Here is a 72,089-nt window from a genome sequence, read left to right as displayed (position 1 = left end):
TGTAAGAGTTCGCACAACTTAGTCAACTATGCCAGAGCCCATAATAGCTTGTGGCTGCACACGGAAGTTTCTAGTATGAATAGTCTCATGATCCCTTTGAGCTTAGGTGGCGGTCCAAAAGAAAACAGGCAAGTCCTGGAATACCCAGGTGCCTCAATCCAGCCAGATGTGTGTTTAAGTTGCCACCTTAGATAAACCATTAATTAACAATCTCACATCTGTCATGGATTTCACTCAGCCAATCCACGTCTACTAGCATAGCATGGCATAATAAGCAAACATAGAAGTAACTCCCAAAGGTTTGATAATAAACAGGTAATAGGTACTACCTCATCTACTTCCCATCCCACAATTTAATTAGATCCTAATCATGCAATGTGTGAGGATTGATCTAATGCAATAAAACTGGGTAGTAGAAAAGGTATGATCAAAGTGTTACTTGCCTTGCTGATGATCCGCGAAACCTAACGATTTGAAGTAACAGGCGGCGCACTCCGGGTATTCTATCACAGACAAACAAACAAGCATACAATAAGTACTCATCCAAAGCACGGGTAAAACTCAAATAAGAGATCTAACCAGAAGGTTCAACTTAAGAACTCCGGTTGGCAAAAAGAATCAAATCGAACGAAGCAACGAAAGACAAACGGCGAAAGAAAACAACTTCGTTCTACTAATATGGATCTAGGGCAAATTTTATAGTAGCAAAATCTTGTTTAAGTTGTTTAAACGGATAGAGGGTTTCGAGACGAATCCCTAGGCGCTTGAATTGCCTGATTCCGATAAACGAGTGAAAAGTTAAACTAAAACAAAAATCGGATCAGGAATCGTGATCAGAAAAATCGCGGATTTAATCCGAGAAAAAAGAAAAACGACGAACGCCGAATATTTTTTTCTCTTTTTTTCGGCACGGAAAACGAGGCGCGACAAACCTCGGGTGGCGAGATCGTCAGCGGCGGCGGTTCAGGCGGCGCGCGCGGATCGAGGCGGGGCTGATGGGCTGGGGCGGCTCGGGGCGGCGCTATTTAAAGGCTGCCCCCGGGCGGTGTCCCGCTCGGGTACGGCCCGAAATCGGTTCGGTTTTTTTTATTCCGCTCAGAAGAAAAATAAAAAGGAATACTAAACGGACTCCAAAAATTCCGAAATAAATTTTCACGGGCTTCTAAAATCAAGCCGCACAAGGTGAACATTTATTTGGGCCCTAAATGCAATTTTGAAAAACGCACGTTTTTCCTAAATTCAAATAAAACACCGAAAAACTCCGAAATAAAATCTTATTTGATTTTTTTATTAAATCCTCAATATTTCTTTATTTTGGTAAAGTCATTTTATTCCCTCTCTCATATTTTTGTAATAGAAATAATTGACGATAAAATAATTAAAATCAAATGATCCTATTCTCATAATTTGAGAAAACTCAAATATGAAAATAACGAAATCCCCAACTCTGTCCGTGGGTCATTGAGTTGCGTAGAATTTCTAGGATCAACCAAAATGCAAAATAAAATATGATATGCATGATGCTCTAATGTATAACATTCCAAATTGAAAATTTGGGTTGTTACAAACCTACCCCCTTAAGATGAATCTCGCCCTCGAGATTCGGGTTGGCTAGAAAATAGGTGAGGGTGGTCTTTGAGCAAATCTTCCTCTCGCTCCCAAGTGGCTTCATCCTCCGTGTGGTGGCTCCACTGAACTTTGCAAAACTTAATAACCTTGCTGCGAGTAACTCGGTTGGCAAATTCGAGGATCTTAATTGGTTTCTCCTCGTAGGTCAAATCGTTATCCAACTAAATTGTTTCCAATGGCACTGTATCTCTCAACGGTATGTCAGCCATCTCCGCGTGACATTTCTTTAACTGAGAAATGTGGAACACATCATGAACTCCTGACAATCCTTCGGGCAATTCCAACTTGTAGGCTACTTCTCCCATACGCTCCAAAACTCGGTATGGTCCTACAAATCATGGTGCTAACTTCCCTTTAACTCCAAAACGCTTTGTTCCCCGAAGTGGAGGTACTCGAAGATAAGCTCTATCTCCGACTTCGTAAACTGTCTCCTTGCGTTTAGAATCTGCATAGCTCTTCTGTCTGGACTGGGCTACCATGAGCCTATCGCGAATCAACTTCACCTTCTGTTTAGACTCTTTAATCAAGTCAGGTCCAAACAACTGGCGGTCTCCAACTTCGTCCCATGACAGCGGTGTCCTGCACCTCCTTCCGTACAAAGCTTTGAAAGGGGCCATCTTTAAACTAGTTTGATAACTATTATTGTAAGAGAACTCTGCATATGGCAAATTATCGTCCCAACTAGATCCGTAATCTAGCGCACAAGCTCTCAGCATATCCTCCAAAATCTGATTGACTCTTTCGGTCTGTCCATCTATCTGTGGATGAAAAGCTGTACTGAATTTTAGCCTGGTTCCCAAAGTTTCATGCAACTGCTTCCAGAACTTTGAGGTAAACTGGGTTCCTCTATCTGATACGATACTCCTCGGAACTCCATGTAGACATACTATTCTGGTCATGTATATCTTTGCCAACTTTGCACTGGTGTAAGTGGTCTTTACTGGGATGAAATGAGCTACTTTCGTCAATCGATCGACTACAACCCAAATTGAGTCATAGCATGAACGAGTCCTGGGCAATCCCGTGATAAAATCCATGCCTAGCTTATCCCACTTCCATTCGGGTATCGGTAATGGTTGTAACAATCCTGCTGGCTTCTGATGCTCTGCCTTTACTCTCTAGCATACATCACAAACTGCTACATACTCCGCTATATCCTTCTTCATTCCGGTCCACCAGAAAATATCCTTCAAATCCAGATACGTCTTGGTATTTCCTGGGTGAATTGAATACGGTGAGTCGTGTGCCTCTTGCAAAATCAACTTCCTGATCTCCGGGTCATTGGGCACATAAACGCGGTCTTCAAACCATAGGGTGTCGTGCTCATCCTCACGGAATCCTTTAGCTTTTCCTTTGCTCAGTTTCTCCTTTATAGCGGCAATCTCTTTGTCAGCTTTCTGAGCTTCCCTGATTTTATCCATCAAGGTTGGCTGAATCTCCATTGCTGCTACATAACCTCTCGGAACTATTCCCAAACATAGTTCACGAAGATTTTCGGCTAACTCCCTTGGTATTCCTCCCGTCATTAACGTATTGACATGGCTCTTACAGCTTAATGCGTCAGCTACTACATTAGCCTTTCCGGGATGATAATGCAATTTCATATCATAATCCTTGGTAAGCTCCAACCATCTCCTTTGTCTAAGATTCAACTCCTTCTGTGTGAAAATGTACTTCAAACTCTTATGATCCATGTACACCTCACAATGATTTCCAATTAGAAAATGTCTCCATGTTTTCAATGCATGCACTACGGCTGCTAACTCTAAATCATGCGTAGCATAATTCAACTCATGAGGCTTCAGTTGTCTTGAGGCATATGAAACAACTCTCCCTTCCTGCATAAGCACTGCTCCAAGTCCTCGACGTGAAGCATCGCAATACACCTCATAATCCTTGGTCTGGTCTGGCAAAATCAACACTGGTGAGGTAACCGAACGTTTCTTCAACTCCTGGAAACTAGCCTCACATTCCTCCGTCCATATGAACTTGGTATCCTTCTTCAACAACTCAGTCATAGGCTTCGCAATCTTTGAGAAATTCTCAATAAATCTTCGGTAGTATCCTGCGAGTCCAAGAAAACTCCGGATCTCTCCAACTGTTGTTGGGGCTTCCCACTTGGTCACGGTTTCAACTTTAGCGGGATCTACTGCTATACCTTCTCCAGATATAACATGTCCGAGGAATCCTACTTCCTTCAACCAAAACTCACATTTGCTGAACTTGGCATATAATTGATGTTCTCTGAGCTTTCCAAGTACCAAACGCAAATGCTCCTTATGTTCCTCTTCATTCTTCGAATAAACCAGGATATCATACAATGAACACTACGACGAACTTAGCCAAAAACTCCATAAACACTTTGTTCATCATGTTCATAAAATAGGCAGGTGCGTTAGTCAGACCAAATGACATAACGGTATACTCGTACAGCCCATACCTGGTGGTAAAAGCTGTCTTCGGAATATCCTGTTCTCGAATCTTCAACTGGTGGTATCCTGATCGCAGATCGATCTTGGAAAATACCTTAGCTCCTTGCAATCGATCAAACAGATCGTTGATCATCGGTAGTGGGTACTTGTTCTTGATCGTTACTTCATTCAATCCTCGATAATCAACAACCATCCTTAACGATCCATCCTTCTTCTCCACTAGAAGTACTGGCGATCCCCAAGGCAAAGAACTTGGGCGAATATATCCCTTATCCAGTAACTCCTTAATCTGCTTCTTAATTTCCACCAAATCCTTTGCTGGCATCCTATATGGTCTCTTTGATATTGGACCTGTGCCTGGCAATAGCTCAATCAAAACTCAATATCTCTATCCGGTGGCATGCCTGGCAACTCCTCTGGAAATACATTAGGGAAATCCCTTACCACTGGTACTTCCTCCTGCACAACTCCTGTTAAGCAATTTACTTGAGTTCTCTTTGGCACATGCCGGGATACATACTTGATCCTTCTCCCTTCTGGGGTGGTAAGCAAAATTGACTTACTAGCACACTCAATATTCCCTTCATACTTTGATAACCAATCCATGCCTAATATCACATCCAATCCTTGAGATTCAAATACTATTAGGTCTGAGGGAAAAACATAGTTACCAATCCTTAATGGTAACCGATCACACCATAGACTAGCCACATACTCTGCTCCGGGCGAGGTTACTAACATGGGTGACCTAAGGGCTTGGGTTGATAGGTTATACTTATCCACAAATCCCCTTGAGATGTATGAATGCGATGCACCAGTATCAAAAAGAACGAGTGCAGTAAAGGACTTAACGAAAAACTTACCTATTACTGCATCGGGCTGAGCTTCAACCTCCTCCACGCTAACGTGGTTCACCTGTCCCCTGTTGAAAGGGTTCGGCTTCTTCCCAGAACTTCCATTGCCATTTTGGCCTTCAGGACATTCATTGGCATAATGTCCGGTCTTCTGACACTTAAAGCAAGTGACTTGGCTTAGGTCCTTCTTGGCTGGGGTTGATGGGTTGGTGCGGTTCTGACCGTTGCTTCCTCCATTGCCATTACCATTCTTGGGGCCATTGTGATTGTGCGTGCTACCTCCTCCATGGGTATGCTGAAAATGTCCTCCTGGTCTAGGGGTAAAACGTGGCTTCTGCTGAGCTCCTGAATTGTACTTTCCTTGTCCATACTTCCTCTTGCGATTCTCAATCTGTTGCTGCTTCCCTTCAATCATAAGAGAACGATCTACCAACTCCTGGTAGTTGTTGAAGGTGGCTACCATCAACTGCATGCTCAACTCATCATTCAGTCCTTCCAGAAATTTCTCCTACTTAGCTGCATCCGTAGTGACGTCATCTGGGGCATAACGTGCTAGCTTACTAAATTCCTCCACATACTGGCCAACTGTCCTTCCTCCTTGGCGCAAGTTGGGAAACTCACGCTTCTTCATGGCCATAGCTCCTGCTGAAACATGTGCAGTACGAAAAGCCTGCTGAAACTGGTCCCATGTGACAGTGTCAACTGGGAAAGTGGCTGTGAAATTCTCCCACCATGATGCTGCGGGTCCTTCTAACTGATGTGCGGCAAACTTCACCTTCTCCACATCTGTGCATCCTGCTGTGGTCAACTCCCTAGCTGTCTTGCGGAGCCAATCATCTGCTACTATGGGCTCGGTGCTACTGGAAAACACCGGCGGATTCAGCCTAAGAAAACGGGCTAAGTGGTCAATAGGTGGTGGTGGTGGTGGTGGGTTGTTATTGTTGTTCCCCTGATTCTGATTCTGGACTAGCAACTGCATCAATGTGTTCTGCTGCTGGATCAACTGGGTGAGCTCCGGTGGAAAGATAAATCTGGGGTCACGTCTCGGAGGCATCTGAGGATTTAGAAAAGATGAGATATAAGAATAGAGGGGGTGTAAAGAGAAAACACTACCCATATGCACATGAGGCAAAACAAACAATTCACTTCAATCAAACAAACAAGGGCATACAATCGATCTATCTATCGCAAAAGTGCTCGGACTACTATATTTACATGGTGGACTACTACTACTGATGAGGTGGTCTACTAGAAATATTCTACGGTCATTGACTCCATGATATCTGCTCCAGCTTCATCAACATAGTCATCATCGCTACTATCTGCTTCCGAGTCGGTGCCGTCGATGATGATGTAGTCTTCCGGGCTAATTTCCTGGGGTTCTTCGTCTTCATCTACTGGTGTAGGGTCTCCCATAAATATTCCAATCTTCTTGATCAGGTCATCATTCTTCTCCACCAATACTTCAATTTCCTCTTCATAATCTTCACGTGTAGCCTTGAGTTCTTCCTCCAGTTCCTTGATTCTAGTCTTAGCCTTCTTCAGATCTATCATGTCGGCGCACATCTGGTTCTCCCGTCATCGAGTGTGCTGGTTGAGCTCCTGGATAAAAGCTGCGATTGATCTATCCTTCCTGGTGCTGATCATCTCCCAGTGTTCATCTCGGCGCCCACAAATCTAGTACATAGTATCCTTGAGATCATTGCGGTAGACTTCTCCAATGCGTCCCATGGTGATGTGAGCTGCCATGCTTTTTCCTAGACTCCAAGTTGGTGCATCAAAAGAAAACTCTATGGGCTCAGTGACTGGCATGAACGTCCTTCCTGGAACTTGAACTTGAATCATCCAGCGCTCTTCTTTAGGTAAAGTGGCGTTGTAGGTTCCGGTGAAACTTGGTACTCCTATGTTCATGTATCTAGTGACTTCCTTCAAGTGTCGTCCAAAGGGTGTATCTTCATCCGGTTGCGTGAACTTGTTCCTTGCATCCACCATCCTAAAGAGTAAAAAAGATGAGAGGTCAGAAGAGAACAGAGTGAATAGTGATCTAGGTCTTTAGCTTAGTGGTCGTGTCCTACAGTCAGCGTGTGCTCTGATACCATCTCTATAGCGACCAGACCTCAAACGGCCTGATCTCTGTCCTCCGGTGTCATCCCTGGATCAGTAATGCTGACACCACACAGTACTCGGAGGATTTATAACAGAGTAGCAATCACACACTTATTACATCGAGTGTCTCAAAAGAGAACTCATTACAATAAGTATGGCTTAAGGCCATCTAATAACGATAACAGCGGAAGGCTTGGAAGATAAGTGAGTCCATCAACTCCAATGGCATCACTGAGTATAGAACCATGACCTAAAAACTCCTTAATCACCGTCTGGAAAGTCTGCAACATTAACGTTGCAGCCCGAAACGGGTCAGCACATGGAATATGCTGGCAAGGTAACACATAGAGAATAATGGAATGAAACAGCTATACTATATGCATATTTGGCTGGTGGAAAGCTCTATGGTTACAGTTTTGCGTAAAGCCAATTTTTCCCTACTTCAAAGAAATAGATTTAATTACTATCATGGTGGTTGTTAAACATTGAGAATGGTTGACAGCATTCTCAATCCCAATTAAGCATCATCATTAAACATAACCCAACAAAATTAATTTTAGAGTAACATGTTGAGATTCACATGAAAATCCAAGTACTAGATACTCAAGATGTCCATAACCGGGGACACGGCTAACCATGATTAGTTTATTACACTCTGTAGAGGTTTGCGCACTTTTCTCCACAAGACTCGATCACCTCCGTTTGTTTTCTCGCACTACAGGGTGTTTGAGAAGACGGATGACCGAGACATAGTCTTTCAGAAGCGCTAGCACCTTACGATCGGGTAGACCGTACCACCTATATCCCCTACATCTGCTAGTCTACCACTGTAAGAGTTCGCACAACTTAGTCAACTATGCTAGAGCCCATAATAGCTTGTGGCTACACACGGAAGTTTCTAGTATGAATAGTCTCATGATCCCTTTGAGCCTGGGTGGCGGTCCAAAAGAAAATAGGCAAGTCATGGAATACCCAGGTGCCTCAATCCACCCAGATGTGTGTTTAAGTTGCCACCTTAGATAAACCATTAATTAACAATCTCACATCTGTCATGGATTTCACTCAGCCAATCCACGTCTACTAGCGTAGCATGGCATAATAAGCAAACGTAGAAGTAACTCCCAAAGGTTTGATAATAAACAGGTAATAGGTACTACCTCATCTACTTCCCATCCCACAATTTAATTAGATCCTAATCATGCAATGTGTGAGGATTGATCTAATGCAATAAAACTGGGTAGTAGAAAAGGTATGATCAAAGTGTTACTTGCCTTGCTGATGATCCGCGAAACCTAACGATTCGAAGTAACAGGCGGCGCACTCCGGGTATTCTATCGCAGACAAACAAACAAGCATACAATAAGTACTCATCTAAAGCACGGGTAAAACTCAAATAAGAGATCTAACCAGAAGGTTCAACTTAAGAACTCCGGTTGGCAAAAAGAATCAAATCGAACGAAGCAACGAAAGACAAACGGCGAAAGAAAACAACTTCGTTCTACTAATCTGGATCTAGGGCAAATTTTACAATAGCAAAATCTTGTTTAAGTTGCTTAAACGGATAGAGGGTTTCGAGACGAATCCCTAGGTGCTTGAATCGCCTGATTCCGATAAACAAGCTAAAAGTTAAACTAAACCGAAAATCGGATCAGGAATCGCGATCAGAAAAATCGCGGATTTGATCCAAGAAAAAAGAAAAACGACGAATGCCGGATTTTTTTTCTCTTTTTTTCGGCACGGAAAACGAGGCACGACGAACCTCGGGCGGCGAGATCGTCGGCGGCGGCGGCTCCGGCGGCGTGCACGGATCGAGGCGGGGCTGATGGGCTGGGGCGGCCTATTTAAAGGCTGCCCCGGGCGGTGTCCCGCTCGGGTACGGCCCGAAGTCGGTTCGTTTTTTTTTTTTCGCTCGGAAGAAAAATAAAAAGAAATACTAAAAGGACTCCAAAAATTCCAAAATAAATTTTCACGGGCTTCTAAAATCAAGCCGCACAAGGTGAACATTTATTTGGGCCCTAAATGCAATTTTGAGAAAAGCACATTTTTCCTAAATTCAAATAAAACACTGAAAAACTCCGAAATAAAATCTTATTTGATTTTTTTATTAAATCCTCAATATTTCTTTATTTTGGGAAAGTCATTTTATTCCCTCTCTCATATTTTTGTAATAAAAATAATTGGCGATAAAATAATTAAAATCAAAAGATCCTATTCTCAAAATTTGAGAAAACTCAAATATGAAAATAACGAAATCCCCAACTCTCTCCGTGGGTCATTGAGTTGCGTAGAATTTCTAGGATCAACCAAAATGCAAAATAAAATATGATATGCATGATGCTCTAATGTATAACATTCCAAATTGAAAATTTGGGATGTTACAATTCTTCTTCACTAGTACGACGATTCTTCCTCATAATCTTCGCGTGTAGCCTTGAGTTCTTCCTCTAGTTCCGTGTTCCTGGTCATCGCCTTCTTCATATCTATCATGCTTGCGCACATCTGGTTCTCCTGGCGACGAATGTGCTGGTTTAACTACTAGATGAAAGCTGCAATTGATCTATCTTGACGAGACGCGTTGTCCTGCTACAGTGTAGTCCGGACCCGCTTGATGGTGTCCAGGGGCTCGGCAGCTGGGTTATAATGCTGCCTGAGAAGGCCGCTCTGTGCTTCAGCTGCTAGGGCGGTGGTCTGCTCCTCTGTTCAGAGGGAGCGTTCCGTATTTGCATTGACTGTTATGACGCCACGTGGACCGGGCATCTTGAGCTTGAGGTAAGCATAGTGTGGCAATACATTAAATCTAGCAAATGCGGTTCGTCCGAGCAGTGCGTGGTAGCCGCTGCGGAAGGGGACGATATCGAAGATTAACTCTTCGCTTTGGAAGTTGTCCGAAGAACCGAAGACCACCTCCAGCGTGATTGAGCCCGTACAGCGGGCCTCTACACCTGGTATGACTCCTTTAAAGGTAGTCTTTGTTGGTTTGATTCACGAGGGATTAATGCCCATCTTCCGTACTGTATCCTGATATAGCAGGTTGAGGCCGCTTCCGCCATCCATTAGGACTCGTGTTAGGTGGAATCCGTCGATGATTGGGTCCAGGACTAGTGCGGCCGAACCCGGAGAATAATAGCATGTGGCCGAAACTGGGCTCTGGGTTAATAGGTTAGTCCTGAACCCGGAGCTCATGTAACTTACTCAGCTATGCTAGAGCCCATAATAGCATGTGGCTGCACAAGGAAGTTTCTAGCATGAAATATCTCAGTTCCCTTTGAGCCTGGGTGGCGGACCTTAGGATTATCACACGGGTACTCCGGGATATCCTAGGACAACACTGGATTCTCCAGGTGCCTGACAAACAATCCACCCAGATGTGTATTCAAGTTGCCACCTTAAGTTGAACCATTAATTAACAACCTCACATCTGTCATGGATTTCACTCATCCAAACCACGTCTACGAGCATAGCATAGCAATATAAGCAATATGTAGAAGTAACTCCCAAGGGTTTGATAATAACAGGGCAATAGGTTCTACCTCATTAACTACTTCCCAACCCACAAGTTAATCACATCATAATCATCCAATGTTTGAGGATTGGAGCTAATGCATAAAAACTAGGTGATAAAGGGGTATGATCAAAGTGTTACTTGCCTTGCTGATGATCCGCAAAACCTAAAGATTCGAAGTAGCATGCTTCGCACTCCGGGTGTTCTATCGCAAACAAGCAATAGCATACATAAGCAATCAAGAAAAGAAGCATGGATAAAACTCAAATAAGAAGGTCTAGCCAGAAAGTTCAACTTAAGAACTCCGGTTTCCAAAAAGAATCAAATCAAACGGGGCAACGAAATTCAAACTGCGAAAGAAACAAGGTCCGTTTACTATTCTGGACTAAAGTCAAATTTTACAGTATCAAAACCTTGTTCAAGTTGATTAAACAGAAAGAGGGTTTTGAGACGAAGATCTAGGCGCTTGAATCGCCTGATTCCGACAAACCAGCGAAAAGATAAACTAAAACGAAAATCTGATCAGAATCGCGATCAAAAATAATCACGGAAAAATCCGAGAAAAAGAAAAACTGACGAACAAGCTAATGAAGAACGTTCGTTGTCTGCGGCTGACGAGTGAACACCGTTCGTTAAAACGAATGTACGGACGAACGTCCGCTAAATAACCAAACCGAGAAAAACCGGCGAACCGTTCTATTCGAAAAAACTTATGGTTTCCTAAAAAACCGGATCGGTTCTTTTAAAAAAACGAACGGCGGCTTTACCTCCGGTGAGGCGGGGCGGTGACTCCCACAAGGCGGGGCTGCGGCGGCGGGCGGCACGGGTGGCAGGGGCGGTGCAGCAGCGGCGCTCGGCGGCGGCGGCGCGGCAAAGGCAGGGCGGCTCAGGTTGCGGCGGGGTGCGGGGTGGTGGCGGAAATCGGGGGCGGGGCGGGGTACTTATAGGAGGGGGTGCTTGCTTGCGCGAGGGGGCAAGCGGCGCAGGGAGGGAGAGTCCCGACCAGACTCGGCCTCGTGGGCGGCGGTGCGCTCCCGTTCTCCTGGAAGGAGATGGCGCGGGGAGGTGGGTCGACTGACTTGGGCTTCGGCCTAGTCGGCGGAGAAATTTTTTTTTAAATAATTTCACCGAAACTAAAAAATCCTATAAAATTAAATAAAAAAACTAAAAATGTCAAAACAAATTTTCACCGTCTAAATAAAATATTTAGAACGAGATGAACATTTTCTTGGCCCTAAAATGCAACTTTGAAAAACGTGCAATTTTCTAATTCAAATAAAATAGCAATAAACTCCGAATAAAAGCAAATGTTTGATTTTAATATTTTCCTCCAATATTTCATTTATTTTGGAGAAGCCATATTATCTCCTCTCATATATTTTAATATGAAAGTTTTTCGGAGAGAAAAATAAATAAAACCAAAAATCCTCGTTACAATATTTGATAAAACTCAAATATGAAAATAGGGAAATCCCCAACTCTCTCCGAGGGGCCTTGAGTTGCTTAGGATTTCGAGGATCACGAAATGAAATGCAATAAAATATGATATGCATGAATGATCTATGTATAACATTCCAAATTGAAAATTTGGGATGTTACATAGATGAACTCTCGTGCTTCACTTATATTATTCTGAGAGTCCTAAACAGCATGGTAATTTGCTTTGGTTATGAATTTAGTCCTAATATGATGGGCATCCAAGAGGGATATAATAAAAACTTTCATATGAAGTGCATTGAATACTAAGAGAAGTTTGATACTTGGTAATTGTTTTGAGATATGGAGATGGTGATATTAGAATCATGCTAGTTGAGTAGTTGTGAATTTGAGAGATACTTGTGTTAAAGTTTGTGATTCCCGTTGCATGCACGTATGGTGAACCGTTATATGATGAAGTCGGAGCATGATTTATTTATTGATTGTCTTCCTTATGAGTGGCGATCGGGGACGAGCGATGGTCTTTTCCTACCAATCTATCCCCCTAGGAGCATGCGCGTAGTACTTTGTTCCGATAACTAATAGATTTTTGCAATAAGTATGTGAGTTCTTTGTGACTAATGTTGAGTCCATGGATTATACGCACTCTCACCATTCCACCAGTGCTAGCCTCTCTAGTATCGCGCAACTTTCGCCAGTACAATAAACCCACCATATATCTTCCTCAAAACAACCACCATACCTACCTATTATGGCATTTCCATAGCCATTCCGAGATATATTTCCATGCAACTTTCCACCGTTTCGTTATTATGACACGCTTCATCATTGTCATATTGCTTTGCATGATCATGTAGTTGACATCATATTTGTGGCAAAGCCACCGTTCATGATTCTTTCATACATGTCACTCATGAGTCATTGCACATCCCGGTACACCGTCGGAAGCATTCATATAGAGTCATATCTTGTTCTAAGTATCGAGTTGTAATATTGAGTTGTAAGTAAATAAAAGTGTGATGATCATCATTATTAAAACATTGTCCCAAGTGAGGAAATGATGATGGAGACTATGATTCCCCCACAAGTCGGGATGAGACTCCGGACGAAAATAAATAAATAAAAGAGGCCAAAGAAGCCCAAATAAAAAAGAAGAGAAAAGAGGCCATAAAAAAGAGAAGGCCCAAATAAAAAATAAAAAAATGAGAGAAAAAGAGAGAAGGGGCAATGCTACTATCCTTTTACCACACTTGTGCTTCAAAGTAGCACCATGATCTTCATGATAGAGAGTCTCTTATGTTGTCACTTTCATATACTAGTGGGAATCTTTCATTATAGAACTTGGCTTGTATATTCCAATGATGGGCTTCCTCAAAATGCCCTAGGTCTTCGTGATCAAGCGAGTTGGATGCACACCCACTAGTTTCTTTTGTTGAGCTTTCATAAATTTATAGCTCTAGTGCATCCGTTGCATGGCAATCCCTACTCACTCACGTTGATATCTATTGATGGGCATCTCCATATCCCGTTGATACGCCTAGTTGATGTGAGACTATCTTCTCATTTTTGTCTTCTCCACAACCACCATTCTATTCCACCAATAGTGCTATATCCATGGCTCACGCTCATATATTAAATGAAGATTGAAAAAGTTTGAGAACATCAAAAGTATGAAACAATTGCTTGGCTTGTCATCGGGGTTGTGCATGATTTCAATACGTTGTGTGGTGAAGATAGAGCATAGCCAGACTATATGATTTTGTAGGGATAGCTTTCTTTGGCCGTGTTATTTTGAGAAGACATTATTACTTGGTTAGTATGCTTGAAGTATTATTATTTTTATGTCAATATTAAACTTTCGTCTTGAATCTTATGGATCTGAATATTTTTGCCACAATAAAGAAGATTACATGGATAAATATGTTAGGTAGCATTCCACATCAAAAATTCTGTTTTTATCATTTACCTACTTGAGGACGAGCAGGAATTAAGCTTGGGGATACTGATATGTCTCCAACGTATCTATAATTTTTGATTGTTCCATGCTATTATATTATCTGTTTTGGATGTTTATGGGCTTTATTTTACACTTTTATATTATTTTTGGGACTAACCTATTAACCCAGAGCCCAGTGCCAGTTTCTGTTTTTTCCTTGTTTTAGAGTATCGCAGAAAAGGAAAATCAAATGGAGTCCAATTGACCTGAAACTTCACGGAACTTATTTTTGGAATGGAAGCAATCCAGAAGACTTGGGGTGTATGTAAGGGAAGAAACGAGAAAGCCACGAGGCAGGGGGCGCGCCCACCCCCCAGGGCGCGCCCTCCACCCTCGTGGGCCCCTCGTGGCCCCCCTGACGTATTTCTTCCGCATATACACATATATATATATATCCATATACCCTAAAACTATCGAGGGACACAATAGATCGGGAGTTCCGCCGCCAGAAGCCTCTGTAGCCACCGAAAGCCAATCTAGACCCGTTCCGGCACCCTGCCGGAGGGGGAATCCCTCTCCGGTGGCCATCTTCATCATCCCGGTGCTCTCCATGACAAGGAGGGAGTAGTTCTTCCTCGGGGCTGAGGGTATGTACCAGTAGCTATGTGTTTGATCTCTCTCTCTCTCTCGTGTTCTTGAGGTGGCACGATCTTCATGTATCGCGAGCTTTGCTATTATAGTTGGATCTTATGATGTTTCTCCCCCTCACTCTCTTGAAATGGATTGAGTTTTCCCTTTGAAGTTATCTTATCAGATTGAGTCTTTAAGGATTTGAGAACACTTGATGTATGTCTTGCGTGGGATACCCGTGGTGACAATGGGGTATTCTATTGATCCACTTGATGTATGTTTTGGTGATCAACTTGCGGGTTCCGTGACCTTGGGAATCTATGCATAGGGGTTGGCACACGTTTTCGTCTTGACTCTCTGGTAGAAACTTTGGGGCACTCTTTGAGGTTCTATGTGTTGGTTGAATAGATGAATCTGAGATTGTGTCATGCATATCGTATAATCATACCCACGGATACTTGAGGTGACATTGGAGTATCTAGGTGACATTAGGGTTTTGGTTGATTTGTTTTCTTAAGGTGTTATTCTAGTATGAACTCTAGGGATATTTGTGACACTTATAGGAATAGCCCAACGGATTGATTGAAAAGAATAACTTTGGGGTGGTTACTTACCCTACCATAATCTCTTCGTTCGTTCTCCGCTATTAGTGACTTTGGAGTGACTCTTTGTTGCATGTTGAGGGATAGTAATATGATCCAATTATGTTATTATTGTTGAGAGGACTTGCACTAGTGAAAGTATGAACCCTAGGCCTTGTTTCAACGCATTGCAATACCGTTTACGCTCACTTTTATCATTAGTTAGCTTGCTGTTTTTATATTTTCATATTACAAAAACCTATATCTACTATCCATATTGCACTTGTATCACCATCTCTTCTCCGAACTAGTCCACCTATACAATTTACCATTGTATTGGGTGTGTTGGGGACACAAGAGACTCTTTGTTATTTGGTTGCAGGGTTGCTTGAGAGAGACCATCTTCATCCTACGCCTCCTATGGATTGATAAACCTTAGGTCATCCACTTGAGGGAAATTTGCTACTGTCCTACAAACCTCTGCACTTGGAGGCCCAACAACGTCTACAAGAAGAATGTTGTGTAGTAGACATCATTGGGCTATGTGGCTTAGGTCATCGACATCTGGTGGCCGGACATAAGTTCCTTGGAAGTTGTCGAGGAAAGCCTCTTCCAAGTTCTCCCAGCTGCCGATTGAGTTCTCAGGCAGGCTATTTAGCCAGTGCCTAGCTGGTCCTTTGAGTTTTAATGGGAGGTATTTGATGGCGTGGAGGTCGTCTCCTCGGGCCATGTGGATGTGGAGGATGAAGTCCTCGATCCATACTGCAGGATCGGTTGTGCCATCGTATGATTCGATATTGACGGGCTTGAACCCCTTGGGGAATTCATGATCCAATACTTCATCTGTGAAGCAGAGCGGGTGTGCGGCGCCTCTATATCGGGTCACATCGTGGCGGAGCTTTGAAGGAGTCCGTCTGCAGCATTCGGATCGAGCGTGGTTAGGTTTGTCACGTTCGAATACGTAGCCATTGTCGTGCCTAGAGGCACGTCCTCGTGATCCGTAGATTGATCTTGTGTGTCCTGCTCTATTATCCAGGGTCTGTGGGAGGTCGTACGTATGGCCCCGGACTCTTCCGTCCCTATTTTGATGGGGTGGTGGGGCGGTCTGCTGTTCGGCCTGAGTTGTCGCTTTATCTCGACCGCGGGTTGGCCGTTCCGCCGCCCTGTCCCGACCGCTGTCGATCTGCATTGCGTGAGGGGGATATATGCTCCGCCGCCTCCTCATCGAATTGAGGTAGTAGTCTGTGTTTCGGGTAGCTCTTGGCTGGGCGATCGAGGCCATATTCCTCGGCTGTCAGCACGTCAGTACATCTGTCGACGAGCAGGTCTTGTTCAGCTTGAAGCTGTTGTTGTTTCTTTTTCAGGCTCCTTGCAGTGGCTATGAGCTGAAGCTTGAAGCGCTCCTGCTCGAGAGGATCCTCAGGCACTATGAAGTCTTCATTGCCAAGGCTTGTCTCCTCCTTGGAGGGTGGATGGTAACTATCATCCTCCGAGTCATCTTCTATGGCCTGTTCGTCAGTGTTGTCTTGCCTGCTGTCATGTTCCTGTTCGGATGTAGCCCCAGCGGGGTCTTTACTGTTATCTGTGTCGCCCAGAGTACTATTTTCTCCGGTGCCAGTGTTGCCGTCCTTTGAGCGACGGGGCTTAGGGCGGCGTTTGGGCCGCCGTCGCTTGGACTGTTTCTCGGAGGTTTTGTTCGCTTCCGGCTCTTATTTGTCGTCGCCAGATCCTTTAGGTGTATCAACCATGTACGCGTCGTACGAAGAGGTAGCCGTCCAACGTCCAGTGAATGGTGGGTCTCAGCCTTTCTCCTTGTCAGCATCGTCGTCCATGCCGTCGATATCTTCGGAGCCATAGTCAAGCACGTTGGTTAAGTCATCGACCGTGGCTATGAAGTGGGTGGCGGGTGGGAAGCAAAATTCCTCATCAATCGTCTCTAGCTCGAACCGGACATAGTTCGGCTGGGAGTCCTTCTTCAAGGACAGATTCTTTAAAGATTTTAGCACGTCACCCAAAGGCGATTGCTGGAAAACGTCAGCGGCGCTGAACTTGAAGATCGATAACCGATCTAGCTAGGTGTCCGTGGGCGTACACAGTCCGGAACTTATAGCCGGAGACGAGTCCGAAGTTCCGTTCAAGCGAATATTGTAGGGCGTCGAGTCCATGTGCGGCTCCAACGCCGCGGACTCTGAGGCCTCGGATGGCTCGATCTGCTTTGGCTCTAAGGTCGTTGCAGCCGCATGAACCATCTCCTGGGTGTGATCCGATGACAGATTTAAGTCACGTTCATCGGGATGAGGGGGAGCGATTGCCGCGGGCTCTGATCCTTCGAAGATCAGGTCTCCACAGATGTCTGTGGCGTAGTTCAAGCTTCTGAATCCGACCTGATGGCCAGGGACGTAGCTGTCGATCTGCTCCAGGTGGCCAAGTGAGTTGGCCTGCAGTACGAAGCCGCCGAATATGAAGATCTGTCCGGGGAGGAAGATTCCTCCCTAGACAGCATCATTATTGAAGATTGAGGGGGCCATCGAACTTTTTGTCGACGACACAGTGGAACTCTCAATGAAAGCACCAATGTCGGTGTCAAAACCAGCGAATCTCGGGTAGGGGGTCCCGAACTGTGTGTCTAGGATCAATGGTAACAGGAGACGGGGGACACAATGTTTACCCAGGTTCGGGCCCTTTCTATGGAGGTAAAACCATACGCCCTGCTTGATTGATATTGATGAATACGAGTGTTACAAGATTGGATCTACCACGAGATCATAATGGCTAAACCCTAGAAGTCTTAGCCTATGTGGGTATGGTAATGAATATATATTGTGTCCTTTCCAGACTATCCCCTTTGGTTTATATAGACACCGAGGGGGTCTAGGGTTTACATGGATTCGGTTACATAAGAAGGAATCTTCGGTCGCTAAGCTTGCTTTCCACGCCAAGTAGAGTCCAATCCGGACACGGTGCAGTCTTCGGCCTTCATGTCTTCACAGCTGATGTCTACTACACAACCTTCTTCTTGTAGACGTTGTTGGGCCTCCAAGTGCAGAGGTTTGTAGGACAGTAGCAAATTTCCCTCAAGTGGATGGCCTAAGGTTTATCAATCCGTAGGAGGCGTAGGATGAAGATGGTCTCTCTCAAGCAACCCTGCAACCAAATAACAAAGAGTCTCTTGTGTCCCCAACACACCCAATACAATGGTAAATTGTATAGGTGCACGAGTTCGGTGAAGAGATGGTGATACAAGTGGTATATGGGTAGTAGATAAAGGTATTTGTAATCTGAAATTATAAAAACAGCAAGGTAACAAATGATAAAAGTGAGCGTAAACGGTATTGCAATACATTGAAACAAGGCCTAGGGTTCATACTTTCGCTAGTGTAAGTTCCCTCAACAATACTAACATAATTGGATCACATAACTATCCCTCAACATGCAACAAAGAGTCACTCCAAAGTCATTAATAGCGGAGAACGAACGAAGAGATTATGGTAGGGTACGAAACCACCTCAAAGTTATTCTTTCCAATCAATTCGTTGGGCTATTCCTATAAGTGTCACAAACAGCCCTATAGTTCGTACTAGAATAACACCTTAGGACACAAATCAACCAAAACCCTAATGTCACCTAGATACTCCAATGCCACCTCAAGTATCCGTGGGTATGATTATATGATATGCATCACACAATCTCAGATTCATCTATTCAACCAACACATAGAACCTCAAAGAGTGCCCCAAAGTTCCTACCGGAAAATCACGACGAAAACATGGGCCAACCCCTATGCATAGGTTCATGGGAGGAACCCGCAAGTTGATCACCAAAACATACACCAAGTGAATCACGTGGTATCCCATTGTCACCACAGATACGCACGGCAAGACATACATCAAGTGTTCTCAAATCTTTAAAGACTCAATCCAATAAGATTACTTCAAAGGGGAAACTCAATTCATTACAAGAGAGTAGAGGAGGGAAGAAACATCATAGGATCCAAATATAATAGCAAAGCTCGCGATACATCAAGATCGTATCACCTCAAGAACACGAGAGAGAGAGAGCAAACACATAGCTACTGGTACATACTGTCGGATTTCGGGTTCCGGCAGACCCTTGAGGTTCGAACACTGGGGTGCGTGCGGAGATTTCGCCTTCTACCTACCTGCACCCCTCCGCCTCGCTAAGATCTAAGCTACAGAAAGAACGACACAAGAGACGCAGGGTTTATACCGGTTCGGGCCACCGTTGTGGTGTAATACCCTACTCCAGTGTGTGGTGTGGTGGATTGCCTCTTGGGCTGATGATGATGAACAATACAAGGAAGAACAGCCTCGCGAGGGTCTGTTCTTTGCTGGGGGGGGACGAACTGGTAGGAGGAGTTCAGTCACCCTTCTCTCTCTCTCTCTAATTTCGATCCGATCCTTGATCCTAGATCTCTGTCTCTAACCTTCCTTTTACCTCGAACCCCAGCATTTCTCGAACCCGAGCCCCTCTCGAACATGAGCCCTTCTTCCTTGTGGGCGGCTGGTCCTATTTATAGGCAATGGCCCTGGGCCTCTTCCCAAATATTGAGCGGGAAGGGTGCCAACAATTGGCCATTTTGAAGGGGAACATCTAGTACACTTATCCTGACTAAAGTTGGTCCTCGCCTGCACAAAGTTCTGGTAGTGATGCCGTCTTGGGCTCCGCGATGACCTCCGTCTTGCGGTCCTCCTAGTCTTGGTCTTGTTGCACCGAAAGGGCAACCTTTGCCTGATGCCTCGGTACTCTGTGGCTGCGCTTGCCCCCTTTGCACCAAAGGGGAAAGGAGGACACTGCGCGGGCTGGCGCCCGCCTGGCGCCCTTGGTCGTCATGGCTTGCGTCACGGGCACCTTGTGAGGTACCCCGCCTTGATCTCTCCGCCTCCTCGCGAGCCAGCCTGGTGAGGCCGTGCCTGAGGAAGCTCCGTGTCGTTCGCCCCGTGAGGCTTGGCCCCTCGCGAGGGTCTTGGGTCTGTGTTGATGAAGATGGGCCGTGCTGGGCCCCCCTTTGAGCCACGCCGCAGGCAGGCAAGTCTGGGGACCCCCGTTCCCAGAACGCCGACAGTAGCCCCCAGGCCCAAGGCGCGCCCGGACTTGGCCGTGCAGGGAGGCGGAAGGGCAAGAGCGAAGCGCCGCGGGCCCTAACAGCCTGCGGTCTTGGGCGTCGCGTGGCGGTTGATTGGACGTGGGCGTCTCCACTTCCCCATGGCGCCTCGGCGATTGCACGGATTGGACAAGCCCCTGCATGCAAAGCGGGTCATGATTACATGCGATCGTGGAGGTCGGCGGTTGGCCTTCGCCGGCCATAAGTACGGAACTGCGCGCGCCGTTCCAGTCCATCCCTTCTTGCTTCTCCTTCTTCCCGGTCCTTGCTCCGTCTTGCTGTGATGGCTCCGATCCGTCGGTTCTCGACGGCAGAGAAGGGAAAGGCTCCCCGAGAGGAACCAGACCCACTCCCGCCGAAGAAATGGCTCGCCCTCCGCGGCCCGGACGAGGGGGCCCATCAGGTGGTGTCGAGGCCCTGGTGCGAGCGGGCACCGCCGGAGTTCCCGCATCCCTTGTATGCCCACATCGAGGGCCCTGAAGGAGTTGATGCTGATCGCCACGGGCGGCGCCGCCGTCGGCGCTGACGGGTCACGAAGGTGTGGGTCGTCCCCCCTGGGGCCCACACCGAGGGCTCCTCCCGAGAGTTCTTGCTCCACGCCGCCATGCCTCCTCAGTCTTGGATTCGCCTTCCTCCCTTCTTCGCCTCCATCATCCCGCAGGGAGAACTCCTGGAGCTTTGGCTGCAGCACGCCGGTTGCTGCACCCTCGCGACCGAGGCAGAGGTCGCGGTCGTCGCCCCGGGCGAGGTCTTCATGACTCGAGGCTGGAGTGAAGTCTCCCGGGTTTGCAGGACAAGCGGCGCCTTCACGATCCACTTGGAGTACGACGGTGCTTCGGTGATGTTCTTCAAGGTCTTCAACGCGAACGGGCGTCGGCTGGAGTGCTGCCCCAGGAGAGGTGGCCGGGACCCTGCTGCGGCGAGGACTGGGCCCGCCGACCGCTCCCTTGGCGGCTCCTCAGGCGGCAGAGGCATCGGAGGTTCCAGCGACTCCGACGAGCTCTTCGCGACTCCGGAGACGAGCGACGACAGCTATGAGCCCCCGAGCCGGCGCCGCTCCTGGAGCAGGGCGGGCTCGTCAGGCCGTCGCCGCTTCTGATCTGGATGGGGTTGGCGCTGGTGCTTGACGGCCCACTGTTGATGATGGCGTCTTTTGCAGGGGCGCACGTAGTTAGCATCCTTTTAGGATCTGTTCCCTGCGAGGAATCAAAGATGCGTCCCGTGGGGGCTTGTAAGGTGCCTGTGATCATGTTTTGTTAATATAACCCTTGTCGTAGAATTGTGCGAGTTGCTCATTCCGTCTTAGCTCAGTTCTCCTTTTCGAACCTCACGAGGGCTTGGTGCTCTGCGCTGACAGGTCCCAGTCCCAAGGTGTCTTTAGCCGTCGCTGGTATGCCAGGTCGCGATGCCGTGGTCAAGGCCAGGAGGTGAGCAACCCGGAGTCCGGTAAGAGCCCCTGAGTCGCGATGCTCAGGAGGTCCCCTTTGGCGCTCAAGTAGCCGTCGTTCGGCGAGAAAGGAGAGCGGCGTCGCTAACACGGGATTGCATTAGGTGCAGGGATGGTGCCACGGCAGCTGGCGCTTCGGGGTGGTGACTTATCTTGAGAATCAGGGGTCGCTCTCTGGTGTGTCGCCGGGTCCGTGCATCGGCAGGCGTGAGGCTGCTCGGCGAGGTCCTCGCGTGTCCCTCCCCTCTCGCCTTTGCTCCCCTTTCTGCTCTACGTCCTCGGGTCCCGGCCCTCGAGCGAGTCTCAGCCGTCACTGGTATGCCAGGTCGCAATGCCGTGGACAAGGCCAGAGGGTGAGGGCTGGAGAGCCAGTAGGAGCCCTGAGTCACGATGCTCAGGCACCCCCCCCTTTAACGTGCAAGCGGTTTGCGCGGATGAGAGTGAAGGGGACACCGCAAGGGCCTCGCCTGACGCGGCTCCTTTAGGAGATCCTGTAAACCCATCATAGAAAGAACGAGGGGTTGCCATGACAATTGACAGTCAGCCGTTGGTTGCTTCCGAGGGGCGATGAGGCATTGAAGGCTTGACGAGGTGGCACCATGCGGGGCTGCCGCGGCCAGAGATCAGCCATTCAGGTTTGTCGGCGTTGCAGGGACGGACCCATGCGCAAGCGTCATGCCGTTTGGGAGCAGTTCCGTCAGTTGGCGTCAGTTGAGCGGGCAACTAGGTCAAACACATTAGCCGCGAAGGAGTGGATTCATTCAAATAGATGCTGGGAAGGCGAACATCGCTGGGTCAGGCCCGAGCGACTTGGGGATGATGCAGCCCGAGGGAAGCCCCCAACAAGGTAAGCTAACAACATGAAATAAAAGGGATACATGCCGCAGGGACGGACCCACGCGGCCTGGGAATAATGCAGCCCTAGGGGGCGCTCCCAGCTGGAAATGAAACTTGTAAGATGTCACCTGATGATGTTGAGGACGAAGGACTGTTGGTGTAGCAGACTCGGTGGGCTGCAGAAGCCGATCCTCACGAGCCCCCAGGCCTAGGGGCCTCGGGAGGCTCCGGAGGCGCTGGTGGCTCCTCGCGGACCATCTCCATCTCCGCCAGGGCTGCGGAACGCCTGGCCTCTTGTGCTCCATGATGCCCCTCAGGAGGCGCTGGTACGTGGCAGACGCGTTCGGCAAGCCGTAAGGCATGCAAACGTAGTTGTGGGGTGGACCTCCGCAGCGCCCCACTCGCGAGGGCCAGAGGCGCTCCTGAGAGGCGACTCGATTGAGCCCTGGTATGTCGATGCAGACGCACAGCCCACCATCCTCGCCTGGATGGGGAGCCACTGCTGTAGGCGGCGGCCGCCTTTCATGACTCTTGACTCCTGTAGCTCCTGAATGGCCTTGCTGACGAACTCCTGAGGGTCTGGCTCTTCTTGCCTTACTCCTTCTTGAGGGAAACGCGCTTCGAAACACGCCTCCATGTGGTGCCCAAGCGCCTCCCTCGTGACCCTAGCCAGGTCGGTGGCCCTCCAGGGGAGAGCCCCCGAGCCCTGCCTGAGGAGGGCGCCGGGCGTGCTTTCCTATGCGATGGAAGGAGGTTCCCCCTGGGCAGGCGCGGGCCCAGAGGGGCCTGCCTCCTAAGGGGCCGGGCCGGACAATGTCTTCTTCTTCTTGGGGGCGGTCTCGGGAAGCCTCCTGCTTCCGCGATCTGGGTCTTCCAGTGACGCGGCCTGAAAGGCTCGCTCCAGGGAACACACCGCGTCCTTCTCTTCACAGGGCACCGTGATGACTCCGCCACTTCCTTGCATCTTGAGGACGTTGTAGCCGTGGTGAGTTACGGCCATGAACTTGGCCAGTGCTAGGTACCCAAGGATGGCGTTGTACGGCAGGCGAATGTGAGCGACGTCGAAGTCGATGAGCTCGGTGCGGTAGTTGTCTCGTGCCCCGAAGGTGACAGGGAGGCGGACCTGCCCAATCGGGACCATGGAGCCGTCGGTGACTCCGGAGAAAGGCTTGGTTGGCTGAAGCTGGCTGTAGGGCACTTGGAGATTGTTGAATGTTTCCACGGATAGGACGTTGAGCCCTGCCCCGCCATCGATGAGGGTCCTGGTGACCACCATGTTGCTGATGATTGGGGAACAAAGCATCGGGAGGACTCCGGCTGTAGCCGCACACTTGAGCTGATCTGCGGAGCTGAACATGATGGCGCACGCCGACCACCTGAGAGGGCGCGTGGCTTCGAGCTTGGGGAGGACTGCATTCACTTCGTGGGCGAACTGCTTGAAGATGCGTTGGGAGGCTGGGGATTGAGCCCCGCCCAGGATGCAGGCGATCGCGCGCGGCTCCTGGAAGCCCCCAGCCCCCTCGTCCTAGTGGCGGTCCTGTTCCTCCTTGGCTGCGGCGGCAGCGGAGGGAGGCCTGCGTTGCCTTGCGGGCGATCCTCGCGAGGCTGATCCCTCCAGTCTCCCTCGCGAGGCAGATCTTGCCAGCGATCCTCGCGAGGTTGATCGCGCCACCCTTGGCGCGGGCCACGGTCTTCCCAGCGTCCTGTGTTCCTTCCTCCTCCTCGACCGTAGCCCCGGTCACCGCGGTCGGGGCGACGGCCAATCCTTCCTTCTCACACGGCTCAGAGCTCTTGACATTCGTTGTTGTTGTGGGTGTGGAGGTCATGGTACACACAGTATCAACTGCCCTTGGGAGGTTCGGGCAGATCTCTGCCTCGCTTGGTGTCTGGTTCTGCCGCGAGCACGGCAGCCCCCTTGCGCTTCACATCCTTGGCCTTGGGATTCTTCTCTTCTGGGTCTGCGGTAGGCAGCTCGAGGAGGGAGAGACGCCCTTCCTCAGCCCTGGCGCACTTGGTTGCCAAGTTGAACAGCTCCAAGGAAGTGCACAGGTCTTCATGCATCGCCAGCTCCTCCTTCATCTTGACATCGCGCACGCCGTCGGAGAAGGCTGAGATGATGGCCTCCTCAGTCACCTTGGGAATCTTGAGGCGTGCGTTGTTGAAGTGCTGGATGTACTTCTGCAGGGTCTCCCCGGGTTGTTGCTTGATGCGGCGCATGTCGCTCACGGCGGGTGGCCGGTCGCGAGTACCTTGGAAGTTGGCGATGAAGCGGGTGCGCATCTCGTCCCAGGAGGAGATCGTGCCTGGGGCCAGGTTCAGGAGCCAGGTGCGGGCCCCGTCCTTGAGCGCCATGGGAAACCAGTTCGCCATGACCTTCTCGTCTCCGTTGGCAGCTTCGATGCCCAGCTCATAGAGCTGGAGGAACTCCGCAGGGTCGGCCGTGCCGTCGTAACGAGGAGGCAAGTCTGGCTTGAACTTGCCGGGCCACACGATGCTGCGTAGCTCGGTGGTGAAGGCACGGCAGCCTGCTGTGGCCACGGGAGCCCTTGGGTGACGGAGAGCTTGGTCTTGCATGTCCCCACGCACTGCAGCTGGGAGCAGCCCGGGGTCTTGGCGTGCGGGAGCAGGAGCATGGTCGCGACATGCTGGAGCAGGGAGCGCCCGGGCAGCTTCTTGTGGGCGAGGGACTTCTTGGCAGCTCTGCTCTTGCCGCGCTGGCACCTGACGGAGCGGGTTCCGCCCAGGGGCCACGTGCCTTGGAGCCATGGCGCCTTCTTGAGGAGGAGGCGGCCGGGGCGCTGCCAGAGCCTCGTCGCCCGCGCAGGGCGGGGTGCGGTGCAGCGGGACGGACAGCGCAGGAGAGCCCCCTGCGGCGCAGACGAGCTCGGCGATGCGATCAAGCCATTCTTCGTAGACGTCGTCGACGGGACGGTAGCGCAGGAGCTCGTTTTCCGCGATGAGCGTAGCTCGAGCCTCCATGGGTGCACGGAGCGCGCGGGATGAAGAACCAGCTGGGGTGAGCGAGGGAGTAGCGGTGCGGCCGTCTTGCCGCACTGACGGATGCTGAGACGATGCTTGCTGCTCGTCCCCCGTCGGGCCAGTGGCGGCGTTGACGGCAGGTGACGGGGAACGGTGAGGACGCCCGCCGACAGGAGCCGTCTGGGCGACGCGGGAAGCGAGAGCGGCCCAGCGCTCGGCGCGGGCCCGACGAGCGTCAGACATGGGCGCGATGGTCGGAGGAGAACGGGGTGTTGGATGACGAATTCCGGCGCACCCCTACCTGGCGCGCCAAATGTCGGATTTCGGGTGCCGGCAGACCCTTGAGGTTCGAATAGTGGGGTGCGCGCGGAGATTTCTCCTTCTACCTACCTGCACCCCTCCGCCTCGCTAAGATCTAAGCTATGGAAAGAACGACACAAGACACGCAGGGTTTATACTGGTTCGGGCCACCGTTGTGGTGTAATACCCTACTCCAGTGTGTGCTGTGGTGGATTGCCTCTTGGGCTGATGATGATGAATAATACAAGGAAGAACAGCCTCGCGAGGGTCTGTTCTTTGCTGGGGGGAACGAACTGCTAGGAGGAGTTCAGTCACCCTTCTCTCTCTCTAATTTTGATCCGATCCTTGATCCTAGATCTCTGTCTCTAACCTTCCTTTTACCTCGAACCCCAGCCTTTCTCGAACCCGAGCCCCTCTCGAACCCGAGCCCTTCTTCCTTGTGGGCGGCTGGTCCTATTTATAGGCAATGGCCCTGGGCCTCTTCCCAAATATTGAGCGGGAAGGGCGCCAACAATTGGCCATTTTGAAGGGGAACATCTAGTACACTTATCCTGACTAAAGTTGGTCCGCGATGACCTCCGTCTTGCGGTCCTCCTGGTCTTGGTATTGTTGCACCAAAATGGCAACCTTTGCCTGATGCCTCGATACTCCGCGGCTGCGCTTGCCCCCTTTGCACCAAAGGGGAAAGGAGGACACTGCGCGGGCTGGCGCCCGCCTGGCGCCCTTGGTCGTCATGGCTTGCGTCACGGGCACCTTGTGAGGTACCCCGCCTTGATCTCTCCGCCTCCTCGCGAGCCAGCCTGGTGAGGCCGTGCCTGAGGAAGCTCCGTGTCGTTCGCCCCGTGAGGCTTGGCCCCTCGCGAGGGTCTTGGGTCTGTGTTGATGAAGATGGGCCGTGCTGGGCCCCCCTTTGAGCCACGCCGCAGGCCGTAGGCAGGCAAGTCTGGGGACCCCCGTTCCCAGAACGCCGACACATACCCTCAGCCCCGAGGGAGAACTACTCCCTCCTCGTCATGGAGAGCACCGGGATAATGAAGATGGCCACCGGAGAAGGATTCCCCCCTCCGGGAGGGTGCCGGAACGGGTCTAGATTAGCTTTCGGTGGCTACGGAGGCTTCTGGCGGTGGAACTCCCGATCTATTGTGCTCACGGATGTTTTAGGGTATATGGAGATACATAGGCAGAAGAAGTACGTCAGGGGGGCCACGACGGGCCCACGAGGGTGGAGGGCGTGCCCAGGGGGTGGGCGCGCCCCCTGCCTCGTGGCCTCCTCGCAGGTCCCCCGACATGCACTCCAAGTCTCCTGGGCTTCTTTCCTTCCAAAAATGAGTTCCGTAAAGTTTCAGGTTAATTGGACTCCATTTGATTTTCCTTTTCTTCGAAACCCTAAAACAGGGTAAAAACAGAAACTGGCACTGGGCTCTGGGTTAATAGGTTAGTCCCAAAAATGATATAAAAGTGTATGATAAAGCCCATAAACATCCAAAACAGTAGATAATATAGCATGGAGCAATCAAAAATTATAGATACGTTGGAGAATTGTGTTTAATTAGTGTTTGTGCCAAGTAGAACCGTTGGGAAGACTTGGGGAAAGTCTTGTTGAACTTGCTGTAAAAAAACAGAAACTTTAGCGCTCAGGAGAACTGCTGTCATTTTTATTTTAAGAGTGCTATTTAGTTAATTCTTTTTGCAGATGATTAATAGATAAATTCCTCACATCCAGAAATTTATTTTAGAATGTTTGGGGTTCCATATATTGTTCTAGCTACAGATTACTACAGACTGTTCTCTTTTTGACAGATTCTGTTTTTCGTGTGTTGTTTGCTTATTTTGATGAATCTATGGTTAGTAAAATAGTTTATAATCCATATAGAAGTTGGAATACAGTAGGTTTAACACCAATATAAATAAAGAATGAGTTCATTACAGTAGCTTGAAGTGGTCTTTTGTTTTCTTTCGCTAACGGAGCTCACGAGTTTTCTACTTTAAGTTTTGTGTTGTGAAGTTTTCAAGTTTTGGGTGAATTATTTTGATGGATTATGGAACAAGGAGTGGCAAGAGCCTAAGCTTGGGGATTCCCATGGCACCCCCAAGATAATCCAAGGACACCAAAAAGTCAAAGCTTGGGGATGCCCTGGAAGGCATCCCCTCTTTCGTCCACTTCCATCGGTAATTTACTTGGAGCTATATTTTTATTCACCAACATGATATGTGTTTTGCTTGGAGCGTCTTGTATTATTTTTGTCTTTGTGTTTTAGTATGCCACAATCATACTTTCTGTACACACCTTTTGAGAGAGCCATACATGAATTAAAATTAGATAGAATACTCTATGTGCTTCACTTATATCTTTTGAGCTATGTAGTTTTGCTCTATGTGCTTCACTTATATCTTCTTGAGCTAAGTAATTTTGCTCTATGTGCTTCACTTAGATCTTTTAGATCATGGTAGTGGATTTGTTTTAAAGAAACTATTGATCTCTAATGCTTCACTTAAATTATTTTGAGAGTCTTAATAGCAAGGTAATTTGCTTAATAATAACACGCTTGGTATTCAAGATTTGTGAAACTTTCTTTTGAGTGTGTTGAATACTAAGAAAAGTTGGATGCTTGATAATTGTTTTGAGATATGGAGGTAATAATATCAAAGTCATGCTAGTAGAGTAATTGTGAATTTGAGAAGTGCTTGAGTTAAAGTTTGCAAGTCCCTTAGCATGCACGTATGGTAAACAATATGCAACAAATTTGAAACATGAGGTGTTATTTGATTGTCCTCCTTATGAGTGGCGGTCGGGGACGAGAGATGGTCTTTTCCTACCAATCTATCCCCCTAGGAGCATGCGCATAATACTTTGGTTTTTGATGGCTTGTAGATTTTTGCAATAAGTATATGAGTTCTTTATGACTAATGTTGAATCCATGGATTATACGCACTTTCGCCCTTCCATCATTGCTGGCCTCTACGGTACCGTGCGTTGCCCTTTCTCACATCGAGAGTTGGTGCAAACTTCGCCGGTACATCCAAACCCCGTGATATGATACGCTCTTTCACGAATAAACCTCCTTATATCTTCCTCAAAACAGCCACCATACCTACCTATTATGGCATTTCCATAGCCATTCCGAGATATATTGCCATGCAACTTTTCACCATCTAGTTTATCATGACACATCCATCATTGTCATATTGCTTAGCATGATCATGTAGTTGACATAGTATTTGTGGCAAAGCCACCGTTCATAATTTTCCATACTTGTCACTCTTGATTCATTGCATTTCCCGGTACACCACCGGAGGCATCCATATAGAGTCATACTTTGTTTTAGAATCGAGTTGTAATCATTGAGTTGTAAATAAATAAAAGTGTGATGATCATCATTCAATAGAGCATTGTCCCCAAAAAAGGCCAAAGAAAAAAAAGAAGGCCCAAAAAAAGGGCAATGCAACTATTCCTTTTTCCACACTTGTGCTTCAAAGTAGCACCATGTTCTTCATGTAGAGAGTCTCTTGAGTTATCACTTTCATATACTAGTGGGAATTTTCATTATAGAACTTGGCTTGTATATGCCAACAATGGGCCTCCTCAAGTGCCCTAGGTCTTCGTGAGCAAGCAAGTTGGATGCACACCCACTTAGTTTCTTTTGTTGAGCTTTCATACATTTATAGCTCTAGTGCATCCGTTGCATGGCAATCCCTACTCCTTGCATTAACATCAATTGATGGGCATCTCCATAGCCCATTGATTAGCCTCGTTGATGTGAGACTTCCTACTTTTTATCTTCTCCACATAACCCCTGCCATCATGACATCCAATTAAAAACAGAGTAACGCCTTAAGCAAGATGACATGATGTAGAGAGATAAATTCATGCAATATGAAATAAACCCCATCTTGTTATCCTCGATGGAACCGATACAATGCGTGCCTTGCTGCCCCTTCTGTCACTGGGAAAGGACACCGCAAGATCGAACCCAAAGCTAAGCACTTCTCCCATGGCAAGAACTACCAATCTAGTTGGCCAAACCAAACGGATAATTCGAAGAGACTTGCAAAGATAACCAATCATACATAAAAGAATTCAGAGAAGATTCAAATATTATTCATAGATAGACTTGATCATAAACCCACAATTCATCGATCTCAACAAACACACCGCAAAAACAAGATGACATCGAATAGATCTCCACAAGAGAGGGGGAGAACTTTGTATTGGGATCCAAAAAGAGAGAAGAAGCCATCTAGCTACTAACTATGGACCCGAAGGTCTGTGGTAAAATACTCACACATCATCAGAGAGGCTATGGTGTTGATGTAGAAGCCCTCCATGATCGATTCCCCCTCCGGCGGAGCTCCGGAAAAGGCCCCAAGATGGGATCTCGTGGATACAGAAAGTTGCGGCGGTGGAATTAGGTTTTTGGCTCCTCTTCTCATCGTTTGGGGTACGTATGTATATATAGGAGGAAGGAGTACGTCGATGGAGCACCAAGGGGCCCACGAGGCAGGGGGCGCGCCCCCCACCCTCGTGACCGCCTCTTTGACTCCTTGGAGTAGGGTGCAAGTCTCCTGGATCACGTTCGGTGAGAAAATCACGTTCCCGAAGGTTTTATTCCGTTTGGACTCCGTTTGATATTCTGTTTCTCTGAAACACTGAAATAGGCAAAAAAAACAGCAATTCTGAGCTGGGCCTCCGGTTAATAGGTTAGTCCCAAAAATAATATAAAAGTGGAAAATAAAGCCCAATATAGTCCAAAACTGTAGATAATATAGCATGGAGCAATCAAAAATTATAGATACGTTGGAGACGTATCACCTTTCCCAGTGATAGTACGGGCAGCAAGGCACGTATTGTATTGTTTCCATCGAGGATAACAAGACGGGGTTTTCATCATATTGCATGAGTTTATCCCTCTACATCATGTCATCTTGCTTAAGGCGTTACTCTGTTTTTAACTTAATACTCTAGATGCATGTTGGATAGCGGTCGATGAGTGGAGTAATAGTAGTAGATGCAGAATCGTTTCGGTCTACTTGTCACGGACGTGATGCCTATATACATGATCATGCCTAGATATTCTCATAACTATGCTCAGTTCTGTCAATTGCTCAACAGTAATTTGTTCACCCACCGTAGAATACTTATGCTCTTGAGAGAAGCCACTAGTGAAACCTATGGCCCCCGGGTCTATTCACATCATATCAATCTCCATCACTTTAATCTTGCTTTGCTTTTTTACTTTGCCTTTACTTTTTACTTTGCATCTCTATACCAAAAATACCAAAAAATATTATATCTATCAGATCTCACTCTCGTAAGTGACCGTGAAGGGATTGACAACCCCTAATCGCATTGGTTGCAAGTAGCTATCGTTTTGTGCAGGTACGAGGGACTTGAGCGTGGCCTCCTACTAGATTGATACCTTGGTTCTCAAAAACTGAGGGAAATACTTACGCTACTCTGCTGCATCATCCCTTCCTATTCTGGGAAAACCAACGCAAGATCAAGAGGTAGCAATAGATTGGTAGGAAAAGACCATCGCTCGTCCCCGACCGCCACACATAAGGAGGACAATCAAATAACACCTCATGTTTCAAATTTTTTACATAACGTTTACCATACGTGCATGCTACGGGACTTGCAAACTTCAACACAAGAATTTCTCAAATTAACAACCACTCAACTAGCACGACTTTGATATTATTACCTCCATATCTCAAAACAATCATCAAGCATCAAAATTCTCTTAGTATTCAACACACTCATAAGAAAGTTTTATCATTCTTGAATACCTAGCACAATAGGATTTTAAGGAAATTACCATGCTATTTAAGACTCTCAAAATAATCTAACTGAAGCATGAGAGTTCATCTGTTTCTTCAAAATAACACTACCACCATGCCCTAAAAGATATAAGTGAAGCACTAGAGCAAACGACAAACTACTCCGAAAGATATAAGTGAAGATCAATGAGTAGTCGAATAATTATGCAACTATGTGAAGACTCTCTAACATTTAATAATTTCATATCTTGGTATTTTATTCAAACATCAAGCAAAGCAAAATAAAATGACATTCTAAGAATGGCAAACATCATGTGAAGACGCAAAAACTTAGGATCAACCGATACTAACCGATAGTTGTTGAAGAAGAAAGGTGGGATGCCAACCGGGGCATCTCCAAGCTTAGGCGCTTGAGACTTCTTGAAATATTATCTTGGGGTGCCTTGGGCATCCCCAAGATTGAGCTTTTGTGTCTCCTTAATTCCTCTCATATCACGGTCTCCCTAAATCTCAAAAGCTTCGTCCACACAAAACTCAACAAGAACTCGTGAGATAAGTTAGTATAAACCATTGCCAAAACCTTATCATACTCTACTATAGAAAATCACCAAAATTATTATTAAACATTGCATACTAAATTCCTCTGCATATTTAATAGTCATATCCTCAAATAGAATCATTAAAGAAGCAAACATATGCAAACAATGCAAACATAACAGCAATCTGCCTAAACAGGATAGTCTGTAAAGAATGCTACAACATCCATACTTCCCTAGCTCCAAAAATTATAAAATAAAATTCCCACTGTAGTAAATTTATCATAGCTTAATATTCAAATGGTTTCAACATTTTATCACATTCTTACTTTTCTAGGGAATTATTGCAACAGCGGTAAACTTTCTGTTTTCAAACAGCAACATGTGGACTTCTAAAATAGGCATAGTAAAGGCTATCAATGCCACTTTTATTGAAATAAAAGATGCAAAACATTTTTCTAAATAATAGCAAGCAAATCTTAACAAAATAAATTGACGCTCCAAGCAAAACACATATCATGTGGCGAATAAAAATATAGCTCCAAGTAAAGTTACCGATGAACGAAGACGAAAGAGGGGATGCCTTCTGGGGCATCCCCAAGCTTAGGCTCTTGGCTATCCTTGAATATTACCTTGGGGTGCCTCGGGCATCCCCAAGATTTTGATCTTGCCACTCCTTATTCCATAGTCCATCGAATCCTTACCCAAAACTTGAAAACTTCACAACACAAAACTTAACAGAAAACTTGTAAGCTCCGTTAGTATAAGAAAATAAATCACCACTTCAAGGTACTGTAATGAACTAATTATTTATTTATATTGGTGTTAAACCTACTGTATTCCAACTTCTCTATGGTTTATAAACTCTTTTACTAGCCATAGATTCATCAAAATAAGTAAACAACACATGAAAAACAGAATCTGTCAAAAACAGAATAGTCTGTAGTAATATGGATCAAACGTATACTTCTGGAACTCATAAAATTCTCAAATAAATTTCTGGACCTGAGGAATTTATCTATTAATCATCTGAAAAAAGAATTAACTAAATATCATTCTCCAAATAAAAATGGCAGCAATTCTCGTGAGCGCTAAAGTTTATGTTTTTTACAGCAAGATCAACAAGACTTTGCCCAAGTCTTCCCAAATGTTCTACTTGGCACAAACACTAATTAAACACATAAAACCACATCTAAACACAGGCTAGATGAATTATTTAGTACTAAACAGGAACAAAAAGCAAGGAATAAAAATAAAGTTGGGTTGCCTCCCAACAAGCGCTGTCGTTTAACGCCCCTAGCTAGGCATGATGATTTCAATGATGCTCACATAAAGGATAGGAATTGTAACATAAAGAGAGCATCATGAAGAATATGACTAGCACATTTAAGTCTAACCCACTTCCTATGCATATGGATTTTGTGAACAAACAACTTATGGGGACAAGAATCAACTTGCATAGGAAGGTAAGACAAGCATAACTTCAAAATTTTAAGCACATAGGGAGGAAACTTGATATTATTGCAATTCCTACAAGCATATATTCCTCCCTCATAATAATTTTCAGTAGCATAATGAATGAATTCAACAATATAACCAGTATCTAAAGCATTCTTTTCATGATCTATAAGCATAGAAATTTTATTACTCTCCACATAAGCAAAATTCTTCTCATTCGGGATGGTGGGAGTATCATAAGAGACTTGGATGCTATAAATTGTTTCCACATTAAAAGAGTAATGTTCAGAAAAGGGGTAACCATAATCATGACAAGTTTTATAAATATAATCCTCACTACCTTTTATAGCATATGTATCATCACAATAATTATCATAAGTAGGAGGCATGTTATTATCATTATAAATTTGCATATCAAAACTTGGGATACTAAAAATATCATCTTCATTAAGCGTAGCATCCCCAAGCTTGGGAAGAACATTAATTGCAGCAAATATATTCTCAAAAACATCATCTTCATCAAACATAGCATCCCCAAGCTTGGGCCTTTTCATATTATAAGCATAATCACTCTCATCATTAATAGTATGGATAGCACCAATAGTATAGCAATTATCATATTCGTCCAAGCATGTGCCAAAAAGATTTTCAAGATCATAAGAAGTATCATTACCTTCCATAATTATATTTTCATGAGGCACAAGAGTAATAGGGGCAGCATTATTTGGGAGAGACATCTTTTTACCTCTCTTCCTTTTTCTTCTCTTCTTCTTCACCACATCATGTGTGGGTTCAATTCCCTTTTTGGAGCTCCTTATTAATGAGATTGGTTGAATAGGAGGCTCCTCCTCGTTACCTGATTCATCATAAGAAATAATAGGAGGGTATTGGGAAGTCTCTTCCCTTTCATTAGTATTCTCTTCATCTTCTATTTGTTTTCTTTTCTTTATGTAGTTGGCAATATAAGGATTTTCAATACAATTCACCGCACAATACATATAAATTTCCTCTAGATCAAAATGAAGAACTCTATCAAGGGAAAATTTTGGAATATCCTTAGTTATATGTTTCATTTCTTCGTAGCCCATAAGCAAACTAAGTTCATTATAATGTGCAAGGGAAATCAAGTCATCACAATTTTTGGACACGATTAGATCATGAAACAATTTGCATCGGATAGTTAAATGACCACGTTCATTACAAAGCTCACAAGTATGGCCAAGAAAATTTAAATTTTTAGCACAATCATCTAGCCTTTATTGCAACAGTTTAGTTTCTAAGTACTTATGCTTCTTGCAATATCTATCTTCTCTATTTGGTGTGTACTTACAAACCCAATGCACTCCACAAAAATTGACATGTTTATAGGAGACATTTTCATCATAACTAGTGCAATCATCATTAGTATCATGGATATTCAAAGAATTCGCACTAACAACATTGCGATCATGCTCATCATTCAAAGATTTAGTGCCAAACATTTTATAAATTTCTTCTTCTAGCACTTGAGCACAATTATCCTTTCCATCATACTCACGAAAGATATTAAGAAGGTGAAGCGTATGAGACAAAATCAATTCCATTTTTTAAATTTTCTTTTATAAACTAAACTAGTGATAAAACAAGAAACTAAAAGACTCGATTGCAAGATCTAAAGATATACCTTCAAGCACTCACCTTCCCGGCAACGGCGCCAGAAAAGAGCTTGATGTCTACTACACAACCTTCTTCTTGTAGATGTTGTTGGGCCTCCAAGTGCCGAGGTTTGTAGGACAATAGCAAATTTCCCTCAAGTGGATGACCTAAGTTTTATCAATTCGTAGGAGGCGTAGGATGAAGATGGTCTCTCTCAAGCAACCCTACAACCAAATAATAAAGAGTCTCTTGTGTCCCCAACACACCCAATACAATGGTAAATTGTATAGGTGCACTAGTTCGGCGAAGAGATGGTGATACAAGTGGTATATGGATAGTAGATAAAGGTATTTGTAATATGAAATTATAAAAACAGCAAGGTAACAAATGATAAAAGTGAGCGTAAACGGTATTGCAATGCGTTGAAACAAGGCCTAGGGTTCATACTTTCGCTAGTGTAAGTTCCCTCAACAATACTAACATAATTGGATCACATAACTATCCCTCAACATGCAACAAAGAGTCACTCCAAAGTCATTAATAGCGGAGAATGAACGAAGAGATTATGGTAGGGTACGAAACCACCTCAAAGTTATTCTTTCCAGTCAATCCGTTGGGCTATTCCTATAAGTGTCACAAACAGCCCTAGAGTTCGTACTAGAATAACACCTTAAGACACAAATCAACCAAAACCCTAATGTCACCTAGATACTCCAATGTCACCTCAAGTATCCGTGGGTATGATTATACGATATGCATCACACAATCTCAGATTCATCTATTCAACCAACACATAGAACCTCAAAGAGTGCCCGAAAGTTCCTACCAGAGAATCACAACGAAAACGTGTGCCAACCCCTATGCATAGGTTCATGGGCGGAACCCGCAAGTTGATCACCAAAACATACATCAAGTGAATCACGTGGTATCCCATTGTCACCACAGATATGCACGGCAAGACATACATCAAGTGTTCTCAAATCTTTAAAGACTCAATCCGATAAGATTACTTCAAAGGGGAAACTCAATTCATTACAAGAGAGTAGACGGGGGAAGAAACATCATAGGATCCAAATATAATAGCAAAGCTCGCGATACATCAAGATCGTATCACCTCAAGAACACGGGAGAGAGAGAGATCAAACACATAGCTACTGGTACATACCCTCAGCCTCGAGGGAGAACTACTCCCTCCTCGTCATGGAGAGCACCGGTATGATGAAGATGGCCACCGGAGAAGGATTCCCCCCTCCGGCAGGGTGCCGGAACGGGTCTAGATTAGCTTTCGGTGGCTACGGAGGCTTTTGGCAGCGGAACTCCCGATCTATTGTGCTCACGAATGTTTTTAGGGTATATGGAGATATATAGGCGGAAGAAGTACGTCAGGGGGGCCACGAGGGGCCCACGAGGGTGGAGGGCACGCCCAGGGGTGGGCGCGCCCCCCTGCCTCGTGGCCTCCTTGCAGGTCCCCCGACGTGCGCTCCAAGTCTCCTGGGCTTCTTTCCTTCCAAAAATGAGTTCCGTGAAGTTTCAGGTCAATTGGACTCCGTTGATTTTCCTTTTCTTTGAAACCCTAAAATAGGGTAAAAACAAAAACTGGCACTGGGCTCTGGGTTAATAGGTTAGTCCCAAAAATGATATAAAAGTGTATAATAAAGCCCATAAACATTCAAAACAGTAGATAATATAGCATGGAGCAATCAAAAATTATAGATACGTTGGAGACGTATCAACAGCCCATCAGTCCGGCCCATGGATAACAGGTCGGACGCCTGAGGACCCCTTAGTCCAGGACTCCCTCAACTCCCACCGCTGGCCAGGTCATCCACTCGCCCATACCCCCTATTATTCTGCGGCGACGGCAGCCTCATACCGCAGCCGAACCAGTGAACCCTCGTACTCCTCTCCGTGTGGGCTTCCACTACCGCGTTGTGATAGCCTGGCTTAATAGGGATGATAGACTACTTGTATCAATAAGGAATTCCTTCTTTTCCGGGAGCCCATTCAGACAGAACTCCAAAGTTAAGCGTGCTCAGCTTGGAGTAGTGTCAGGATGGGTGACTGGCCGGGAAGTTGCTCCCGGGTGCGCACGAGTGAGGACAAAGTGCGCAGAAAAGACTAGTATTGATCTATGGGGCCAGTCTAGATCCCGCCAGGAGTAACGACCACCAGCGGGTGTGTCCGGGGCGTTACAAGTTGGTATCAGAGCCGACCCTCGCGGTTACACGGATGTTTGCGGACAGGTGCGCGGTCATGTTGTTCATGACATTTGTGACCCGTCGTGGCACACGACATGGCACATGTACTGGACTGGATGCACTGACGTTTGTGCCAAGAGGGAACGTTCCTGTGGCCCGACGAGGACGTCGGTTCCTCTGAGTGGGGGTGTATGTGATAGCCTGGCTTAATAGGGATGATAGACTACTCATATCAATAAAGAATTCCTTCTTTTCCGGGAGCCCATTCGGACAGAACTCCAAAGTTAAGCGTGCTCAGCTTGGAGTAGTGTCAGGATGGGTGACCGACCGGGAAGTTGCTCCCGGGTGCGCACGAGTGAGGACAAAGTGCATAGAAAAGACTAGTATTGATCTATGGGGCCAGTCTAGATCCCGCCAGGAGTAACGACCACCGGCGGGTGTATCCGGGGAGTTACACGCGTCTTCCCCGGCTCCACGCCGTCCCCTTCCTAGGCCCTCGCCGTCGTCCACCGCCCTAGTGCTCTTGGCGCGGTGTGGTCAAGGAATGACTTCCATCGGAAGAGTACTGTACATGGAGAGGCTGACAGCTGGGTCCGCGGTAGCAGCAAGGAAGTACCTCCTTATTACGTGCAAAATAATGATTCCTCCACCTGACAGCAGGGACCCACCGGACGGGCCACCGTATTTCGTGAAAAAGCGCCCCCCCCCCCCCCCCCCCCCGTGACTGCTGGGACCCATCAGCTACATCTTCGCACGCAAGGAAGTGCGTCCATATTACGAGCAAAAAAATTGATTCGCCCCTGACTGCTGGGACCCACCAGCTACATCTTCGCACACAAGAAGTGCCTGACAGTCGGGACCCACCTGGTCGAAGCGTACGTAGCGTTGTCATTCTGGTCGCGAACGTGTACATACATACAAGTCGATCAGTCTGACTGCAGGCTACAACGATGAACCATGGCCATGTAAGGAAGGGCACGTGTCGTAGTAGAGGCGCGCACGTGTCGTCGTAGAGGCGCGCATGTAGCATGTACATGTACGTACATCGGCCAAGGTACAAGAAAGTAAATACGGCCACGTACGTACATACGGGCGGGGTCTCGAGCGCATACTCGCGCATATATATACGGACGACCAGGGCTTGTGTACATGGAGAGGCAACAGATGGGAGCAACGGCGTCCTGTTCATCGGGCAGCGAACCGGCTGGGTCGGAACGGAGAAACAGCGTTGTGTTCATCGGGAGGCAACGGAATATGTGGTGTTCATCGGGAGCCAACCGGCTTGGACGGAACATCCGATGGAAACGAGGCCTAGCATACCGCGGAACGGAGGAAACGGACTTGTGTTCGACCGGCCACAGTCGAAATGGGATCATGTTCAATGGGAGGGGTCTGGCGTAGCGCAAAACGGACGAAACAGACTTCTCTTGGACCTCCTACGGTTGAAACGGGGTCCTGTTGATCGGGAGGGGTGCGGTGTACCGCAAAAGGGAGGAAACGGACTTGTGTTGGAGCGCTACGGTCGAAACGGGGGTCCTGTTCATTGGGAGGGGTGTGGCGTACCGCAAAACGGGAATCCACAGGATACTGTTCATCTCCACTGTCGACCTCGTCCAGCCATCACGGGCTACTGTTCATCCACCGTCGACCTCCTCCAGCCTCCACCTGCGACTGTTCATCCACGGGCTCCTGTTCATCCAGCCTCCACCGCTCCTCCACCGGCTACTGTTCAACCAGCCCTCTCCACGGGGTCCTGTTCAACCACCCCTCCACGGGCTACTGTTCATCTAGCCCTCCACTGTCTACTGTTCAACCAGCCCTCCACGGGGTCCTGTTCATCCACCCACAACCGGCTCGATCAGGGTCATGTTCATCCAGCAGCAACAGCCTCTACTACCATGAGGTCCTATTCATCCAACCCCCCACCGGGAACTGTTCATCCAACCCCCCCCCCAAACAACGCTCACTGTTCATCCAGAGACAGCATCGATCGGCTTCAGTTAGCAGCAGTAGCGAAGGAATCACTAGGGTTTAGTTAACAGCAAGGGATCGATCGCTGGGGTTCAGTAACGTAGCTAGTGCAATCGCTCGGGTTCAGTTAGAGCCCAACGCCTCGCTTGGGTTCAGTTGGAGTGCAACGCCTCTGATACGTCTCCAATGTATCTATAATTTTCGATTGCTCCATGCTATATTATCTACTATTTTGGACATTATTGGTCTTTATTATCCACTTTTACATTATTTTTGGGACTAACCTATTAACCGGAGGCCCAGCCCAGAATTGATGTTTTTTGCCTGTTTTAGGGTTCCAAAGAAAAGGAATATCAAACGGAGTCCAAATGGAATGAAACCTTCGGGAACGTGATTTTCTCAACGAACAAGACCCAGGAGACTTGGACCCTACGCCAAGAAACAACACAGGAGGCCACGAGGTAGGGGGCGCGCCTACCCCCCCCCAGGCGCACCCTCCACCCTCGTGGGGCCCCTGTTGCTCCACCGACGTACTCCTTCCTCCTATATATACGTACGTACCCCCAAACGATCAGATACAGAGCCAAAACCCTAATTCCACCGCCGCAACTTTCTGTATCCACGAGATCCCATCTTGGGGCCTATTCCAGAGCTCCGCCGGAGGGGGCATCGATCACGGAGTGCTTCTACATCATCACCATAGCCCCTTCGATGAAGTGTGAGTAGTTCACTTCAGACCTACGGGGCCATACTTATTAGCTAGATGGCTTCTTCTCTCTTTTTGGATCTCAATACAATGTTCTCCCCCTCTCTTGTGGAGATCTATTCGATGTAATCTTCTTTTTGTGGTGTGTTTGTTGAGACCGATGAATTGTGGGTTTATGATCAAGTCTATCTATGAATAATATTTGAATCTTCTATGAATTCTTTTATGTATGATTGGTTATCTTTGCAAGTCTCTTCGAATTATCAGTTTGGCTTGGCCTACTAGATTGACCTTTCTTGCAATGGGAAAAGTTCTTAGCTTTGGGTTCAATCTTACGGTGTCCTTTCCCAGTGACAGTAGGGGCAGCAAGGCACGTATTGTATTGTTGCCATCGAGGATAACAAGATGGGGTTTTCATCATATTGCATGAGTTTATCCCTCTACATCATGTCATCTTGCTTAAGGTGTTACTCTGTTTTCATTAACTTAATACTCTAGATGCATGCTGGCTAGCGATCGATGAGTGGAGTAATAGTAGTAGATGCAGGCAGGAGTCAGTCTACTTGTCTCGGGTGTGATGCCTATATACATGATCATACCTAGATATTCTCATAACTATGCTCAATTCTGTCAATTGCTCAACAGTAATTTGTTCACCCACCGTAGAATACTTATGCTCTTGAGAGAAGCCACTAGTGAAACCTATGTGCCCCGGGTCTATCTTCATCATATTAATCTTCCAATACTTAGTAATTTCCTTTGCTTTTTACTTTGCTTTTATTTTACTTTGCATCTTTATCATAAAAATACCAAAAATATTATATTATCATATCTATCAGATCTCACTCTCGTAAGTGGCTGTGTAGGGATTAACAACCCCTTATCGCGTTGGTTGCGAGGATTTATTTGTTTTGTGCAGGTACGAGGGACTCGTGCATAGCCTCCTACTGGATTGATACCTTGGTTCTCAAAAACTGAGGGAAATACTTACGCTACTTTGCTGCATCATCCCTTCCTCTTCGGGGAAAACCAACACAGTGCTCAAGAGGTAGCAAGAAGGATTTCTGGCGCCGTTGCCGGGGAGTCTATGCAAAAGTCAATATACCAAGTACCCATCACAATCCCTATCTCCCGCATTACATTATTTGCCATTTGCCTCTCGTTTTCCTCTCCCCCACTTCACCCTTGTCGTTTTATTCGCCCTCTCTCTCTCTATCCGCCCTCTCTTTCTCTATTTGCCTCTTTTTGCCTGCTTGCTTTTTGTTTTCTTGTGTGTTAGTTTGCTTGCTTGTCGTTATGACTAGTCCCTTATCTTCTCCGTTGTCTCCCGAGAATGAAATTCTAAATTTTAAGCAAAGGGAGGGAGAAAATCTAAAAGATGCTTGGTATAGAATTTGCAATGCTCAAAATAGATCTACTAGGAAGCAATCTACTTCTGTTCTTCTTCGCAATTTTTATGTAGGCATAACTCCCTGGCATAGATATATCCTTGATACTATTACCGGAGGGAACTTCTTGGGTAGCCATACTTTTGATTCTTATAATGCTATGATAGATTTGTTTGGCTCACCCCCTCTTTTGATTAACGGAACTGTATTAACTTTGGAGCATGTAATGCAAAGGCTCGAAATTATTGAAAATAAGGTTGCTACCATAGAGTTAATTGAAAATTTGGATAAAAAGATCCACAACCGAATCTCTCAATATGGATCTAAAGTAGGAGTCACTTTGAAAAATATTAAAGAGAAGGAACCCATAGTTAATGAGAAATTAAATCACGATTCCACTAGGATCGATAAACTTGAGGATATTATTACCAACTTGGGAACCGCTTTTTCTTCCGTAAAGAATACTCCAAGTCCTCCCACTAAAATTGCCAAGCTAATGTATGTTCCTAAAAATAAGGGTGAATCCTCTAGTAAGGAAACTGCGGATCTCAAATCTATAAGTATTCATCCCAATCTTTTTGCTATCATTAAGGAACCATTTGTTACAAATGAATTTTTCGATCTTGTGCCTAAAAGTTTGATAATCAATAAAAATAAAGAAATTCCTAAGGATGGTAGATGCCTCATTGAAGAATTGCCTACCAAAGATGGCAATACCTAGATCTATCCTTCCTTTTTATGCCTAGCAAGGTGCGTTAAATGATAGCGCTTGTTGGGAGGCAACCCAATTTTATTTTTATTCCTTGCTTTTTGCTCCTGTTTAGTAATAAATAATCCATCTAGCATCTGTTTAGGTTGTGTTTTTTGTGTTTAATTAGTGTTTGTGCCAAGTAGAACCGTTGGGAGGACTTGGGGAAAGTCTTGTTAATCTTGCTGTAAATAACAGAAACTTTAGCGCTCACGAGAACTGCTGCCATTTCTATTTGGAAAGTGCTATTTAGTTAATTATTTTTGCAGATGATTAATAGATAAGTTCCTCACGTCCAGCAATTTATTTTAGAATTTTTGGGGTTCCCTATCTTGCGCTAGCTACAGATTACTACAGACTATTCTGTTTTTGACAGATTCTATTTTTCGTGTGTTGTTTGCTTATTTTGATGAATCTATGGCTAGTAAAATATTTTATAAACCATAGAGAAATAAGGAATACAGTAGGTTTAACACCAATATAAATAAAGAATGAGTTCATTACAGTACCTTGAAGTGGTCTTTTGTTTTCTTTCGCTAACGGAGCTCACGAGATTTTCTACTTTAAGTTTTGTGTTGTGAAGTTTTCAAGTTTTGGGTAAAGATTTTATGGATTATGGAACAAGGAGGGGCAAGAGCCTAAGCTTGGGGATGCCCATGTCACCCCCAAGATAATATAAGTACACCTAAAAGCCAAAGCTTGGGGATGCCCCGGAAGGCATCCCCTCTTTTCGTCTACTTCTATCGGTAACTTTACTTGGAGCTATATTTTTATTCACCACATGATATGTGTTTTGCTTGGAGCGTCTTGTATGATTTGAGTCTTTGATTTTTAGTTTACCAAAATCATCCTTGCTGTACACACCTTTTGAGAGAGCCATACATGATTTAGAATTTATTAGAATACTCTATGTGCTTCACTTATATCATTTGAGTTATATAGTTTTGCTCTAGTACTTCACTTATATCTTTTAGAGCACGGTGGTGGATTTGTTTTATAGAAACTATTGGTCTCTCATGACTCACTTATATTATTTTGAGAGTCTTAAATAGCATGGTAATTTGCTTAATTAATCCTAATATGCTTGGAATTCAAGAGTAGTAAAAGAACTTCCTTATGAGTGTGCTGAATGCTACGAGAAGTTTGATGCTTGATAATTGTTTTGAGATATGAAAATGGTGATATTAGAGTTATGCTAGTTGAGTAGTTGTGAATTTGAGAAATACTTGTGTTAAAGTTTGTGATTCCCGTAGCATGCACGTATGGTGAACCGTTATGTGATGAAGTCGGAGCATGATTTTATTTTTGATTGTCTTCCTTATGAGTGGCGGTCGGGGACGAGCGATGGTCTTTTCCTACCAATTTATCCCCATAGGAGCATGCGCGTAATACTTTGCTTTGATAACTTGTAGATTTTTGCAATAAGTATACGAGTTCTTTATGACTAATGTTGAGTCCATGGATTATACGCACTTTTCTCACCCTTCCACCATTGCTAGCCTCCCTAATACCGCGCACCTTTTGCCGGTATCATACACCCACCATATACCTTCCTCAAAACAGCCACCATACCTACCTATTATGGCATTTCCATAGCCATTCCGAGATATATTGCCATGCAACTTTCCACTGTTCCGTTTATTATGACACACTTCATCATTGTCATATTGCTTAGCATGATCATGTAGTTGACATCGTATTTGTGGCAAAGCCACCATTCATAATTCTTTCATACGTGTCACTCTTGATTCATTGAACATCCAGGTACACCGCTGGAGGCATTCATATAGAGTCATATTTTGTTCTAAGTATCGAGTTGTAATTGTTGAGTTGTAAGAAAAATAAAAATGTGATGATCATCATTATTAGAGCATTGTCCCAGTGAGGAAAGGATGATGGAGACTATGATTCCCCCACAAGTCGGGATGAGACTCCGGACAAAAAATAAAAAAAAGAAAGAAAAGAGGACATAAAAAAAGAGAAAAGGGCCAAATAAAAAAATAAGAGAAAAAGAGAGAAGGGACAATGTTACTATCCTTTTACCACACTTGTGCTTCAAAGTAGCACCATGATATTCATGATAGAGAGTCTCCTATGTTATCACTTTCAAATACTAGTGGGAATTTTTTCATCATAGAACTTGGCTTGTATATTCCAATGATGGGCTTCCTCAAAATGCCCTAGGTCTTCATGAGAAAGGAAGTTGGATGCACACCCACTTAGTTTCTTTTGTTGAGCTTCCATATACTTATAGCTCTAGTGCATCCGTTGCATGGCAATCCCTACTCACTCACATTGATATCTATTGATGGGCATCTCCATAGCCCGTTGATACGCCTAGTTGATGTGAGACTATCTTCTCCCTTTTTGTCTTCTCCATAACCACCATTCTATTCCACTTATAGTGCTATATCCATGGCTCACGCTCATGTATTGCGTGAAGATTGAAAAAGTTTGAGAACACCAAAAGTATGAAACAATTGCTTGGCTTGTCATCGGGGTTGTGCATGATTTAAATATTTTGTGCGGTGAAGATGGAGCATATCCAGACTATATGATTTTGTAGGGATAACTTTCTTTGGCCATGCTGTTTTGAGAAGACATGATTGCTTTGTTAGTATGCTTGAAGTATTTTTATTTTTATGTCAATATTAAACTTTTATCTTGCATCTTTCGGATCTGAATATTCATACCACAATTAAGAAGAATTACATTAAAATTATGCCAAGTAGCACTCCGCATCAAAAATTCTGTTTTTATCATTTACCTACTCGAGGACGAGCAGGAATTAAGTTTGGGGATGCTTGATACGTCTCCAACGTATCTATAATTTTTGATTGCTCCATGCTATATTATCTACTGTTTTGGACATTATTGGGCTTTATTATCCACTTTTATATTATTTTTGGTACTAACCTATTAACCGGAGCCCAGCCCAGAATTGTTGTTGTTTGCCTGTTTTAGGGTTTCGAAGAAAACGAATATCAAACGGAGTCCAAACGGAATGAAACCTTCAGGAACGTGATTTTCTCAATGAACAAGACCCATGAGACTTGGACCCTACGCCAAGAAACAACAGAGGAGGCCACGAGGTAGGGGGGCGCCTCCCCCCCCAGGCGCGCCCTCCACCCTCGTGGGCCCCCTGTTGATCCACCGACGTACTCCTTCCTCCTATATATACCTACATACCCCCAAACGATCAGATACAGATCCAAAACCCTAATTCCACCGCCGCAACTTTCTGTATCCACGAGATCCCATCTTGGGGCCTGTTCCGGAGCTCCGCCGGACGGGGCATCGATCACGTAGGGCTTCTACATCATCACCATAGCCCCTCCGATGAAGTGTGAGTAGTTCACTTCAGACCTATGGGTCCATAGTTATTAGCTAGATGGCTTCTTCTCTCTTTTTGGATCTCAATACAATGTTCTCTCCCTCTCTTGTCGAGATCTATTCGATGTAATATTCTTTTTGCGGTGTGTTTGTTGAGACCGATGAATTGTGGGTTTATGATCAAGTCTATCTATGAATAATATTTGAATCTTCTCTGAATTCTTTTATGTATGATTGGTTATCTTTGCAAGTCTCTTCGAATTATCAGTTTGGTTTGGCCTACTAGATTGATCTTTCTTGCAATGGGAGAAGTGCTTAGCTTTGGGTTCAATCTTGCGGTGTCCTTTTGCTACGTCTTGCGCTTGCATTAGTTTCCCCCGAAGAGGAAGGGATGATTCAGCAAAGTAGCGTAAGTATTTCCCTCAGTTTTTGAGAACCAAGGTATCAATCCAGTAGGAGGCCACGCTCAAGTCCCTCGTACCTGCACAAAATGATAGCTACTCGCAACCAACGCGATTAGGGGTTGTCAATCCCTTCACGGTCACTTACGAGAGTGAGATCTGGTAGATATAATATTTTTGGTATTTTTGGTATAAAGATGCAAAGTAAAAAGTAAAGGCAAAGTAAAAAAGCAAAACAAGATTAAAGTGATGGAGATTGATATGATGAGAATAGACCCGGGGGCCATAGGTTTCACTAGTGGCTTCTCTCAAGAGCATAATTATTCTACGGTGGGTGAACAAATTACTGTTGAGCAATTGACAGAATTGAGCATAGTTATGAGAATATCTAGGCATGATCATGTATATAGGCATCACGTCCGTGACAAGTAGACCGAAATGATTCTGCATCTACTACTATTACTCCACTCATCGACCGCTATCCAGCATGCATCTAGAGTATTAAGTTAAAAACAGAGTAACGCCTTAAGCAAGATGACATGATGTAGAGAGATAAATTCATGCAATATGAAATAAACCACATCTTGTTATCCTCGATGGAACCGATACAATGCGTGCCTTGCTGCCCCTTCTGTCACTGGGAAAGGACACCGCAAGATCGAACCCAAAGCTAAGCACTTCTCCCATGGCAAGAACTACCAATCTAGTTGGCCAAACCAAACGGATAATTCGAAGAGACTTGCAAAGATAACCAATCATACATAAAAGAATTCAGAGAAGATTCAAATATTATTCATAGATAGACTTGATCATAAACCCACAATTCATCGATCTCAACAAACACACCACAAAACGAAGATTACATCGAATAGATCTCCACAAGAGAGGGGGAGAACTTTGTATTGAGATCCTAAAAGAGAGAAGAAGCCATCTAGCTACTAACTATGGACCCGAAGGTCTGAGGTAAACTACTCACACTTCATCGGAGAGGCTATGATGATGTAGAAGCCCTCCATGATGACGGCCCTCTCCGGTGGAGCTCCGGAACAGGCCCCAAGATGGGATCTCGTGGATACAGAAAGTTGCAGCGGTGGAATTAGGTTTTTGGCTCCTGTTCTCATCGTTTGGGGGTACGTAGGTATATATAGGAGGAAGGAGTACGTCGGTGGAGCACCGAGGGGCCCACGAGGTAGGGGGCGCGCCCTAGGGGGGGCGCCCCCCACCCTCGTGACCGCCTCTTTGACTCCTTGGAGTAGGGTCCAAGTCTCCTGGATCACGTTCGGTGAGAAAATCACGTTCCCGAAGGTTTTATTCCCTTTGGACTCCATTTGATATTCTGTTTCTCTTAAACACTGAAATAGGCAAAAAAAACAGCAATTCTGGGCTAGGCCTCCGGTTAATAGGTTAGTCCCAAAAATAATATAAAAGTGGAAAATAAAGCCCAATATAGTCCAAAATAGTAGATAATATAGCATGGAGCAATCAAAAATTATAGATACATTGGAGACGTATCAGGCATCCCCAAGCTTAATTCCTGCTCGTCCTCGAGTAGGTAAATGATAAAAAGAGAATTTTTGATGCGGAGTGCTACTTGGCATAATTTCAATGCAAATCTTCTTAATTGTGGTATGAATAGTCAGATTAGGAAGATTCAAGACAAAAGTTCATATTGACATAAAGAATAATAATACTTCAAGCAAACCAACAAAGCAATTATGTCTTCTTAAAGTAACATGGCCAAAGAAAGTTCATCCCTACAAAATCATATAGTTTAGTCATACTCCATTTTCGTCACACAAGAATGCTCTCATCATGCACAACCCCAGTGACAAGCCAAGCAATTGTTTCATACCTTAATAATTTCAAACTCATAAACTTTCACGCAATACATGAGCGTGAGCCATGGATATAGCACTATGGGTGGAATAGAATATGATGGTGGGGGTTATGTGGAGAAGACAAAAAGGAGGAAGTCTCACATCAACGAGGCTAATCAATGGGCTATGGAGATGCCCATCAATTGATGTTAATGCAAGGAGTAGGGATTGCCATGCAACGGATGCACTAGAGCTATAAATGTATGAAAGCTCAACAAAAGAAACTAAGTGGGTGTGCATCCAACTTGCTTGCTCATGAAGACCTAGGGCACTTGAGGAGGCCCATTGTTGGAATATACAAGCCAAGTTCTATAATGAAAATTCCCACTAGTATATGAAAGTGATAACTCAAGAGACTCTCTATATGAAGAACATGGTGCTACTTTGAAGCACAAGTGTGGAAAAAGGAATAGTAGCATTGCCCTTTTTTATTTATTTATTTATTTATTTATTGGGCCTTATTTTTTTCCTTTGGCCTTTTTTTTGGGATAATGCTCTATTGAATGATGATCATCACACTTTTATTTATTTACAACTCAATGATTACAACTCGATTCTAAAACAAAGTATGACTCTATATGGATGCCTCTGGTGGTGTACCGGGATATGCAATGAATCAAGAGTGACAAGTATGAAAAATTATGAACGGTGGCTTTGCCACAAATACTATGTCAACTACATGATCATGCTAAGCAATATGAGAATGATGGATGTGTCATGATAAACTAGATGGTGAAAAGTTGCATGGCAATATATCTCGGAATGGCTATGGAAATGCCATAATAGGTAGGTATGGTGGCTGTTTTGAGGAAGATATAAGGAGGTTTATGTGTGAAAGAGCGTATCATATCACGGGGTTTGGATGTACCGGCGAAGTTTGCACCAACTCTCGATGTGAGAAAGGGTAATGCACGGTACGGTAGAGGCTAGCAATGATGGAAGGGTGAGAGTGCGTATAATCCATGGACTCAACATTAGTCATAAAGAACTCATATACTTATTGCAAAAATCTACAAGCCATCAAAAACCAAAGTATTACGCGCATGCTCTTAGGGGGATAGATTGTTAGGAAAATACCATCGCTCGTCCCCGACTGCCACTCATAAGGAGGACAATCAAATAACACCTCATGTTTCAAATTTGTTGCATAACGTTTACCATACGTGCATGTCAAGGGACTTGCAAACTTGAACTCAAGCACTTCTCAAATTCACAATTACTCTACTAGCATGACTTTGATATTATTACCTCCATATCTCAAAACAATTATCAAGCATCCAACTTTTCTTAGTATTCAACACACTCAAAAGAAAGTTTCACAAATCTTGAATACCAAGCATGTTATTATTAAGCAAACTACCATGCTATTAAGACTCTCAAAATAATTTAAGTGAAGCATGAGAGATCAATAGTTTCTTTAAAACAAATCCACCACCGTGCTCTAAAAGATCTAAGTGAAGCACATAGAGCAAAATTACTTAGCTCAAGAAGATATAAGTGAAGCACATAGAGCAAAACTACATAGCTCAAAAGATATAAGTGAAGCACATAGAGTATTCTATCAAATTTTAATTCATGTATGGCTCTCTCAAAAGGTGTGTACAGCCAGGATGATTGTGGCATACTAAAACACAAAGACAAAAATAATACAAGACGCTCCAAGCAAAACACATATCATGTTGGTGAATAAAAATATAGCTCCAAGTAAATTACCGATGGAAGTGGACGAAAGAGGGGATGCCTTCCGGGGCATCCCCAAGCTTTGACTTTTTGGTGTCCTTGGATTATCTTGGGGGTGCCATGGGCATCCCCAAGCTTAGGCTCTTGCCACTCCTTGTTCCATAATCCATCAAAAGAATTCACCCAAAACTTGTGGAAAGAATCCTCGAGTAGGTAAATGATAAAAAGAGAATTTTTGATGCAGAGTGCTACTTGGCATAATTTCAATGCAAATCTTCTTAATTGTGGTATGAATATTCAGATTAGGAAGATTCAAGACAAAAGTTCATATTGACATAAAGAATAATAATACTTCAAGCAAACCAACAAAGCAATTATGTTTTCTTAAAGTAACATGGCCAAAGAAAGTTCATCCCTACAAAATCATATAGTTTAGTCATACTCCATTTTCGTCACACAAGAATGCTCTCATCATGCACAACCCCAATGACAAGCCAAGCAATTGTTTCATACCTTAATAATTTCAAACTCATAAACTTTCATGCAATACATGAGCGTGAGCCATGGATATAGCACTATGGGTGGAATAGAATATAATGGTGGGGGTTATGTGTTGAAGACAAAAAGGAGAAAGTCTCACATCAAGGAGGCTAATCAATGGGCTATGGAGATGCCCATCAATTGATGTTAATGCAAGGAGTAGGGATTGCCATGCAATGGATGCACTAGAGCTATAAATGTATGAAAGCTCAACAAAAGAAACTAAGTGTGTGTGCATCCAACTTGCTTGCTCATGAAGACCTAGGGCACTTGAGGAGGCCCATTGTTGGAATATACAAGCCAAGTTCTATAACGAAAATTTCCACTAGTATATGAAAATGATAACTCAAGAGACTCTCTATATGAAGAACATGGTGCTACTTTGAAGCACAAGTGTGGAAAAAGGAATAGTAGCATTGCCCCTTTTTTTTGGGCCTTCTTTTTCTTCTTTCGCCTTTTTTGGGACAATGCTCTATTAAATGATGATCATCACACTTCTATTTATTAACAACTCAATGATTACAACTCAATACTAGAACAAAGTATGACTCTATATAGATGCCTCCGGCGGTGTACCGGGATATGCAATGAATCAAGAGTGACAAGTATGAAAAATTATGAACGGTGGCTTTGCCACAAAATACTATGTCCACTACATGATCATGCTAAGAAATATGACAATGATGGATGTGTCATGATAAACTGGATGGTGGAAAGTTGCATGGCAATATATCTCGGAATGGCTATGGAAATGCCATAATAGGTAGGTATGGTGGCTGTTTTGAGGAAGATATAAGGAGGTTTATGTGTGAAAGAGCGTATCATATCACGGGGTTTGGATGCACCGGCCAAGTTTGCACCAACTCTCGATGTGAGAAAGGGCAATGCACGGTACCGTAGAGGCTAGCAATGATGGAAGGGTGAGAGTGCGTATAATCCATGGACTCAACATTAGTCATAAAGAACTCATATACTTATTGCAAAAATCTACAAGCCATCAAAAACCAAAGTATTACGTGCATGCTCCTAGGGGGATAGATTGGTAGGAAAAGACCATCGCTCGTCCCCGACCGCCACTCATAAGGAGGACAATCAAATAACACCTCATGTTTCAAATTTGTTGCATAACGTTCACCATACGTGCATGCTACGGGACTTGCAAACTTTAACTCAAGCACTTCTCAAATTCACAATTACTCTACTAGAATGACTTTGATATTACTACCTCCATATCTCAAAACAATTATCAAGCATCCAACTTTTCTTAGTATTCAACACACTCAAAAGAAAGTTTCACAAATCTTGAATACCAAGCATGTTATTATTAAGCAAATTACCATGCTATTAAGACTCTCAAAATAACTTAAGTGAAGCATGAGAGATCAATAGTTTCTTTAAAACAAATCCACCACCGTGCTCTAAAAGATCTAAGTGAAGCACATAGAGCAAAATTATAACGCTCAAAAGATATAAGTGAAGCACATAGAGTATTCTATCAAATTCTAATTCATGTACGGCTCTCTCAAAAGGTGTGTACAGCAAGGATGATTGTGGCATACTAAAACACAAAGACAAAAATAATACAAGACGCTCCAAGCAAAACACATATCATGTTGGTGAATAAAAATATAGCTCCAAGTAAATTACCGATGAAAGTGGACAAAAGAGGGGATGCCTTCCGGGGCATCCCCAAGCTTTGACTTTTTGGTGTCCTTGGATTATCTTGGGGGTGACATGGGCATCCCCAAGCTTAGGCTCTTGCCACTCCTTGTTCCATAATCCATCAAAAGAATTCACCCAAAACTTGAAAACTTCACAACACAAAACTTAAAGTAGAAAACTCGTGAGCTCCGTTAGCGAAAGAAAACAAAAGACCACTTCAAGCTACTGTAATGAACTCATTCTTTATTTAGATTGGTGTTAAACCTACTGTATTCCAACTTCTCTATGGATTATAAACTATTTTAGTAGCCATAGATTCATCAAAATAAGCAAACAACACACGAAAAACAGAATCTGTTAAAAACAGAACAGTCTGTAGTAATCTGTAGCTAGGGCAATATCTGGAACCCCAAACATTCTAAAATAAATTGCTGGACGTGAGAAATTTATCTATTAATCATCTTCATAAAGAATTAACTAAATATCACTCTTCAAATAAAAATGACAGCAGTTCTCGTGAGCGCTAAAGTTTCTGTTTTTTTACAGCAAGTTCAACAAGACTTTCCCCAAGTCTTCCCAACGGTTCTACTTGGCACAAACACTAATTAAACACAAAAAACACAACCAAAACAGAGGCTAAATAATTTATTTATTACTAAACAGGAGCAAAACACAAAAAACTAAAAATAAAATTGGGTTGCCTCCCAACAAGCGCTATTGTTTAACGCCCCTAACTAGGCATAAAAGTGAGGATAGATCTAGGTATTGCCATCTTTGGTAGGCAATCCATAAGTGGCTCTCATGATAGTTTCATATGGAAATTTTATTTTCTTTCTAGGAAAGTGTTCCATGCCCTTTTTTAATGGAAATTGAAATCTAATATTCCCTTCCTTTATATCAATAATCGCACCAACCGTTCTAAGGAAAGGTCTACCAAGAATAATAGGGCAAGAAGGATTGCAATCTATATCAAGAACAATGAAATCTACGGGCACATAATTCCTATTTGCGACAATAAGAACATCATTAATCCTTCCCATAGGTTTATTAATAGTAGAATCCGCAAGATGCAAGTTTAGAGAGCAATCATCAAAATTACGGAAATCTAGCAAATCACACAAATTCTTGGGAATAGTGGAGACACTAGCACCCAAATCACACAAAGCATAAAACTCATGATCTTTAATTTTAATTTTAATAGTTGGTTCCCACTCATCATAGAGTTTTCTAGGGATAGAAACTTTCAACTCAAGTTTTTCTTCATAAGATTGCATCAAGGCATCAACAATATGTTCGGTAAAGGCTTTCTTTTGACTATAAGCATGTGGAGGATTTAGCACGGATTGCAACAAGGAAATACAATCAATTAAAGAGCAACTTTCATAATTAAATTCCTTGAAATCCAATATAGTGGGTTTAGCAACATCTAGATTTTTATTTCTTTCAATCCCACTTTCATCAATTTCATCATAAAGATCTAAATACTCCGAATTTTTAGAACGCCTTCTAGGTAAAGGAAGATCATATTCAGTTTCATCAAGATTCATATTGCAAAACAAAGATTTAATAGGTGAAACATCAATAACTCTTAGATCTTCATCTTCATTTTCATAGGAATTCGGTTTAGCGGCCATCTTATTGACTAAGGTGGCTTGCATATCCGAAATTTCAGCAGTCATCTTTTCTAGACGAGCAATTTGGGATCTTACACCATCAAATTCTTTAGACATATCATCAAGCTCTTTATTCATATAACTCATAAAACATGTTTGTTCCTTAAGCTCGTTTCTAAAGAAATTATTATGCTCAAATTGCAAAACCATAAATTTCCTAACGTTGTTTTCGATCTCCTCTAACCTTTTAAGGTGAAGATCATCGAATCTTGGTTGAGCCATCGCGACAAACAAGCATTCCAACACACGAGCAAACAAAAGGCAAGCGGGCAAGAGAGGGAGGATAGAGAGAGGGGGGGCGAATAAAACGGCAAGGGTGAAGTGGGGGAGAGGAAAACGAGAGGCAAATGGCAAATAATGTAATGCGAGAGATAGGGATTGTGATGGGTACTTGGTATGTTGACTTTTTGCGTAGACTCCCCGGCAACGGCGCCAGAAATCCTTCTTGCTACGTCTTGAGCTTGCGTTGGTTTTCCCCAAAGAGGAAGGGATGATGCAGCAAAGTAGTGTAAGTATTTACCTCAGTTTTTGAGAACCAAGGTATCAATCCAGTAGGAGGCCACGCTCAAGTCCCTCATACCTGCACAAAATGATAGCTACTCGCAACCAACGCAATTAGGGGTTGTCAATCCCTTCACGGACACTTACAAGAGTGAGATCTGATAGATATAATATTTTTGGTATTTTTGGTATAAAGATGCAAAGTAAAAAGTAAAGGCAAAGTAAAAAAGCAAAACAAGATTAAAGTGATGGAGATTGATATGATGAGAATAGACCCGGGGGCCATAGGTTTCACTAATGGCTTCTCTCAAGAGCATAAGTATTCTACGGTGGGTGAACAAATTACTGTTGAGCAATTGACAGAATTGAGCATAGTTATTAGAATATCTAGGCATGATCATGTATATAGGCATCACGTCCATGACAAGTAGACCGAAACGATTCTGCATCTACTACTATTACTCCACTCATCGACCGCTATCCAGCATGCATCTAGAGTATTAAGTTAAAAACAGAGTAATGCCTTAAGCAAGATGACATGATGTAGAGAGATAAATTCATGCAATATGAAATAAACCCCATCTTGTTATCCTCGATGGAACCGATACAATGCGTGCCTTGCTGCCCCTTCTGTCACTGGGAAAGGACACCGCAAGATCGAACCCAAAGCTAAGCACTTCTCCCATGGCAAGAACTACCAATCTAGTTGGCCAAACCAAACGGATAATTCGAAGAGACTTGCAAAGATAACTAATCATACATAAAAGAATTCAGAGAAGATTCAAATATTATTCATAGATAGACTTGATCATAAACCCACAATTCATCGATCTCAACAAACACACCGCAAAAAGAAGATTACATCGAATAGATCTCCACAAGAGAGCGGGAGAACTTTGTATTGGGATCCAAAAAGAGAGAAGAAGCCATCTAGCTACTAACTATGGACCCGAAGGTCTGAGGTAACCTACTCACACTTCATGGGAGAGGCTATGATGATGTAGAAGCCCTCCGTGATGACGGCCCTCTCCGGTGGAGCTCCGGAACAGGCCCCAAGATGGGATCTCGTGGATACAGAAAGTTGCGGCGGTGGAATTAGGTTTTTGGCTCCTCTTCTCATCGTTTGGGGTACGTATGTATATATAGGAGGAAGGAGTACGTCGATGGAGCACCGAGGGGCCCACGAGGCAGGGGGCGCGCCCCCACCCTCGTGACCGCCTCTTTGACTCCTTGGAGTAGGGTGCAAGTCTCCTGGATCACGTTCGGTGAGAAAATCACGTTCCCGAAGGTTTTATTCCGTTTGGACTCCGTTTGATATTCTGTTTCTCTGAAACACTGAAATAGGCAAAAAAACAGCAATTCTGGGTTGGGCCTCCGGTTAATAGGTTAGTCCCAAAAATAATATAAAAGTGGAAAATAAAGCCCAATATAGTCCAAAACTGTAGATAATATAGCATGGAGCAATCAAAAATTATAGATACGTTGGAGACGTATCACCTTTCCCAGTGATAGTAGGGGCAGCAAGGCACGTATTGTATTGTTTCCATCGAGGATAACAAGATGGGGTTTTCATCATATTGCATGAGTTTATCCCTCTACATCATGTCATCTTGCTTAAGGCGTTACTCTGTTTTCATTAACTTAATACTCTAGATGCATGCTGGATAGCAGGCGATGAGTGGAGTAATAGTAGTAGATGCAGGCAGGAGTCGGTCTACTTGTCTCGGACATGATGCCTATATACATGATCATACCTAGATATTCTCATAACTATGCTCAATTCTGTCAATTGTTCAACAGTAATTTGTTCACCCACCGTAGAATACTTATGCTCTTGACAGAAGCCACTAGTGAAACCTATGGCCCCCGGGTCTATCTTCATCATATTAATCTTCCAATACTTAGTAATTTCCTTTTCTTTTTACTTTGCTTTTATTTTACTTTGCATATTTATCATAAAAATACCAAAAATATTATGATATCATATCTATCAGATCTCACTCTCGTAAGTGGCCTTGTAGGGATTGATAACCCATTATCGTGTTGGTTGCGAGGATTTATTTGTTTTGTGCAGGTACGAGGGACTCGCGCGTAGCCTCCTACTGGATTGATACGTTGGTTCTCAAAAACTGAGGGAAATACTTATGCTACTTTGCTGCATCATCCCTTCCTCTTCGGGGAAAACCAACGCAGTGCTCAAGAGGTAGCAACCTCACACACACGCGCGTACGTACGAGAGAAACACGAATCGCTCGGCCCCCGACCACCCACCGTAATCAGGAACTCCCACGATATTTTCCCCACCCTCGCTTCTACCATGGTTTTTTTCATCATGGACGACCCAAAGAATGTCATGCAGCTGCGTCTCCGGCCCGCCCAGGACGAGAAGCCCATTTTTGTCATAGAAGTAGGAGCCCACCACATCTATAATGATACCGAGTTTGTCACAATTATCGTCATAGAAGTGTCATAAGCATGATAGAAAAAAATTGTTCGGCCCAAAATGTCACGGATGTGTCTTTTTTGTAGTGATAGGCGAAAGAAATAGGTCCGGAGGTGCACGCGGGGCCCACAAGGTGCCGGGGGACTGACCCACTAGCACCTATGGGACCGGCGGACCGAGTCCCTTTCGGTTCGGCGGGGGCGAGGGTCGCACGAAGAGCAGATCGAGGCGGAGCACACGAGCGGTTTACCCAGGTTCGGGCCGCATGGATGCGTAAAACCCTACTCCTGCTTTGTGGTTTGTATTGAGTTCTCGCTCGGGAGCGCGGATTGCTACAGTACACTCCAGCAGCTAACGAGACCGAGCCTGAGAGAGTTCCTCTCCCCCTACGTTGCGCATGGGCCTCCTTTTATATGCTCAAGGGGTCACCGACAGGTGGCAATGTAGACAAGGGTAAAAATGGAAAGGTGCTGCGGTTGGTATAGCTACCTGCTACAGTGTATCATACCTAACCCTGACGGCAGGGGACAAGGGCATTAAATGCCCGTCTGTGTCGCCTAAGTAGTGCAAAAGAGACCGTCAGGGACGCCACCGCTCGCCACGATGGCAATCTTGTCAGCGCCGCTTGCCACCGCGTACCGCTGGCTGCACAGCCTCCCGCCACGTACGCCTGGAAGGGTCCCAGAGCGACACGTTGGTGGATGTGCTGGTGCGTGGACACGGAGTGGTGGTTTGCCGCGGCAAGCGCCTTGCCGCGGTCGTTGTCTTGTCGCGTCCGGGAGCTTGTCGCTCACCGGACCTTGCCGGGACGCGTGGCGCGTCGCGGCAAGTTCCTTGGGATGCCTTGGTTGGCCTTCCCGGCAAGCTCCTCTTGCCGGGGTCTTGTCTCCTTGGCTTGGATACTTTGTCCTTGAATGGCTCTAAAGGAACCACGGAGGACCTTGGCGGTCACCCGGCAAGCCTTGCCGCGGGATGCTGCGACTGCCCGTGCACAAGTTCAGGATACTAGGGTACCCCTACTCTAGTACACTGACAGGAGCCCCCGGGCCTGGGCCATACACGGTGCCGAGCGCTGTTGGGCCAGGCCCAAAACAGGGCACGGGCACGCGCGGCCTGGGTTACGCCGTATCTCTCTCCGTATCCACCGCGCCCTCGCCGAATGGCACGCGTTGAATGCGGCGTCGTGGGAGAGATCGTGGGTGGTTTCTTTATTCGGAAATGCGGAACGTCCGCCCCCTCCCTCCTTATAAGCAGGGGAAACAGGGGCAGTTCGCCCATTCGCCGGTTGCTACTTCCAATCTCGGAAATCTCCGCCGCTCCCTCGTCTTCCCAAAGCTGAAAGAGAGCAGCGCCCCGCCCCCCATCGCCACCAGCACCACCAACACCGTCGACCTCCTCCACCACTTCCGCCATGGCTCCGAGAGCCGACAAGGGGAAGGTTGTGAAGTCGACCGAGGTGCAGCGGCTTGCGGCGCTGCAAAAGGAGCGGGCAGTCTTCCCCCCCAAGCTTGCCGCGAGGGAGCTGAGGGAGAATTACTATCTCTTCTGGTCGACGGAGACGCGAGCGCATCCGCGCACGAAGGTACTTCCAGCCGCCGCTTGGAAAATGGCTCCAAACGGATATCCTTTCTTCGCCTTGTTCTTCTACTGCGGGCTCTGCCCGCCCTTCTCTGAGTTTTTCTGCGATATCATGAACACCTACGGATTCCACCTCCTTGACTTCACTCCCAATGCCGTTCTGACCATGGCAGTTTTTGCACATCTCTGCGAAAACTTTGTCGGAGTCCATCCCAATGTAGCCCTTTTTCGCCACTTCTTTATGCCCCAAGTAGAGAGAGGAGAACCTTTATCCGGCGGAATCGCCTGGATCTCGAGGGCCGGCAAGAAGGACACTTATCTGGAGGGAGAGTTCCGCGGCAAGTGGGAGGAATGGAGAGCAGACTGGTGCTGGATTGTCGAGGAGAATCCGCAGCCGTTTACCGCCTGGCGCCAAGCCCCAGTAGCACGCGGCAGCGATTGGAGTGATGTGGCCCCGGAAGATGATAGGCTTAAGATTGCCGTCACCCGGATCCTACGCCTCAGGCTTGCCGGGCTCACTATAGGCGCTGTTGGCGCAGATTTTCTTCGCCGCCGCATTGCCCCCCTGCAGGAACGGGGGAGACCCAGCTGGGAATTCAAGAATGCGGCGGATATCATGAGGCTGCGTCCGGGCCTCAACTTCAACTTCACTATTTTGGAGCTCAACGCGATGCTCCAGGAGCTGTTCAAGTACGACCCTCAACATCCTGAATTGTTCAGGTTGCCGCAGGGTGTCGTTCCGCTGTGCAACAACTCCGCGCTCGACCGCATCCGTGCAATGATGCCGCAGTGCGATTCGCATGGAATTGTCCCAACTTGGCAAGAGCCTGCAGACGACGTCGTGCAGCAGTTCTTTGACGGCTTGGTAGAAGTGCCGGTCTGCTCCGATGAAAAGGATAGGCTCACCCGCGACACCACCGATGCAGAGATGACACGCATCGCCACCAGGCTGGAAGAGGCGGCGGCAGCCGCAGCCGCGGGCGAATTTGGATTCACCGTAGAGGAGGCAGATGCAGCAGAGGCGGCAAGCCGTGCCGAGCGAGGGGAGCCCGCCGGTGAGAAAGTGCTTGCCGGGCATAACGCCGAGTCGAGCGAGCCTGCCAAGGATACGAGCGGCTCGCTGGAGATCAACTCCTCTTCCTGCTCATCTTCAGGCAGCTCGCCGCAAGCAGAGCCTCCATCCCCACCAAGAAGGCGTCTCCGCAAGGCCGGGGACGTAGCGGGGCGGCAGGCGAGTGAACAGTCGCCGCACCGCGTGACGCGCTCCACCGCGGCAAGCACTGTTGCTGCGGGAGCACCCCATGCTGCTGCGGCAACTGGAGCGGGGTCGTCTCAGGCCACCGCCACTGTTCCCGCCAAGCGGCCAAGGGAAACTACTCCTCCGCCTCCTCGTGCTGGACGTGGGCCGGACTTCGACTTCTCCGCGTTCAGCTCCGACGAGGAAGAAGAAGAAGAGTAAGCTTCTCTTGTTGTACTTGTAGTTCTTCAATTCTTGCTGTTTTGTCTTGTATCTCATTTGCTTTACTCTGAACTTGTTCCTTTTCAGGACTCTGGCCCAGAGAGCAGCGAAGAGAGCAAAGGTCCCGGTGATTGTCATCGAGGACGAACCCACCGCGACAGCAGGAGGTGCGCCCAAGACCACCTTGCCGGACCCGGCAACTGTTCTCCAGAGCAGCCCCCAGCGTAAGTATATGGTTCGCTTTCCGCTGTTGGGCGCGCATGGATACTCTTTCTTTGCTGGCATCTGACTATTGGTTTGTGTAGGCGCAGAGCAGCCCCACCAGGAGCGCCCGGAGACCGCCCCGAAATGCCAAGGGAGAGTCCTCCGGCAAGTGAGAGTTCTCCGGCAAGGGACAGCACCAGCGTTCCCCCGGCGACGGAGACTACGACTGCTGAACCCAGTAGAGGTAATCTTCTCTTCAAAGCTTCCCTTGGGTTCTTCTTCTTGTTGGGTATTTACTTGACTTTTCTCGCTTTTCCAGCCATCAGATCCATCTGCTGCGGAGCCGATGGAGACCGAGGTTGCTGCCGACGACGCTGCTGCCACTGAAGAAGCAGCCGGCGCTGATGATCCCACCGGCGACGAGGCCGCCAAAGCTGCCGCCGCAGCAGCTGGCAAGGGGTCTGGCGATCGCACTGACGGCCCTGAGGCCGCAGGAGCGCCAGGCGCTACGTCGACCGCCGACCCGTCCGCCGCTGCCGCAGCGCCAGGCTCCGAAGAGCCCCAGCCAGGCGTCTACTTGAAGGCCGGCGATGGCGTCTTCATCAACCTCCCCTAGGCATCAAGCTCCAGGGCGCCGGTCGAGGGAGAGAGCTTTGATGGAGAGGTGCTCGCCTCCGCTGGGCTGACGCTAGTTGAAGCGCCGAGCAGCAGCGGCGGCGAGCCTGAGGAGGAGCGGCTGCTGCGGAAGCTGTTGTCGCTCTACCGCGCGCGGCAAGCCAAGCTGGAATCCCGCGAGGCGCTTGTCGCGAAGGCGGGAGTGGACATCGAGAAGCGCGCGGAGGAGCTCCGGGGTCTCAACCAGCAAACTCTCCGGTCCCTGGCAGAGGAGCGGGAGCAACTCGCCGAAGAGCAGAAGGCCTTCTTCCTCGAGAAGGCCGAAGTTGAAGAGCAACAGCGGCTTGCCGCTGAGAAACTTCCCACTTCGGTAAGGGCCTAGTGACTCGTTTCACCCGGTAAGTTAACCTCGACAGCCACGAGGAGGAGCTTGCCGCGCGTGAGCAAGAATTCGGCGGAGCCCTTAAGCACTTCCCACTTCGGTAAGGGCCTAGTGACTCGTTTCACCCGGTAAGGGCCTTCCCACTTCGGCGTCAACTTGTTGGAATTCTTGGCGAACTGAACACGCCAAAGAACAAGGTCGCCTTCCTCGAGACTTCTGGCGTTAACTTTGCGGCTATGGTAGCGGCGCAAAGCTTGCTGGTAGCGAGCAGCTCGTACAGCAGCCTGAAGACGGTCTTCCTCAAGGAGCAGCGCGTCATCTTGTCGCAGCTGCTCTTGCTCAAGCTCATCATAAGCGAGCACTCGAGGTGACCCGTATAGGAGTTCCGTGGGGAGAACTGCCTCTGCTCCATAGACTAGAGCGAAAGGTGTCTGGCCAGTGGCTCGATTTGGCGTCGTCCTGATCGACCAAAGAACCACCGGCAGCTCCTCGATCCAGTTTCTTCCGCACTTGTGCAGCCTGTCGAAAGTCCTGGTCTTGAGCCCGCGCAGCACTTCAGCATTTGCCCTCTCCGCTTGACCGTTGCTTCTCGGGTGAGCAACAGAAGCAAAGCAGATCTTGGCGCCAAGATCTTGGACGTACTGCATGAAGGTGGGGCTCGTAAATTGCGTACCATTGTCGGTGATTATCCTGTTAGGGATCCCGAAGCGGTAAACAATCGACCTGAAGAACTTGACTGCTGACTGTGCTGTCACCTTCCTCACTGCTTCCACTTCCGGCCACTTTGTGAACTTGTCGATTGCAACGTACAAGTACTCAAAGCCCCCGATTGCTCGGGGAAAGGGGCCGAGGATGTCGAGCCCCCAGACCGAAAATGGCCAGGATAAAGGGATCGTCTAGAGAGCTTGAGCTGGTTGGTGTATCTGCTTGGAATGGAACTGGCACGCTTCACACTTGGTTACTTGTGCAGTTGCATCCTGGAGAGTTGTCGGCCAAAAGAAACCTTGCCGGAATGCTTTGCCGGCAAGTGCTCTTGCTCCAATGTGGTGACCACATATGCCTCCATGTATCTCTGCCAACAGCTTTTGTCCGTCTTCCCGGTGAATACACTTCAATTTCACACTGTTGAGTCTTCTTCTGTACAGTGTCTTGCCGACAAACTGGTACATACTTGACTGCGGGGCTACTCTTTCCGCTTCTTCTTGCTCTTCGGGAAGTTCTCCTGTCTGAAGGAAACGGACAATCTGTTGTGCCCATGCTGGAGCTTGTGGCTCGACAACAAGGACTAAAGGCAAAGCTGCTGCTGCGGGAACATCCGCTTCTACGGCGAGAACCTTCGGCTCTGCCGGAGCTTGACGTTCCCCGGCAAGCTTGCCGGAGCAAAACTTGTCGGGACTCTGTGCTTCAACGGAACAAACCCTAGGGCTTGCCGGAGCAGACTGCTCCTCAGCGCTCTTGGCGTTGATCTTGGGGACCTTCTTGGCGGCGGCTTCGGGAAGCTCTGCCGGAAAATAGTCACCAAAAATCAACTTCCTCTTCTTGCTCTGTCCAGTTGATGGTGTTACAGACGGTTGAGTCAGCTTGAGCACAAAGATCCCTGGTTCCACAGGTAACTTAAGTGCGGCGCACTTTGATAGGCCATCGGCAATGGGGTTCTGAGCTCTTGGAACATGCTCCATCTGTAGGCCGTCAAAGTGTTCTTCTAGCTTTCTCACTTCGTCGACGTAAGGTTCCATCAACGGACTATGATAGCTCTTGTTCACTTGGCGGACGACAAGCTGCGAGTCACCCCTGACAATGAGCTTCTTGATCCCAAGGTCTGCCGCGATCCTAAGACCGGCAAGCAAGCCTTCATACTCTGCAGTATTGTTTGTTGCTTGCTCCCTGGGAAAGTGCATCTGGACTACGTACTTAAGGTGCTCTCCGGTGGGTGCGACAAGCAGCACGCCAGCGCCGGCGCCTTGCAGCGAAAAGGCACCATCAAAGTACATCAGCCAGTCTTTGCTTGCTTCCTCGACGGGGATGCTCGTTTCTGAAATTTCTTCATCTGGTGTTGGCGTCCATTCTGCTATGAATTCTGCCAATGCTCTGCTTTGGATAGTTGAAGTACTCTCAAACTTGAGGCCAAAGCTTGACAATTCCAGTGCCCACTCAACAATCCTGCCTGTTGCTTCTGGATTCTGTAGTATCCTCTTCAGCGGAAAACGAGTGACAACTGTGATCTCATGTGCTTGGAAGTAATGGCGCAGCTTTCTCGAGGCCATGAGAAGGCCGAAAAGCAATTTCTGCATGCCAGAGTACCTTGACCTAGCCCCTGCAGAAGGGAACTGACAAAGTAAACTGGGCGCTGTACCATTTTCGTTTGTATCTCCTCGCGCGTCTGCGCAGATCCATCCTTGTCGGGACCAGAGCTTGTCGGGGAAGCCCCCTGCTTGTCGCTGGATGCGCTTGCCGTGGTTGATGGTTCGTCATCTGCCTCCCTCTCTGCTACTAACGCGGCACTAACCACTTGATTGGTTGCCGCTATATACAGCAGCAACTTCTCTTGTGGCTTAGGTGCGACAAGTATTGGAGCGGAGGACAGGTATCTCTTTAAGTCTTGCAGCGCAGCCTCCGCTTTCGGAGTCCATTTCATTGGACCTGCCTTTTTCAATATTTTGAAAAATGTCAGGGCGCGCTCAGCAGACCTAGAGATAAACCTGCTGAGAGCAGCCACGCAACCGGCAAGTCTTTGTACATCCTTGACGCGCTTTGGTGCTTCAATCTGCTCAATGGCCTTGATCTTGTCGGGATTGGCTTCGACTCCCCGCTGAGACACGAAGAACCCGAGAAGCTTGCCGGAGGAGACTCCAAACACACACTTCTCGGGGTTGAGCTTGAGGCTGATCTTGCGCAGATTTGCAAAGGTCTCGTCTAAATCTTGAATCAAAGTCGCCTTGTCCTTGCTCTTGACCACTATGTCATCCATGTAGGCTTCCACATTTCTGTGCATTTGTGGCTCTAGAGAGACATGGACTACCCTTGCAAATGTTGAACCAGCATTCTTTAAACCGAAAGGCATCCGTATGAAACAGTACGTGCCACATGGAGTGATAAATGCGGTCTTCTCCTCATCCTCTTCTGCCATGAAGATCTGATGGTATCCTGAGTATGCGTCAAGAAATGAAAGCAAGTCACATCCGGCCGTGGAGTCAACAATCTGGTCAATGCGCGGCAAAGGAAATGGGTCTTTGGGACAAGCTTTGTTAACATCAGTAAAGTCGATACAAAGTCTCCATTTCCCGTTCGCCTTGCGCACGACTACAGGATTGGCCAACCACGTAGGATGGAGCACTCCTCTGACAAGGCCTGCTGCTTCCAACTTCTTGATCTCTTCTGCGATGAATTCTTGGCGCTCCACTGCTTGCTTCCTGACCTTCTGCTTGACGGGCCGCGCATGAGGACAAACGTCAAGATGGTGCTCAATTACTTTCCTGGGAACATCGGGAATGTCAGACGGTTGCCACGCAAACACGTCGACGTTCGCCCGCAGGAAAGCAATGAGCGCGCTTTCCTATTTAGGGTCAAGAGTGGCACTGATGGTGAAGGTACCACTAGTGCCGTCCTCCTTGGCGGACACCTTCTTGGTCTCTGGCGGAGCTGCCATTGTCTTCTTACACATGCCGGTGGAGCTCGATGGTGCGTCCTCGACGGCAGCGCAGCACTCCGAAGAGGTGCGCTTGCCGGAGTGGGCATCAGAACTCTTGCCGGACTTGGTCTTCTTCTTCTCCCCGGGAGCTTCAACGGTAGGTGACTTGCGATCTGTTGCGGTTGCCGCTTCCTGGTAGATCTTGTCGGCGCAGATAAGAGCATCCTTCTTGTCGCCAGGGACAGAGATGACGCTTATCGGGCCTGGCATCTTCAGCATGTTGTATGCGTAGTGAGAGGCTGCCATGAACTTGGCGAGTGCTGGACGGCCCAGTATCCCATTGTAAGGCAATGGAAAATCGGCAACGTCAAAAGTGACCCTCTCAGTCCTGAAGTTCAACTCGCTGCCAAATGTTACTGGCAACGTGACCTTCCCCTTCGGCTTGCTCCTTCCCGGGTTGATTCCTTGGAATGTGCCGGTCTCTTCAAGCTCGCTGTCAGGGATCTGGAGTTTCTGGAGTACAGCGGAGGAGATCAGGTTCAAGCCGGCCCCGCCGTCAACTAGCATCTTAGTGACCTTGAGGTTGCGGATAGTTGGTGAAACCAACATCGGCAAGCACCCAACCGTAGTTGTGCGATCAGGGTGGTCCTCAATATCAAAGATGATAGGCGTGCTGGACCATTTCAGAAGCTTGCGTGACTCGACAGGTGGTTCCGCCGCATTGACTTCCCGCACCCACTGCTTGAGTTGGCGGTGCGAAGTATGCAGAGAAGCACCGCCGTCAACGCACAAGACCTCTGTGGCTTTCTGGAACTCCTGCTCACTGGTCTCGACATCATCCATGTCTTCGTCGTCGTCGTCATCTTCATCCTTGTCGCGGCCGCGGGGAGGTTTGTCTCCTTGCCGCTGCTTGGCTTTGCCGCGGCGTCCTCCCCGGCCGGCGCGCTTCTTGCCGGATTCTCCAGCTCCTCCTTGGGCCCTCTCCTTGTCGCGTCGCTCGTACTCAGCCTTTTGCTGTTGGACAAGCTGCTCGACCTTCTTGCAGCTCTGGAGGTCATGGCCCTTGGTGCGGTGGATCTTGTAGTACTGCTTGTCGGTGCCGTCCTGCTTGTCGGCGACCGCCACAGCCTGGCAGTTGGTGCATGCGGCAATCTCCTTGCCGGAGCTACCAGCCTTGGCTTTCTTGGCGCCACCTTCGTTGCCGGACTGCTCCACGACTAGCACATCTTTGCCTTTCTTCTTCCTGTTGTTCCGCCGCCGGTTTTTCTTTGCCGGGGAAGCATCCTCGCTGTCAGATCCTCCTGCTCCTGTATTCTCTCCGGGGAGTTTCCTCCCTTCTTCAGCACGTGCACACTTGTCGGCCAGGGCATCTCACTGACGTCTCTGATCTTGCACATCGCCATCTCCTCCCGCATCTTGCGGTTACGCACGTTCTGATGGAACGCGCTGATGACCGCGGCAGGGTGGACATCTGGGATGTTGTGCTGTACACGGCTGAATCTCTGAATGTACTTGCGCAGGGGCTCTCCTTCCTTCTGGGCGAGTAGATGAAGGTCACTCTCTTGGCCATGAGGTTTGTGGCCGCCTGTAAAGGCGCCGACAAACTGATGGCATAGGTCTGCCCAGGAAGATATGGAGCTGTCCGGCAAGTGCATGAGCCAGGACCTGACGTTGGGCTTTAGCACCAACGGGAAGTAGTTGGCAAGGATCTTGTCGTCCCGCCCCCCGGCAGCCTGCACCGCGATGGTGTAGATGCTGAGGAACACCGACGGATGCGACTTGCCGTCGTACTTCTCTGGTACATCTGGCTTGAAATTCTTCATGCTGGGCCACTGGACTTGCCGCAGCTCACGAGTAAACGCAGGGCAACCTACCGCGTACGGCAAGCCGCCTGGTTCCCCTGGCGCATGCATGTCGACAGAGGGCCCAGCGCGCTGGTCTGATTGACGTCGCGCTTCTCTTCGGCGCTCGATGCGAGTACGAGTGTCTTCTTGCTGTCGTTCGTGAAGAACTTGGCGCTGATCGCGACGAGCTCGTGGATCTGATGACGCGGTGGAGTCGCTGTCGAGGTGGATCCGGCGAGTCGGCGATCTTGGCCTTCGGGGCGGAGAGTGCACAGTGGTTGCACCCCCACCGGTCTTGTCGCCACCGGCTCGTGCCTGGCTGACTTGCCGCGGCTGCGACGTGCTCGGCTGCCGTTGAGTGTCGCCGTTGGCGAAGCCGATGAGACTCTGAATGGTGGGCCTCCAGTCGTCGATCTTGTCTGCCGTTGGAGGGTAGTCCAGGAGCAGTTGAGCTCGCGCCAAAGCTTCTGCTGTAGTGGCGGGTGGCGGTGGCGAACGGTGCGAGGAGTGGGATATGCTCGGACTTCTAACTATGTTAGAAGGAGCAGTATCCCGTCCAGGCGACCGTGCCTCGCTCGTGCCAGCATGTTGGCGTGCATGCTGGTCTTGGGCACTCCGAGATCCACCAGCTCGACCTTGGTCTAGCAAACGCATGGTACCGTGAGTACCATGACGCTGCCAGTCCCGCGCCTCCTGAGATGGGCGCGGTGCATGTACGGACGCCGAGGTCTTGGAGTGCGCCCAGTCGTTGTGGGAGCCGGCTACGCCGCCGATGGGCAGCTCAGCCTTGTCCTTGGACCTGGCAACACCGTGAGCTCCCTCGTCGACGCCTGTTCTTCCGCCGGCGTCTGCCCCATCAGCCGTTTGCTCCGGCGTTGGTGGGTTCGGCGTGGTCGGAGCAGCCGCCTCCGAAGCCTTCTTCTTCGGCGGCATGTCGATGAAGATGATGAAGATCTAGCTCGTGTGAATGCCAGATCTGGTTCACACAACCTCGACGCCCCCTACCTGGCGCGCCAAAGATGCCGGGGGACTGACCCACTAGCACCTATGGGACCGGCGGACCGAGTCCCTTTCGGTTCGGCGGGGGCGAGGGTCGCACGAAGAGCAGATCGAGGCGGAGCACACGAGCGGTTTACCCAGATTCGGGCCGCACAGATGCGTAAAACCCTACTCCTGCTTTGTGGTTTGTATTGAGTTCTCGCTCGGGAGCGCGGAGTGCTACAGTACACTCCAGCAGCTAACGGGACCGAGCCTGAGAGAGTTCCTCTCCCCCCTACGTTGCGCATGGGCCTCCTTTTATATGCTCAAGGGGTCACCGACAGGTGGCAACGTAGACAAGGGTAAAAATGGAAAGGTGTTGCGGTTGGTATAGCTACCTGCTACAGTGTATCATACCTAACCCTGACGGCAGGGGGCAAGGGCATTAAATGCCCGTCTGTGTCGCCTAAATAGTGCAAAAGGGACCGTCAGGGACGCCACCGCTCACCACGATGGCAATCTTGTCAGCGCCGCTTGCCACCGCGTACCGCTGGCTGCACAGCCTCCCGCCACGTACGCCTGGAAGGGTCCCAGAGCGACACGTTGGTGGATGTGCTGGAGCGCGGACACAGAGTGGTGGTTTGCCGCGGCAAGCGCCTTGCCGCGGTCGTTGTCTTGTCGCGTTCGGGAGCTTGTCGCTCACCGGACCTTGCCGGGACGCGTGGCGCGTCGCGGCAAGTTCCTTGGGATGCCTTGGTTGGCCTTCCCGGCAAGCTCCTCTTGCCGGGGTCTTGTCTCCTTGTCTTGGATACTTTGTCCTTGAATGGCTCTAAAGGAACCATGGAGGACCTTGGCGGTCACCCGGCAAGCCTTGCCGCGGGATGCTGCGACTGCCCGTGCACAAGTTCGGGATACTAGGGTACCCCTACTCTAGTACACCGACACAAGGGTGGGGGCGGGCCCTACCCCCTGGGCGCACCCTCCATCCTTGTGGCCGCCTTGTGGCTCCTCCGACTTCATCTCCAAGTCTCCTGGTTGTCTTCTGGTCCAAGAAAAATCATCGCGAAGGTTTTATTCCGTTTGGACTCTGTTTGGTATTCCTTTTCTGTGAAACTCAAAAACAGGGGGGAAAATAGGAACTGGCATTGGGCTCTAGGTTAATAGGTTAGTCCTAAAAATAATATAAAATAGCATATTAATGCATATAAAACATGCAAAACAGATAATATAATAGCATGGGACAATAAAAATTTATAGATACGTTGGAGACGTATCAAGCATCCCCAAGATTAATTCCTCCTCGTCCTCGAGTAGGTAAATGATAAAAATGGAATTTTTGATGTGGAATGCTACCAAACATATTTACTCATGTGATTTTCTTTATTGTGGCATGAATGTTCAGATCCGTAAGATTCAAAACAAAAGTTCAATATTGACACAAAAACAATAATACTTAAGGCATACTAACAAGGCAATTATGTCTTCTCAAAATAACATGGCCAAAGAAAGCTTATCCCTACAAAATTATATAGTCTGGCTATGCTCCATCTTCATCGCACAAAATATTCAAATCATGCACAACCCGGATGACAAGCCAAGCAATTGTTTCATACTTTTGACGTTCTCAAACTTTTTCAAATTTCACGCAATACATGAGCGTGAGCCATGGACGTAGCACTATAGGTGGAATAGAAGGTGGTTGTGGAGAAGACAAAAAGAAGGAGATAGTCTCACATCAACTAGGTGTATCAACGGGCCATGGAGATGCCCATCAATTGATATCAATGTGAGTGAGTAGGGATTGCCATGCAACGTATGTACTAGAGCTATAAGTTTATGAAAGCTCAAAAAGAAAACTAAGTGGGTGTGCATCCAACTTGCTTTCTCATGAAGACCTAGGGCAATTTGAGGAAGCCCATCGTTGGAATATACAAGCCAAGTTCTATAATGAAAAATTCCCACTAGCATATGAAAGTGACAACATAGGAGACTCTCTATCATGAAGATCATGGCGGTACTTTGAAGCACAAGTGTGGAAAAAGGATAGTAACATTGTCCCTTCTCTCTTTTTCTCTATTTTTTTGGGCCTTCTCTTTTTATTTTGGCCTTTTCTCTCCTTTTTTATTTCCTCACATGGGACAATGCTCTAATAATGAAGATCATCACACTGTTATTTACTTACAACTCAATACTTAGAATAAATTATGACTCTATGTGAATGCCTCCGGCGGTGTGCCCGGATGTGCAATGAATCAAGAGCGACATGTATAACAAATGATGAAAGGTGGCTTTGCCACAAATACGATGTCAACTACACGTTCATGCAAAGCAATATGACAATGATGAAGCATGTCATAATAAATGGAACAGTGGAAAGTTGCATGGCCATATATCTCGGAATGGCTATGGAAATGCCATAATAGGTAGGTATGGTGGCTGTTTTGAGGAAGGTATATGGTGGGTTTATGGCACCGGCGAAATTTGCGTGGCCTTAGAGAGGCAAGCAATGGTGGAAGGGTGCGAGTGCGTATAATCCATGGACTCAACATTAGTCATAAAGAAGTCACATACTTATTGCAAAAATCTATTAGTCATCAAAACAAAGTACTATGTGCATGCTCCTAGGGGGTAGATTTGTAGGAAAAGACCATCGCTCGTCCCCGACCGCCACTCATAAGGAAGACAATCAAAAAATATATCATGCTCCAACTTCGTTACATAATGGTCACGTACGTGCATGATACGGAACTCACAAACCTTAACACAAGTATTTCTCAAATTCACAATTACTCACTAGCATGACTCTAATATCACCATCTTTATATCTCAAAACAATCATAAGGAATCAAACTTCTCATAGTATTCAATGCACTTTATATGAAAGTTTTTATTATATCCTTCTTGGATGCCTATCATATTAGGACTAAATTTATAACCAAAAGAAATTACCATTTTGTTTAAAGACTCTCAAAATAATATAAGTGAAGCATGAGCGTTCAATAATTTCTATAAAATAAAGCCACTGCCGTGCTCGAAAATGATATAAGTGAAGCACTAGAGCAAAATTGCCTAGCTCAAAAGATATAAGTGAAGCACATAGAGTATTCTAATAAATCACGATTCATGTGTGTTCCTCTCAAAAGGTGTGTACAGCAAGGATGATTGTGGCAAACTAAAAAGCAAAGACTCAAATCATACAAGACGCTCCAAGAAAAACACATATCATGCGGTGAATAAAAATATAGCCTCAAGTAAAGTTGTCGATAGACGAAGACGAATGAGGGGATGCCTTCCGGGGCATCCCCAAGCTTAGGCTCTAGGTTGTGCTTGAATATTACATTGGGGTGCCTTGGGCATCCCCAATCTTAGGCTCTTGCCACTCCTTATTCCATAGTCCATCAAATCCTTACCCAAAACTTGAAAACTTCACAACACAAAACACAACAGAAAATCTCATAAGCTCCATTAGTATAAGAAAATAAATCTCCACTTTTTGTACTGTTGTGAACTCATTCTTTATTTATATTGTTGTAATACCTACTGTATTCCAACTTTTCCATGGTTCATACCCCCCGATACTACCCATAGATTCATCAAAATAAGCAAACAAAACAAAGAAAACAGAATCTGTCATAAACAGAACAGTCTATAGCAATCTGTAACTCTCGAATACTTCTATAACTCCAAAAATTCTGAAAATTTAGGACGTCCTAAGAAATTTTTTATTTAATCTTCTTAAAAAAGAATCAATATTTTATCGCGCTTCCATTAAAATGGAAATTAATTTCTTGGGCATAAAAGTTTCTGTTTTTCAGCAAGATCAAATTCTGTTTTTAAGACAAGATTCAAATAATATTCATAGATAAGCTGATCATAAATCCACAATTCATCAGATCTCGGCAAGCACATCGCAAAAAAGTATTACATTGAATAGATCTCCAAGAACATCGAGGAGAACATGGTATTGAGAATCAAAGATAGAGAAGAAGCCATCTAGCTACTAGCTATGGACTTGTAGGTATGTGGTAAACTACTCACGCTTCATCAGAAGGACAATACAGTTGATGTAGAAGCCCTCTGTGATCGAATCCCCCTCCGGTAGGGTGCCGGAAAAGGTCCCTAGATGGAATCTCACGGGTACAGAAGGTTGCGGCAGTGAAAAAGTGTTTTCGTGGATGCCTCTGTCGGTTTGGGAATATATGGGAATATGTAGGCGAAAGAATTAGGTCATGAGGTGCACGAGGGGCCCACTAGGGTGGGGGATGCACCCTCCGTCCTTGTGGCCGCCTCGTGGCTGCTCCGACTTCATCTCCAAGTTTCCTGGTTGTCTTCTAGTCCAAGAAAAATCATCGCGAAGGTTTTATTCTGTTTGGTATTCTTTTTCTCTGAAACTCAAAAACAGGGAAAAAACAGGAACTGGCACTGGGCTCTAGGTTAATAGGTTAGTCCCAAAATAATATAAAATAGCATATTAATGCATATAAAACATCCAAAACAAATAATAGAATAGAATAGAACAACCAAAAATTATAGATACATTAGAGACGTATCACAGTGTACCAAGAACATGTATTTCCTCAATAGGTGGTAATTCTTAACATCTTCAGCTTTAATACATTTTTCCTTCATACATTTCTTTGCTTCTTGCATATCTTTAGGACTGAGAAATAAAATACACCTCTTTTTAGGAGTGGGTTTAGGCGGTGCTTCAGGAAGTTTCCAATCATTATCATTCTTCAATATATTATTCAATAGTTCCTCAGCTTGTTCAATAGTTCGTTTCCTGAAAACACAACTATCTAGATAGTCCCTAGAAGCATCGGTTAGTCCATTATAGAAGATAATATTTCATTTTTCTTAAGAGGATGATTAGGCAAAGCATTAAGTAATTGGAGAAGCCTCCCCAAAGCTTGAGGGGTATTCTCTTCTTCAATTTGCACAAAGTTAAATATTTCCTATAAGGCAGCTTGTTTCTTAGGAATAGGAAAATATTTTTCAGAGAAGTAATAAATCATATCCTGTGGACTACGCACACAAGCAGGAGCAAGAGTATCGTACCATATCTTAGCATCACCCTTTAA

Source organism: Triticum urartu, chromosome 3A (assembly GCF_056163025.1).
Source record: "Triticum urartu cultivar PI428250 chromosome 3A, HENAU_Tu73, whole genome shotgun sequence".
Classification (NCBI taxonomy): Eukaryota; Viridiplantae; Streptophyta; class Magnoliopsida; order Poales; family Poaceae; genus Triticum; species Triticum urartu.
This window is presented reverse-complemented; position numbering follows the sequence as displayed.